Raw genomic sequence first — 72,089 nt, forward strand, 5'->3', positions numbered from 1 at the left:
AACGGATGTAACAGTACAGGACATACAGTGAGGAATTCGTGCAGCTTTCAGCTCAGTGCGGAGTCCAGAGGGAGGATTCACTCGCTGAACGATCTCTCAGGAAATCTCGGTAGAGATTCAACAGGTGCTTCTTCAACAGCTATGACAAGTCGGAAGACTCATTGAAGTCCGAAGAGATCAGCCTCTGTGACGCAGTGTCCAGTGACACTAACTGTCCTACTGTTCTCTGCTAATGTAAAGGGTGAATGTTGATTTAGGTGAATGTAAGGATTCTTTCTTGTAAAATATTTTCGACATTTTTTGCTGCTGAAAATTAATCTTGTGCATTTGAATGAATTCTGAAATTGTCACCTAATTCTATACATTGTTTCATCAGACTAGAACATTTAGAGGAGCTCAATTGCATTAATTAATTGCATAGTGATAGTATTTCTTGCCGTTTAAATACTTCAGTCAAAAATGTAGAGAAGGTGCTCCTATTTTCACCATTATAAGAATTGTGACGCACCAGTATTATTTACTCTCATAAAAGTCTTGTAATTGTATTGTTCTGTTCCGTTACAGTCTTGAGTGACACAAATCTTCTCTTTTACTGCACTACACTTCTCCAGAGGTCAGTTCAGCACACAAGGATCCTCAGTCAAACAAACACTGCAATCACTTGATAAATGCCATTTCCCATCCTTTCTCTTAGTGTTGGTGCTACTATTGTATGCGAAGGAGGCGACTTGACAATGAAATGTGTAATCATCTTAAAGAAAGTTATCATGAAGGAGTGCTTCGGCAAGCTCTCATCTGGTAATTGACCGGGCTTGTGAAGAAACCAATCTCATTCAACAATCATACAAATTGCACAGCTTAAGGCACATGAAGCACAATTTGTGGGCTAACTGACACAAAACAATGTCACTTCACATTATCCGCAAAGCTGTTTTGCTTGTTGACCACCTCTTCCTATATTACAGTGAGCACATACTGTATATTTCAGTTCCTTCTCTTTTATTTTCCTTACTATTTTACTGTCCCTTTCCCCCATGTGGAGATGTATCCACAGCCAAAACCCCGTGTTTCGCCCTACGTTTGTGCCAGTTTTACAATTGGTGTAGGAGCCTGCCTTACAGAGGTCCAGTTGGTCAGTGTGTGGTATGCATGTAGCTGTGCACAGTGGAGTTACAATGAGGTTGTGTGTTCAAGCCTTCCCTGGAGCATTAAGTCTTTTGAACGTTTTCCACCCATAAAAAGTTAATTCCCCGTAGTAGTTTCACTGTGACTTTGCAGGTAAAATATTCTTAATGAGAATAATATTTTGTATGCGATAAATAACTGAACTAGAAAATATTGGAAAGAAATGGCTTGTCACACTATTCGCAGCAGGCACTCAGACAGAGAAATGTCCTGTCATTAAAGAAAATTCATGAAGAAGAGGAGTGACATCATTGCAAAGGCGATATTTTCTGATGTCTGTTTTGGTTAATAATCATTTGCGTGGGAATTACTTCTGTCATTATTACTAATACTGATAAAAACAGAGAACTCACAGCTCTCTGGACGTTGGCCTGGACTCTAGAAAGTCTTTTTATTTGCAAGCGGCTCTGGAACTCAACACCTATTGATGGGTCACTTCTGTCAGACACATCAGTGGAACCCAAGCCCACCTACACACACATTCACACACTGATAGATATACTGTACACCTACACTCTCACACACATTTACACTCACAGACACATCACACCTTTATACACACAATAAGACACTCACACACTCACATATATACACTCACAGACTCACAGATACACAAATAGACACTATATATGCACATAGACACCGCATACACTCTTAGGTACAGATACACTATAACTAACACTAATGCAGATACTGCTAATATTACAACAGTAACACTATCACCAAAACTTACACTATCATTGTTACTAACACTGACAAAAACTACTACTAGATTAATAATACTTATAATAACAGTAATACTCTCATGAAAATTAACATGATGATGATGAGTGTTAATACTCTGACACTAACACTATAAGTATCACTAATATTACATAAATACTAGCATTAAAACTAAAACTATCAGTAATGCTATCATCATTAATAGACACATAGACACTACACACACTGACAGACATGCCCACACATACACTTACAAATATAAAACTACACACTGACAGACACCACACACTCACGGACACAAACCATACACACACATTCTCAGTCATGCATTCACAGAAACAAATAGACACTACACATACTCATAGACACACACTCATAGACACCAAACACTCAGAGACTCCACACGCTCACACACTAACAGACACAACAAGCTCACAGACACATACCCACTCACTCACAGACACACAGCCCACACACACAGAGACACCACACACTTCCAGACACGCACCCACACACGCACAGATACCACAAACACACTTATCTACAGATACACGATAACTAACACAAATATAAATACTACTTATACTTCAACAGTAACACTATAATTATAATTAATATTAACATGAATATGAACATTAAAACTAAAACAATCAGTAGTGCCACTGTCATTAATACTCACATGAACACTAGCATTAAAACTTCCAGTTGTAATCTCACTAATATTAACATGAAGACACTGATATTAGTATTAGTTGCTACCCGTGACGTCACACCGCTCTCTGTGACAAATGCGAGACACTTATACGCGAGGAGTGACGGGGCGCCTGTTGCCGATATTACCATTCTTATGATTTATAAACACTGGAAAAATGCATTTAAACTGTTACTTACATACATTTATGAACTTGAAATATCATTTTCTAGCTCTAGGATACAGTTACCTAAATAATAATATGAATAATCATTGTTTAATTTCGGATTGAACATTATTAACCCTAAATGCACTATGGTAATTGGTCGATACAGTCTTTATTAACTGTTTTCTAGATACTTAAACAGGGTCAAGAAATGAATCAGTACTCACCAATTGGTGAAGTTAATCGATTTTTCTACGGTTCTTCAGTTTAAATAATTGGTTGTCGATAGATAAGTGATCAATAACTCTTCTCCGTGCACTCCGTGCACCTCCCGCGGTCTCTCTCTCTCTGATCCCGGCGCTCTGGCTGGTGTCTGTAACGTCACAGCGCTTATTCTGACAGAGCAGAGCGCGTCTCTGCTGCTTTTGAGTGTCTTTTTCATGAATGCCAGAGGTACTCGAAATGTTGCAAAAAGAAAAGCGTTTACTTCACAGATTAATGTGTTACAAAGTGTACCCGTGTGGAGCAGTAGAGAACGAGCACGAGTCCTTGAAATAAGCGCTTTCAAGGGTTTTACATGAATCATCAGAGTATAGAAGCCAGGAGGATCAGACTCATGTTCCTGGAGGTTAAAACGTGTATCCTGGTTTTATTTCCACCCAGCTCTCAGCTCTATAGGTAGTCTGATGATTTAAATTAACTGTATAACTGTTACAAGACTTCATCTAATTGTACATTTATAAGACTGTCTGTGAGACACTTGTGAGAGCAGCTGAATCCCAGGGCTGGTGTAGAATCACACACAAACAGGTCTTCTTCTGTGTGATCTGAGTCCCACTGCTCAGAGCTACAGACTGGTCAACTGGTCACTATTGTAGTCACGACCATCGGCCTTTGGCTACTAATAATCAATATACTGATCAGAGTGTCAATACTGGTGTTTATAACATAAATACAAAGATAATTCCACACTCACTTGTGTTATAAAACACTTAAAAAACATGTTTGGAGCCTGATATACAGTAAAGAAAGTAATACTGAAGGGCTGGAAGTCCTGGAAAGGGTTAATAGAACCTTCTTGCTTCCGATCTGGAACAGAGCCCACAACTGCCAGATCAGTGACCCCTGAGCCCAGTTCACAGAGAGGAGAACCAGGAGCTCTTTTATGTCTCTAAGAGGGCTGGGAGAAAGGAGAAAAGGGGGAGATGTGACTTGAGTCCAGGCTGATCTGTCTGATATTGTTCATGTAGCAGCACTGATTGTCTGAATATCTTCTGGTTCTGGATTGTGAGGATAGAGAGCAGTACGGCGTTGAGCTTCTGTCTGAGTGTGAGTCTGAGCTGTGAATCTGACTGAGAAGAGAATAATGATTTTTTATTCTGCCTCTGAGAATTTTTATTCTTTGCCAAGTGGTGTTACATCCCCTTCAGATACTCTGCATAGACTGCCAGAGTGAGAGAAGAGGAGAGAGAGATGGACAGATAAGAGCACACACAGCGAGAGAGACATACGTCTTGATTTACTTTGAAGCAACTGTTCATTTCTTTTCTGGAAGTTGTTTCTGAACTTCAAGAAATTCATACAACTTCTAAAAGATAAATTAATACATGTATTCACTCCCTTTTCTGTAGATTACAGCCTGCGAAAGATTAAATGAAGTTCTTGGTTACTCTTGGTCAGTGCACAAGAAATACTGCCAGCTGGCAGGAAAATGACAGTATTTGATTTTCTTTAACTACAAACATGTGAGTTGTGAAAAGCAACTGGAATGTTTCCCTGTGCAGCTGTTATACAAAGGGCTGGTGGGTCAAACGCACTCAGGGACGCGCTTCAGATTGTGTTGATGTAAACATAATCTCCGCTAAAAATTGAAGGGATTTCTTCACAAACCCTCTTGAATGTTGCAGGAAATCTTCGTGTTTTACTCGTGTGGAACTAAAACAAGTAAACAATTAAGTACCTAAGTCAATGTCCAAGAAAACCATTTTCAGGTGTGGAATTTTTCTTTAACTGTCTGTTGGGAGAATTCATTTATACACCCGTTGTATCCTTAGCAAAAGTATTTTAAAATTAGAACACAGATTTGTTGGAGATCTTGACAATCCTTGACAATCATTATTAAATGAGCATTATACAAATGTGCGTTGATATTTTTTAATATGTACCTTAATTGTAATATATATACATAATTGCTTTGATATGGATGTTCATTTGAAGGAATTGAGGAAACTATGAAGGATCGCAGAACAACCAAAGATACATTTGGGCATCTGCTATTGGTAAAGATGAAAGAGTACCGTAAGTGTGAAGCTTGCATACACACGAGAGAAAAAATCAGTTTTAATGCACTTCATTAAACTGATGGTGTGCTTATCAATCGTGCATAAAATGTACATAGCAGAGGATGGTTTCGATCCATCGACCTCTGGGTTATGGGCCCAGCACGCTTCCGCTGCGCCACTCTGCTGACAGCAACTGTAGAGTGATTCAACACAACTGCTCTATCTTTGCTTTCTAAAAGTGCGCCCAAGATGAAAAGTCTAAACGGTAATCGCAGACGTCACTTTGAGCACTTGGTCTTTTATAGTACAAATCATCACACGCTGCTCTACATGGACGTGTTTTCAATATCGTTGAGAACCAAACCTTCTGCTTTCCGAGGCAACTGATTCTTTCCTCGTTAATTCCCAAATCTTCAATGAGAATCAGTGAAACGAAAATCAAACACATGTACACACTCGCGTCCTAGCGTGAAAGAAAAATCTACACCCACTTTTTAACACTGAAAATGATTCAGGAAGTACAGCAAAGTTCTAAAATCAGCGAATGCATCTGCATAAATAAAATGTCAATTTTTCAAAAGTAAAATCTTCAGCTTTGAAAGATTGTCATCCATATATTTTCGTTTTTCTCTTTTTTTACATAACACTCTTTCGAGAAACAAACTGTCTTGTAATTAAGGCTGCATTAGAAAATGTGTATCTTGGTTTGCTAAGTTAAAATCGGCACATCCCAGTGGGCAAAAGATGTAAAATATATGACTATCAAACGCATACCTTAGACGTGTAAATGTGCTCCGTAACTGGTCTAGAATGAAATTCTAATATACGTATATCGTTATACGTCAATTAGACATCTATGATTATATGTTTATTATACATAAATGGTTGGAGTTCTATTATACGGCTGAATTTAGAGGACTATTATACATATATAGTTAAAGGTCTATTATACATCAAAGAAAGATTTTTATAGGTGTAGAAACTAGTAAATAAAGCCAATGATTTGTTTTAGAAATTTATTCTTAAAATATACAATTATTCACACCTGAAAAATATGTAGTTCAAATGATAGATTATATACAATATTGTAATCAACAAATGTCTAATCATCATAAAAAACACAACTAGTAAACTTCAGTTACAAATTCTAGTAACATGGCAATATATATATATAGTAATGACAAACACAAACTAATTACATGAACATGCTAATATTTAACTCAAAACCACATTTCGATTCAAATATAAATTTTAAAATTTACAACTTCTTTATTTCCACGAAAATATTATTAATGTAGCACAAACGCTACTTTCTAATAAAGACAGAAAGAAACTGTTTTGTGTCTCATGGTGATCCTCCTCTCGATACTAATGAAATGTTTAATATGATCCCTCGAGAAAAAAAAGGAGTCAATTTCCGCCTGGAATGATTGATGCCCCATCAAACATTTTGTAATATCCCTGGAAGTTTATACAGTAGAATCCTGGTTCGTGGCTTAAATTCAAGGTAAACAATACTAAGGAAACGAGTTCGAAACTTGATGTCGAAGTGGGATTTAAATCACCCAGAACATTTCACTACATTGGGCAGTATGTGCCAGAGAGTAATGTTTGACATTCCTTCGATAGCTCAGTTGGTAGCGCGAAGGACTGTAGAGGAATCAACGGGGAATCCTTAGGTCGCTGGTTCGATTCCGGCTCGAAGGAAGGTGCTTCTTGTGTACTTTAATCAAAGAGTTAAAAAAGCGAATCTGTTTCAATCAGACATTGATCAAAAGCTCAATAAACGACGAAGTAGAGGTTCCTGTTCCGAATTCAGCCCGTCTGATTGTCTTGTTTTGGCCAAGATCTGATCTTTGAATTAAGGGACTACACTGTCTGCTTTGTAAGTCAAAAATACATACAAATGTCAAGTTTTTTTGTAGATATAAAGGTATTCTCTGTTTTCAAAGGATAGGTACTTAATTGGCATAATGATTTGGTATTGATTTTGTATCGTTGTATTATAAAGTTTGTGCTTTCTGTGTTTTGATCGTATTGTGAACTTATTTTTTAAACAAATGCTTACAAAGGCAAACACGGCACACATCTCTTTATACCAGTGGTGAATTGTACATTTTTATTAAGTACAAGCTACTGTGCACTTCTGGGAGTATAACAGGTTCGATATAAAGTGGCAAAAATATAAAAGGGGAAAATACCCCACACTGCGTGTAAAGCCCTCGTTGTGACTGTTTTAGATTAAAATGGCGTACTGTGCACGAAATGTTGCAGAAACACAGTCTGATATTTTGATAATTATTATTTTAATAATTTGATCAAATTGAGGCCCAAGATCCAAATCTTCAGTTCTGATTTTTTTAAGTGATACCTTTCCTTCCTGGCGTGGAAGTCACACGATGTGAGCAATTGTTTTTTTTACGTTACGATCCAAAGAGCCTCAGACGCACTGTAACCAAACCAGGATGGATTGTGCTGGGAGCCGGACTGAGCTCATTCTCACTCCCTGTGCTAAAAACAGAATTAGCTCTTCCCCGAACATCGTCTACAGCTGCTGGATGGTGCTCTGCGTCTTACTGCTCCGGCAATTACTTTGACGAAAGACAGATCACTTGTGCGCTTTTAACCTTCTCGCAGCTACGGGCGAGACTGACGCTCGCGATATGAAGGCACCCGCTGGTACACATTCTCTAACTTTCACAATCGCGACAGACTTCGCTTTTAAAAAAAAAGTAGATATAACCCTGAAAAAAGCATTAGCTTTATCAGTTTTTACATTAATCTATTTTGAATCAAAGTTTGATTTTTTTTATTTTTTATTGCATTTTACATTATAATAAATCATTATTGCTTACACTTATATAGCGCTGTTCTGGATACTCCACTCAATGCGCTTTACAGGTAATGGGGACTCACCTCCACCACCACCATTCTCCTGAATGATCACAGAGAGTCAGGACCTCGATTTTACGTCTCAGCCGAAGGACGGCACCTGTTTACAGTTTAGTGTCCCCGTCATTGTACTGGGATATTAGGACCCGCATGGACCGCAGGGTGTGCGCCCAGCGACAGAAACCAGACGTGTTTCGGGCTCGGCTGCGAGCAGGACAATGACGTCACGGGGACAAAGTAGAGGAAATCAAAACGGTTCTATAAAAGACCTGTGTCAGCTGTTGGTTTGCAGTCTGGACTCTAAATCCTCCGATCCGATTTTAAATCTCTCTAATACCTGAGCTGCGGCTTCTTCCGAGTATTTATTCGTATACTTATTATTTGTAAGTGTATAGATGAAACCTTTCATATATTGTTCAGTTTAAATCAAAATGCTTTACTAATACAAGAGAGAAGTATAGTATGAAGGATGTGAGAAATTTATGATTTCTTGGAACAAAACGGTTTTTATTTGCATTCGAAATGAAGCGGAATTTTAGCGCGACACACAAACCCTTTGTCTTTTTTAGAGTGATTTTTAAACAGGCATAAATGTAGAAAATGTCTTTTTTTTAGCACTACAATAGCAGCGTCAGTGGCGTAATGAATAACGCGTCAGGCCTCGCATCAGAAAATTATCAGAACTGTCCTTGTTGTAATTAGCACGAACTGCACAGGCTCTGAATCGGACCATTTCAATTAGTCTGATCATTGTAGGACACGTTAATGTAGAATTATTAATTCTATTAGTTAGTTAGTTCAGGTTTACCCACCTGAACTAATGCAAAATTATTACTTGGTCTGTCTTGTTTGTATATAAATGAATGTCTCTGACAACTTAATGTTAGTTTTATGATGTAGGTCAGGCGTTGACATATGCACGAGTATACAAAATGTCTCACTTCTGATTCAACTCATGTTCTATAGGAGGTTGGCGATTCCTCCTGTTTCTCGTACAACCATATCAGAACAGAAGCCAGAGTCACCCAGCTGTGATTCACGATCGACTCGCATCTTTATCCCTTTTTTGTTCGTGATCATTATTTTCTTTAGTTATGATCAATATTGAACTTTTTCTAAATGAAATGACAATAATCAAACATGCAGGCAGATTTTTGAAAAGTATTCGGAATTGACAAGGTGCCCCTTTGGAACAGTCGTCAGAAAATGTGAGAAAATGAAAGTTATGTAAGCTCTCACACAAAGCATTGAAGATTGGAATCTGAGTGTAAAAAAGCTACCCGTCTCCCAATGATAGGCAAGGATACACACCATGACTCGAATAGACTCAGCGAACATTAACACCTATGATATTAAGAGTGCTTTGCACGTGTTGAACTTCAAGAAGGAACTACTACAACAGTTGTGGACATAATTCAATACCACCGGCAAAGTCCAATGCCGGCAACGTCTGAGAAAATAATGTTCACTCATGGAATTTGGTTTTTGAATGGCTGGCGAGAAAATTCATTTATACTCCAGTTGCACCCTCAGCTGAAACATGTTAAAATAACAACGCAGATTTGTTGGAGAACCTGACAAGAATTATTGGGTTAGCACTGTATGTTATTTGGTTTCTTTACTTTATTTTATTTATATATTTTTAATCTAAATGTTAACATGCATGCTGTATAATCTATTGTCATTTTAAAATATGTTAGCTGTGGATGCGAGGGGGGCTATTATACCTTGTGAAACACGCAAGGAACTGTAAAAAAGGCTGGTATTTGAATAAAATTGGCGATCACAAGAAAACCACAATTTATGTGGTATTATCATCAATATCCTTCAAAATCGACGTTCAAATGAAGGATTTGAAGAAACTATGAAAAAAGCAACAGTAGTAGCAGAGGATTTTGATTTTTGCTCTTCAAGTCAGTAGATCGCCATAGAGTTGCACCCCTACAAATAGCACAAAGGATGAATCCCACCATCTTCATTATTGCTATGTTTGTGCCGGTGAAAGTAGCGTTTGTGCTATTGAAAGCATCTCGGAAGATGAAGGTGCAGTCACTTCCACATGTCATGATATCATTAGATCCGACGACAAGAGCTGAAGCCCCCCAGTCCAAGCCAGCAATGTGAGGAAGATGGGTATGGAGAAAGGTAGTGTGGCCGAGCAGTCTAAGGTGCTGGATTTAGGCTCCAGTTTCTCTGGGGGTGTGGGTTCCCACTGCTGCCAAATGTTAGTATTTTAAGACCTGCAATACGATCAGTAAAAGCGCTTTTTGTTAGGCTGCGGGAGGTGTTTAGAGATAGACTTTCTAAAAGACAGGTTGTCAGCTTAACATCAAGGCAGAAAAAATATTTTGTTTTCTCAACAGAAATTCTCTTTGGCACGTTCAGCTTTATGTAGGGAACAACGTCTGTCGAGATCACTTTTGAGGCAGTGCACATGATAGTGTTCCGGCAAGTACATTTAATATTGGCTGTGGTGGTGAGCTGCTTTTGTCTGTGAAACTTTTAATTCTTCACGCCGAATCGTTGGCAGGGGTAAAGCTTATTAAATCTTTGAACATAGCGCTCCATCAGAAATACTTTGTTCGTGATCAAAAGAGATCAGAGGATTAACTTCATGAATTCACATAGCATACCTTACAGGAAAGATTTAAAAGGGGAATTGATTGTGCTTCCTGATGTTGTTCCTGTGGTTTCTTTGGATACAAAGGTGAATGTTCTTTGGCGTTCTGCTAGAGTATCCACTGGGTGGGCTTTATCAATTAGCTCGGATAGGTCATCAGTGCTCCGTCTCCGGAAAATAATCAGCACTGTCGTTTTTTCCCGTGCTGTCTTTTAAAACATATAAGATCACGAGTTTACAGATTTCTCCAAATAACAACTATACATTTTAACCCAGCGGTTAGCATTCCTTCAATCCAATAGTTTTACTCTGGGTAAAAAGCAGCGCAATATACAGAGAGATGATATTCAAATATTTCAACGTTCTTATTGGATTACCTGTATGGAGATATCGCTCAGAATTCCTAATATGATTTTGAGTTCAGTTTTGCTTTACTACTTTCAGAGTCTTTTATTGACCTTGCTGAAGCAGAGAAGTGACATAATCACAAATGCGACCTACCTGTGCTGCTGTTTCTGGTTAATAATGATTATTGCGAGGAAAAAAAAAAAAGCTCCTTGCATTAAGAGCAAGAGCAACCAACGCGCTCTCTTGTTGAGTTGGTTTTTTTCCGTGGTACTCTTCCTCAGATGCAAAGTTATTTGGCGAGCAAGGACCTCTGAGAAGGAGCCTGAATCCATCAAGAACTCTGAAATTCTAATATCACATTACCGTCTTGTGTAGCTCAGTGGTAGAGTGCATGCTTTTCATGTATGAAATCCCTGGCATCTTGAGATATCTTATATTGTTGTGCTCACATCGCAATCTTCTGTTGAGTGAGAACTCTTTGCTCGTGTTCATAGAGAGCCAGGTTTACACAATTAAATTCAGTCACACACAAAGTGCTACAGTGTTGCTCTGCTGTTTTAAATGTACCTCCAAAGCATTTCGTTCTGTTAACTACCAAATGATTTGAACTAATTTTACGTCATATTCAGGAAATCCAGAGAAGGTCATCAGAGTTTTAGTGGCTGTTGAAGAAAACACCTGTTGGATCTCACCAGGGATTTCTTGAGAGATCATTCAGCGAGCGAGTCCTCCCTCTGGACTCCAAACATTTTGGGTTAAACTGTTATCCACATACTCTAACGAAGAGAAATGTTAGTGTCTTCCAGTGTGTGAGCCCATTTCTAAAAAAAAAGTTATATAAATTGAATTGTTCTACTTTTTAGGCTTGCATAGTCTTATTAATATTTCAGTTAAATCTTTTTTTCTGTAGTAACATCAGTTGATATTAATATTAGTCCTGATTTATAATTTTTTGTCATGGTTGATCATGGTTGTAGCAGAGAAGCTACCAAAACTGGTAATGTTCATATAATGTGTAATGCAATAGCAGCATTTTGGGTTGAAAACAAAAAGTATATCTTGGTATGAATCCTAACACTTCATAGACAGCGTTCTAGGACTTCTCGCTTCAGATAAAGTTGTCAATACATCATAGATTTCTACTCAATCAATATCAGCAGTGTTATCGCTACCGAATGCTAAATATAGATCCTGGCAATACGTCGTGAGATCTTTGTAAGAAAATCCAAAATACTACGGAAGGAATCAAATTTATATGTTTCTTTGGATCGAGAATATGATCATTATGAGATTCAAAACATGCCTGTCTCTTCTTTTTTCGAGGACAAATGGATTATTGAGGTGTAAAGATGGGTTCAAAACCAAAATCACCTGCTATGGCTGCTGTTTCTTCAAATCCTTCAACTGATCATCGATATCGAGGAATAATATATAGTTTCTTCAAATCCTTCAACTGATCATCGACAAAGAGAAATAATATTATACAAATTGTGGTTTTCTGTTAATTGCCAATTTGACTGTAATTACATCTTCGTTTACAGATGTCTTGCATGTATCACAAGGTATAATAGTCGCCGTGCGTCCTCAGTTAAAATGTACGACAAAAGTACAACATTTATGGTTACATCCATATTAAAATTAAGGTAAATATACCAAGATATTAAAATACAATTGTACAGTCCTAACTTAATAATGCCTGTGAAGTTTTCCAACAAATCCGAACTGTAATTTTGAAATATTATAGCTGAGAATGAAAAGAGAGTACAAAGATCAAATTCAATGAGTGAAAATGCACCAGTAGTTCTCTAAACTCAGTTTCTTCCCTGAAATGACTTGCTTGTGAAGCACCAAGCAGCCTTGAACGGATCGCAGAAATCAAATATACAGTACAGATGGATTCAGAGTGTGCTTTCCAACTTTTGTGCAACATTTTCCTTTGATAGGGCGGAGTTGTCTTCACAATCTGGGTTAAATAAAAAGGAGTGACGTCAGTGTTAAACAGCTTTCCTTCTTGGGGAACAACGGTTGTGTTCCATATTTCTAATTATTTTGGTTTCAAGATCGCAATTTAGTGTGAAACATAAAAGCCAGCTGGATAAGCTTTATTAATTTCCCTCACGGGATCAATAAAGTATCTACAGTATCTATAAATCTCTTACACGTCATTTACAATGGCCTTTCAACTAATAGCCCGTGCAGGGATCAAACCCTAGCTGTTGGTACAGTACGAGTTGCGTAAGGCTCTGTAACGCGCAGATGAGAAACTAACCTCTGCTTCTTCATTATATACACAGTGAGCTATATATGCAATATATATGCCTAAAGAACTGGACAATCAACTGAAGGACCTCAACTGGATGGCCGTACACAAGAGACTGGCCACCAGAGAGGTCCTCTACAGACACTCGCTTACCAGGAACCCGCATTGCCCCCGGGACACGTGTTTCATCGAGGAGACTCAGAAGCACGTGTTCTGGAGCTGCCCCTTCGCCAAGGCGGTGTGGGGCAGAATGGACAACACCATGCAACTCCTGGGGACGGGTGCGGTGCTCAGTTACCAGTACATTCTGCTGGGGCTGGCACCTACCGGATTGGACAAGGGGACGCAGTTCCTGATGTGGCCGCTGCTGTCCCTCACTAAAAAAGGCCTGTGGGACTCCGTAAAATTTCCAGAGATTCATTTATTTTTAAAGGAAAATCACCAACAGCGGCCGAGATCTACTGGAGTTTTTTCATTCTATACTGCGATTTCTGAAGGGTACCCTGTGAAAATACAAGTTTTGACGAGAAGGGATGGACAAATAATGTCAAAAGGCTTGGGGAATTGAACTTTAAGGTGAAGACTGCAGGTTCAGTAGCAGCAGAACCTGATCAGTATCAGTTGACTCCGATATACTTTGAAAATGAACTTGGGGATTTAGAGACAGACGTGCTACCGTTGCACCATGGGGTACTTAATTTAAAAAAAATAGGAAAAAAAATCAGTGTTCCTGGATCTGTAATTGAGAACAACATCTGCACAAGAGCTGCGCAGGAAGAATAAAATGTGGTCTGGGATGAAGAGACTCTCTTCGGAAGAGCGGCGCTCTTCACAGGAGATTTTTTTTTTGTGAAGCTGATTTGTGTCCTTTGGGGAATTCAAAGGTGTTGATTGTTGTGACCTCGTGGTGCAACGGTAGCGCGTCTGACTCCAGATCAGAAGGCTGCGTGTTCAAATCACGTCGAGGTCAGCTGTTAGTTTTTCAGGTTCTGCTGGTCCTGAACACGGAATTCACACCATGCAGTTGAGTTCTATCTGTACACCACATAGATAATCTAAACAAAATAGAGCAGTACAGGACACGCAGTGTGGAGCTCACACAGGCTTACAGTCTCCAGCATTGGAGTGGAGGGGAAAAAAAGAACTTTGTTTTTTTTTTAAGAGAAAAGGCAATTCACATCTGCTTAACATCACGTCCAACTTTAGAGACAGCTACATCAGAAAATGGAATCCCGGAAGTTTCAGATAACTTTTTTTAGTACAGGTTCAAGCAAACCTGAAAGTTAATGAGTTTCCGGACACTTTTGTTTTATTAAAAAGTGTCTGAAGCCTGAAAATGTAATTTGGAAAAAAAAACCCGCTATTGGACATTAGCAGGTGCTTTTTGTAACGATTTGCTACTTCATGCTGGAAAACAAAGGAAACAGACCCAACGTTTGCTTTCAAGTGCGGTTCATCACATAATATACATGTATTACTGAGGAGTTTGAATAAAATTTACACGAGCCAGGTAGAAGTCGAACCTACAATCTTATGATCCGAAATCAGACGCGTTGTTTATTAAACCGCTGCCATTTCACATGACCTGAATTCCCCCATAGTGTGCTCAGCGCCACTACTAGTAACGCACCGCTCCGTCTAAAATTTCAAAGTGAGAAACATGTGTTTTCTGATTTTTTATGAGTTTTAAAATATAACCTCTTTAAATCAGACAAGGGGTTTATATTTCGCATTGAAATTCCGATAGATTGAGAATTCAAAGAAAGACTGTTTTCTTCCACAGCACCGTATAATTATCACATCCAACAGACTCTCCAACCTCGGTGGGTGAGCAATTGCTCCGATTAAGTAGGTCACGTATCATGTTAAATCACTTCTTCTCAACACAACATTTCCTGGTGCACGTTTTCTCTATGAAAAAAAGACATTTTTCCCTTGCACGATTTCTCGTTTTTTATCAAAGCGTACAGAAATAAAAAAGAAGAAATAGTGTCGCAAAAGAACTCTGTCGCCCTTGGGAGATGTCAAACGCATTGGACATGAAAAATGCCAGACAAAAGCCAGTTCTCTTCGTTTCTCAGTGTCGGGGCTGCTATGTAAAAGAGGCAATTTGCTCTGAGCGCAGGTTCAGCGCTTACTGAACGCAGATGTCTCAGAGCGGTGTGTCCAAGTGGCTGTAAAAGGTGATGGCTGTCCTGTCACCGTAGCTTAGTTGGTTAAAGCGCTTCTCTGTTAAACAAAAGAACCGAGATTCAAATCCCAGCCGTGTCTTTCTTCCTATCTTGTAGTACAGAACGTACCATTTTGGGCACTCACAAAGGGCTTGATTTCGTTAAATGCATGTGTTCATCTCCTTTCTGGAAAACTTGTTTTTGATGAAATTCACACCTTTGCGAAAAATGAAATTCAATTCTTGGTTATCAGTGCAGAAGAAATATTACCGGCTGGCAAAATAAACGGTAAGAGATTTTTTTTAACCGAAAACGTGTGATTCGAGAGAAGAACCTGCCAGTCAGTCTCTGTGGCGCAATCGGTTAGCGCGTTCGGCTGTTAACCGAAAGGTTGGTGGTTCGAGTCCACCCAGGGACGGGGTTCTTTTGCGATGTAAACGTTGTCTTCAGTCGATTGGATTTCTCAGCGAAACCATAACCATTTTAATATTTGCAGGAACTGCGAGTGTTTAACACGTGTCAGGGTAACCGGGAAATGTCCAATAATGCCCAACATCGCAACTCCCCAGAAAACCATATTCACCCAAGAAAAATTATCGTCGAATCGTCATTTATACTCCAGTTGAATCCTCTGCTGAAATATTTTAAAAATACAATGCAGGTTTGTTTGAGAACTTGACAAGCATTGTTACGATAGCACTGTGCAGTTGGATTTTGATATTTTGACATATTTACCTTAATTTTAAACATAAATACTATACAGTCTATTGTAATTTTAAAATATGTTAGCTGAGGATGCAAAGGGGTGAAAGGGAAAGGTCAGAGGGTATAGTAACAACAAGGTTAGGATTGGTGGAGGTGCTAGGGGTGTTGATGGTTTTTCTCTGTAGAGGATGATTGAGTTTTTTATCCTTCTCTGAAGTGAGAAATTGGAAGAGTTAGGAGTTGAGGGATCTGATGAGGTTAGTTATAAAAGGAAGTTGATGTGGAGCTGTTAGCCGTAAAACTTCCTAACGTCTTTGATGTTGTCATCAAAGATAAACTGCAGTAAGTAAAGATAAAGAAAATTATCTTTGCTTACTGCCCTGTCTTTCTCACACCTGAAGAAGGCTCCACGGCCAACACGTTATGTTTCCTTTCTTCTCTTTTCAGCATGGAATAATCCTTTACTTTTTGCTTTGCAGCCTACGCATGCTGACACAGCTACCCACCTGATATATAACATTCCTATAATCACAACTATGAATGCCCACTGTGGGTATTTTTTCCATTATTATTTATTTTGGCATTGAAGCATATTTTATGTAATACCGAAGTGTCATAATCACTGAAAAATATATTTTATCATTTAGAAAGAATTAAAAAAATATAAATCACTTTGAATTGCATTTAGCCTGTTCTGATCTAGGTTTTCTATATACTTTAACATGCCATGTTCAGAATGTCACAACGCAGAAATGCAACAGTGAAGTGCCGTAATTACAAATGTTCGTGATGAGTGATTTTGTCTCTCTTACCTTAGTGTTGGAATACTAAGATGTTTTGGTAACGAGGAAGGAGGGAAAAAGTAAATCAGCAGAAGGGGTGCTATTTTGTTGACTATAAATCCTCACATTCCATGTTCAGAGGGTCATATTTTAAAAAATGGTACAGTAAATTTTCTTATACTTCATGATTTTCATAATTTGTTACATTGTGTCTCAGACCTTTTGTCAGAATTCTGAGATTTTTTTTTTCTAAACTGGGGCCATCGCAATACAACAGAAAGAGAAATTAGCTTTTCCCAATGAATTCTCTCATGCCATATTCAGAGGGTCATATTTTAAAAATGGTACAGCAACATTTCCTGAAGTTCAGGATTTTGAGAGTCTGTTACATTGTGTCTCACACCTCAGTGGCAGAATTGTGAGACGATTTTATAATCAGGAGGGAGGGTCATAGCAATAAGCAGAAAGTGTCATCACCCTTTGCTCATCCTCCGTTAACCATATATTCTCATATGCCATGTTCTAAATGTCCCATTGTAAACTGCTATCATAACGTTTCTTGTATAATGCAAGATTTTGAGACTTTGAGAATTCACGTTTTGCCTTTGTCTTATTTACTTGTTGTCTAACATGCCACAATTGTGTTATTGTGAGTTTTGAAAATTGGTTTTCGATTTTCTGAAATGTGTTTCATACAAAAATGCAATTTGGATAATCATTACTTACATATTCCCCTTTACTGAGGATATGTGCAGTAATCCACTCGGATTAGTATTTTTAAAAATGACTATAGAGAGCCATCTACAGGCGAAAGGCGGCATAACATCACAGCAGCAGTATTTAAGGTGGAACAAAAAACGCGAACAAGAAGCTGGCGAATAAGCAGCCAACTTCAGCCTCGTTAATGCAATAGGATTGGGTGAGGTAGAAAAATATTTCTTCCTCTGAATCCTAACATTTTTGTAGGTGTTCTAGGACTTCTCGCCTCAGATAAAGCTGCCAATACATCACTTATTTCTACTCCATCAATATCAGCAGTGTTATCGGTACTGAGCCCTAAGTGTAGGTCCTGTCATCATATAAAAACTTGAACGTATCGACTGCATTCACCTGATAAAATCTGATAAAATTGAAAAATACATGGGAAACAAATTTGCGTGTTTTTTTCAGATCCAGAATAGTATCATCATGAGACTCAAAACAGACCTGTTTTTAATTCTTTCCAGGAGGAAAGATTATTCAGATGCAAGCATGGGTCCAAAATCAATGTACTCACCTATCGCTGTTGCTTCTTCAAATCCTTCAACTGAACGTCGATATTGAGGGATGATATCATACAAATTTTGGTTTTCTTTTAAAGCAAATTTTATTAAAATATGAGCCTCTATTATAGTTTTCTTGAATGTTTCACAAGGTATAATAAACCCCCTTGTGCCCTCCGCTAAAATATTATTAAATACAACAATCTTTATATATATATAGAACAGCATTTATGGTTACATGTATATTAAAATTAAGATAAATATACAAAAGTATTAAAATTGAAATGTACAGTCCTAACATAATCATGCTGTCCAACTGTCTTTTTTACTTTTCAAGTTCTCCAACAAATCTGTGTTGTAATTTTAAATATTTTAACTAAGGGTGCAACGAGAGTATAAATGAATTCTCCCGCCAGCCATTTGAAGGTCAAAGTCCATGGCTGAATACAATTCCCTTGAATGTTGGCCATGACTGGTCATTCCCAGTGATAATGACTAATGTACTCAATTGTTTACTTGTTGTAGTTCGCCACACAAAACAACTGCATTTCCTGCAAATATCAAGTGGGTTAAGGTTTTACTAAGAAATCCAATTATCTCCAATAATGAGAAATGGGCTCGAACCACTAACCTTTCAATTAACAGCTCCCAGAGACTCACGTGCATCCCTTTTCTCCATTTGCAAGCTTTTGGTAAAAAAAAAGACTTTATTCTTGCCAGCCTGTGATATTTGTTTTGCACTGAAAAGCAAGATCTGTGTTTCATCTTTCGCAAGCTGTATGAATTTCATGAAAAGCAAGTTGTTCTAGAATGAAAATGAAAACTTGCATTTAACAAAATCAAGCCGCACGTGATCATCCATAGTGATACATTCTATAAGACAAGACAGGAAGAAAGGCACCACTGGCATTTGAACTCAAGATCTCCTGTTTAATAGGAAAACGCATTAAACAAATCAGCCAAAGTGCTGTCGGAGTATTAACATCATGTCTGATGTCAGTGATTGCAGCTGACTATCGCTGGAGGACAGTTCACTGTGAACAAGTCAGCCTGCATAATGAGGGGAAGAGACCAGCCTCTGTGATGCACTATAGAGTTACACTAACCTTCTGCCCTACTGTTCTCTACTGCATTCTACCCTAGCAGATAAATATTGGTTTCCATGCGTGTAAGGTTTCTTTTTTTTGTCAAATATTTTCAAGCATATTTTTGCTGTTGAAAATAAGTGGTTTGTGGTTTTGAGTGTTGTGTTCCTCTTCCCTTAGTGTCACCCAAAGTGATACATTGTGCTTTGGCAATTCTTCAGGCTACTGTATAGTGTTTAGGGGAGTTCAGTTGAATTAGTTTGCATAGATAAAGTATTTATTTTCCTTTTAATCCTTTAAAGCATATTACATTGTCAATACATTGTATCTTTCTTCCTACTAATTATCATCATTTTTTTTCTGGCTTGATCTCGTAATCAGATATTTCAGAATCTTCCTTAAAAACTAGTAAAAGAAGTGGGACACATTCATGCACACTAAAAAATACGAAAGGGTAGCAGGACACAGTAAACACCAAACATCGTGTAGATTATGAATGTGCCTAAAATATTTCAGTACTTTAGAGGGTTCTGCCATTTTAGATGTTGTACTGTGCCTGTCTGATTTATCAAACGTGTCATTTAAATCTCCCGTCATTTCTATATCAGTCTGAAGGCCTTCCAGTAAAGATTGCAATTCATCCCAAAATGCCAAGTTTCCCACTGTTGATACGTACAAAGAAATGAATGTACATTTTCCCCCAAAATCAACCAATTTAAAAATCAAATGCATCCCTCCTCATCTGCAGTTGGAGAGAATAATGTCAGAATAAATACAGGTTTAAAAGTCAGGAGCATTGATAGTCCTATTTAAAAATTTTGCTAAAATGCTCACAATATATTAAAAAAGTTCTATAAAATGCAAAAATAATTAAAACATATTAAAACAAGGTAAAAAGAAATGATACACAGTTATAAAGATCAGGAATTATCAATTTGAAGTTACAATCCACTTACAATATGCCAAAAATGGCAAGAATATGTAAAACAGGTGTATAATTTTTTTTAAATAAAACAAGTTAAAAATAAATACTAAATACTTTTAAAATTCAGGAATGTGATTGGTCAGAAGCTTACGATGAGTGTTGTTGGTGTTTCGTGTGATTTAGCGAATTGAAAAAATATTAAATTTAAAAACGGCAATAGCTCGTATGAAAAAAATAGTTCGTAAGTATCTTTGTTGTAACAGCTGCGCCAGAACTAGTGTATTCATATTCAGCAGAAAAGTACCTAAACTTGACTGGTTTATATTCAGTTATGTGCGTTGGGAACAAAAGGGAGACTTACTGTACGTGGATTTTATTAGGTTTTAGGAATCAGAAAATGTATTTTTACACGTTTATGCCTACGAGCAGAAATAACTTCCTGCTTTCAGCGCTTTTATTGTTTCTGCTTGTAACCTCGAACAGAGAAACCCAGTACTGACTCACAGAAACGCCCCAGAGTTTCTGTGTTTCTGGGATTTAAGAGAGATGTATGAAGACAGTAAAGGGGAGTTTGTTGTTTTTTTCCCCCCACTGTAGAGTATGAAGGCGGTGTGACGAGTCTGGAGGGAGGAGACGCGCATTCCGCACGGGGAGCGCAGAGCAATGAGTTTCACCTGCAGCTCGCCGAGTCCTGTTCTATATAACCGCTGAGCCCGGACACATAGAGTCTCCAGCCAGTGTTGGAGACGCACTATGTCAATAGTTTTTTTTTTTTAGCAGAAGCCGGGGTTCTTTCGCTATTATTATTATTATTATTATTGGATTATTGGATTATTTGAGTTAGTGGTTACTGTGCTAGGCGGCGCGAATAGCGCTTCTATTTCTTTTCTCTGCTCAAACACTGCTGGGCAAAGCTTAAATTAAAACCCTTTTTCTGAAACATTGAGTGTGATGGGTAACAGGTGGAGGTAGTCTGTATCGAGGTCACCGAGGGGGTACTCCTGTCTCCCCAGATGACACTTTTTATTTTTAAGAGAAACGCGAGATAACGTTTGTTTGAAACCGCTCCACAAATTTTCTCACATGCACGTATTCTCAAATATCACCACAACAAAACCATAAAGTTTGTTTCCACAGACATGACACTATTATGCAATAAACCAATAAATTAATGAACTAGCAGAATCCCAATAAAAACACCCAGCCACCTGGCCAGCCCAGCATGTCAATATCATACATTTTTACCAACAAAACCGCAAAAACAAAAACCAGCAAATATATATATATATCCCATGTTTTTACCTTATTCTGGAGCATGATATATATCCAAAATAACCCAGACTAGTTTATCTCAAGAGCTAGAGACTAGTAAACGTTATTGATTACGTGGTAAATGTTTGAAGAACGACCACTAGAAATAAGGCGAATTGATTGGTAAAAACCGCTGTCATTCATTGTATTTTCAGCCCTTCAGAGCCCTTAGTGGGTGAGACATCCTCTAGAAGCTTCAAGCTGCATTTTTAGCTGTCAATCATTGACTCAGAAGGGGGTAATCAATCAGTTTTTTTTTATCAGTTTCTTATCAGTGCTCCTTTTTTTCCACACCAGAAGGCAACTCTGAGGTTTTGTTTTCATTGCATAACAGCAGATAAAGGCTCTCTAGCAGTGTCTAAAGGTTTTTATAGCAATTGCAATGGTTTTTATTCTTATTTTCAATATTTTCATGATTTTTTATTAATTTATTAATGTCATTCCAGGTCCAGTCTTCACAAAACATGATGTAGAATTTTTTCTAATTGATCAATTTGTCCCAGATTTTTATCCAAGCTAGTAGTTACCTAGAACAAGGTTTTCAAATCATTCCCAGGCCCTTGACATGCATATAGTTGAAAAATCTGACCTCTGAAGACCAAAAAAACATGTTCACCAGCTGTTTTTTTTTCATATGTTTGTCGGCTGAGTGGACACATTAAGAAATTTGACTATTCACACTCAAAGCCAAGGGGGTTAGCTTCAATTTAAGACCTGAACCAGGCTCCTGCTATGTTCTGCTGCAGAGATATAACAAATGTTTAAGGGTTAGGAAATTGCAGGCGGACATTGACATATTTAGACAATGTTGTTAAGTGGTTAAAGCCCAAATGAAGGGCTGTTTTGGATGAAAGCAGTAGATTGGGTCTGATCAAGCTCGTTACTGACCTCACTCACGCAAACTCCATACGCGGTATTCGGGACTACGTGCGATTAAGAGAAGAGTGCCCCCTTCTGATATATCAAGAATACACATAACTATGGAAGCCCGTCTCGCCAGGGAGTGAAAAAAACCGCGCTATGGTATCTCATATTTGCAACTTCAAAATTATCCCCATTTAACTGTCTGTCCTTTTCTTATTGTAAGGGATTTGGGTTCTAGGGCTTGTACCCCCGCCACTCCCACCCTAGTTCGTGCCTCACTGTATAGGCTCGAACCCAGGTCTTGCCCACTAAGCTAAAGACCTTCGAGTAAAAAAATAATTGTACCAGAATTGTTTTGGATAGATTTGTGAAATGTTATTGTTAAATACATAACTCACCAGAGCTGTTTTTTAAACAAAATAAATAAAAACAATAGGGCACTGCTGGAGTTTATAGACTGTGATGCAAATACAGGAACAACTAAGAGAGGAGGGACTAGTTCAGGAGCACAACTGGCCCTCCCCTGCCCAATTTCATAGCACGCTCTGTTGTACCCCAATGTGAAATTCAGTATCTTGGAGTTCAGCTTTTGATCACTCAGCTGAGAGATGAGCCCTGGGAGTATGGGGCAAATACAGGAGATACACATGACTCGAGGGAGAGTTTTTATCCCTAAGGGATAACTTGTTTTACAATGGCAGACAATATAATGAAACAAAACCTCTGTTCTGCTGCTCCAGGCTGGTTCCACTGGGAACAAGTGGAGCTAGGAGCTCATGAACAGCAATTGGCCCAGAGGGCAAAAGATGTAGAATATAAGTCTATTAAATGCATACCTGAGACGTATAAATGTGGTCCGTAATTTGTCTAGAATGAAATTCTAATATACGTATATTGTTATACGTCAATTATACATCTATGATTATATGTTCATTATATATAAATGGTTGGAGTTCTATTATACAGATAACTTTAGAGGTCTATTATACATCAAAGAGATTTTATAGCCATAAAAGCTAGTAAATCAAGCCAATGATTAAGTTTAGGAATTTGTTAATTTTCAGAATAATCAAACACACCTGAAAAACATGTAGTTCAAATTATACATGATATACAATATTGTAATCAACAAAGGCTAATTATAAAAAGACACAACTAGTAAACTTTAGCTACAAATTCTTGTAACATGGCTATATATAGTAAAGAGAAACACAAACTAATTACCTGAACATGCTAATATTTAAGTCAAAAACACATTTCAATTCAAATGTAAATTTTGAAACGTATAACTTCTATATTTCCAAGAAAATATGATTACAATGTGAAGTTAAGACCAATTTTTACTGTTCACCATTTGCAAAGCCCTCTCTAATTGTCCTAAAAGTTAGGACCAGCAACTTATCATTTTCAGTGTCCAGACTTCCAGGCCCCCTGCCTTGCGAACTCAATCTTCAAACAAAGCATTGTGTGCTCCTTTATTTCTTTTTCTGTTGTTGTTGGGTGGGACTTCAGCACTGCAGCTAGGAGAAAATTTTATAATATTAGTACTCAAATAAATGATGATTAGTCTCTTTTTGAATATAATCTCAAGAAAGAACCATTAAGGTTTACTAAGCTCAAAGCTTAATCAATGTATTAAGTTTAGCTTGCATCATAATAATGGACCAATAGTCTGTCCTAATTAAAGAGTACCCAAAGTTTGAAAGTACAACATAGAATAAGAGTACCTTTAATTGCTCTAAAAAGATTTGTCTCTCCCAGGCCCCTCTTTTGTCATTGATCTTTCCAGTTTATGCCAGCGAAGTTGAATTCCATCATCAGTTCATTTGTCATAAGTCTGAAAACCAAATTCTCACTGAGCTTAGATGTTTTTCAAGTGAGTTCCAGTCAATGTTTTTTTACTCATATATTTAGGATCAAATGTACTACTGTAATCCTTATATTTTAAAAGACAGTTTTGCAGCTTTACACCTTGCAAATTCAGTGGTTAGCACATAGGTATCTATAAACTAAATTTTGTGGATATTTTAACTTGATCAAAGTAAAAATGTAATGTAAAAACATCTTAAAAATCAATAAGCAATACCTTGACAACACTGTGAACACACTCCCTCTGACATCACTGCCACCTACTCTCCAAAGTTGGTTTATTTGGAAATAATATATTTGAAATAATATTAGAAGCTTTTTTACTACTGGATCTTCATTAATCAACTAATCAGACATACACATTACCCATGACTACTCAATGGAACTAACACATTTTTACATATTAACTGCACTTTTCTGCAGTATTTGCTCAGTCTTAGAATACAAAGTGACCATATTTCAAAGTTAAATTGTAGTAACGTTTTAGAACATAGAACATTATGTAAAACACTTTATTTTGGCATTAAAAGATAAGTAATATTATACATTATAAACTAAAAATAAGAAAGTATGCCAGAGATGGATCCTATTAATCAGATGTAGGCTGTCAAATTTTGACCCATCTGTAACCTAGAATACTAGTGAATATTTTCTACACCTCAGAGAGAATATACAGTAATATACCAGCAGCAAGGACTCGCTCGTGTGTACAGAACTCATCAATTGTGCTCAGCCTCTTGGAACTGGGAGTCCAACGGTTCTGTACACCTTCCCACACACCTCAGTTCATCTCTGATCAGGAGACCCAATACCCACTTCTGAAACTCTGAAGTCATTCACATTTTGTTTTAACATTTGAAAGGAATTGGATCAGGATTATCTTACACTATTGTTATATTAGCATTACTGTAGTGTTGCTAATGTGCTACATGCAATTTATAATCTTACAAATTTTAAGTTCCCACATTTGTAGTTGATTTTACGTGATCTTCACCTTCAAACTATTTGATGTGCCATTTATTGCTTATTAAAATACTATTTTTAATCAAAATAATATTAAGTAAGACCTGTAAGTAGTATAAAGCGACACCTTTCGTCAAACTTTTTGACAGGTACCATGCCCCCTTTTTCAGCCAATGGGAGGCTGTGGTGGGCGGATGTCCAGCCCCCTTTTCAACCAATGGTGTGTTGTTATGGTCGGCTGTCCCGCCCTCCACCCGAGCCAATGGTGTGTCATTGTGGAGGGGATATCCCGCCTTCCCCCACCGAGCAGTCCTGAGCCTCAAGGTCCAAATACCCCCCACCGCATTCCCCTCGATTTATAAATAAGTGTTTGAAAGCACGTATTAGCGACGAGGGTTGGAAGGCAATCATGTCTGCTGCGGGGTTGAGCGCGCTCTATTATAACCCTAAGGAAGTGGGGAGTTACGGCAGCGTGGGGAGTCTGGTGAGGGCCGCGACTTCCTGGGGTGTGAGCGCCAGCCGCGGCCGGGTGTCAGACTGGTTGTCCGGCCAGCTGGCTTATATGCTGCACAAGCCGGCACGTGTGAGCTTTAAGAGAAACAGAACGCTGGTACCTGAAATGGACCGGCAGTGGCAGGCTGACTTGGTGAACATGAGAGACTACAGTGAGTTCAACGATGGTTTCTGTTACATCTTATCATGTATAGACATGTTGTCTAAATATGCCTGGGCCGTGCCACTGAAAAGTCTGGAGGGGGTGTGACAAGCGCTTTCCGAAATATATTTCAAGAGGGTCGTACTCCTAAAAAGCTACAAACGGACGAGGGAAAATAATTTCTTAACAGGACCTTCCAAAATTTTCTCAAATGTGAGAATATTGAACACTTCATTATGGCCAGCAATGTGAAGGTTAGAGTGATAGAGAGGTTTAACAGAACTATTAAAACTTGGATTTTTCCACAGCATGTTTCATTTCATGCATGAGCTGATCGATGTTGCAGTAGTACCCTCTAGGTAAGGTACATGTCCATATAGTCTCATCACTGATGAACAGAAAATCTTCATCTTGATCAAATGTGTTTAGCGTATGTGGATAGTGCAGCTCGACCAGACCCACTTCCCAGCTCCTGTCCAGGTCAATCGCCTTTGCCAGATGCTCTGTGAAGCATGCGCTGGTGTTCTTTGGAAACATCTTTGAGGATGAATTACTGGCCAGCGTAACATAGAAGACATTGGGGTTCATTTTTCAGCACCTCTATATTTCTCTGACCTCGGATGCCTTTACCCAACTATTGAATTTATCGCTCTATCTGCGCCACTTTACCAAAATCTGTTTGTTTTTCTTACGCCCCCTGGCTGCTTTAATCTTTTGGATGCGATAGACGCTCTCAGCAGTGGTGTTTATCTTCTGTAGCTCTCCTGCATAGAAGGAGCCCTTAATGTCATCGCCTGCGTAGTCCTGCAGTTTGTAATAGGGTTTCAGAGCCGGGGTCCGCTCTTTGACAATGAAAATTTCATCTGTGAAGGTCTGTTCATACCCCTTCTCAAACACTCCCTTTTATTTTGGACACCCGCACATGATCACCTACATTAAATGAAAACTTTGACGGTTTTCGCTTAAAGTGTTCGCCATAGACAGTTCTCCACATCTCGAGGGAGTTGTCAGTCGTAACAGAAGCCGGGGTTCGTTTAATAGTCGTGTGGTAACTATGATAATAAAAGTAAATAAGATCAGACAGATCGGCAATATATCGAAGTGTTTTTGTGTGTCAGGTACCTCCACATTTTTGTTTTAATAGTTCTGTTAAACCTCTCTATCACACTACTGCTCGGTGGGGGAAGGTGGGACATCCGCCCTAGAACAACACACCATTGGTTGAAAAGGGGGCGGGACATGGGGTTTTAAAGTTTTGACAGACGCTGCACACCACAATGGGGCAGACTTGAGTTTTTCAAGTAGCTCTCGGTTACCAGCGTTGGCTAGCAAGGTGCCTGGTACATTGATTGTGAACATATCCCAACCCCTGTGAACACATCCCAACCTTTTAGCTTCTTACCGGCCGCAACTGATTGCTGTTGTGTGAGAGCTCTGACAAGATCAATCATGTGAGAGCCCTCAACGGGTGCCCCCTTGTACACAAATTTTCCTTTTTAATTCCAGGCTATTAATGGTTTATTGCGTGCCATAGTCTTTAACAATATCTCGGCATTTCTCTGGAACCACTGAGACGCGCTGCCTAAAATATACCCAAAGTCAGTGTCGGTCGATGACGGCTGTTGTCGTAACGCGTGTAATAGATCGGCGGGTGCATTTTCGGGTAGTACAACAGTTAAAGTCCCCTCTTCAGAAACCTCCTGGCGTACTAATGTCAAATACCGTTGTAACACCTGACTATACAATTTCACTTTTTCATATTCAGGCAGATGCGAGTTCTGAAAAATGTCTCTCATTTCGTCATCCAACCTGCGGGTTGTTATTCTTCTCACGTCGCTTTCGTTGCCGGACCGGTCTCGATCGAGCTGTTTCTGAGGTACAAGGTACTTTTTTTTTCAGTGTGGTCCATTATCGGTGTTGTAGAAGCTCCGTAATCAATGGTACTGCAATACTCAACAGTGTCCCGATAAAACTGCAGGACTGGTTCACCAAGAGTCTCTTTCTTTTAAGAGAAAGACCCTTTTGACTAAAAGTCTTTAAAAGCTTATGCGTTCTCTTCAGGGTCCCAAACTGCTTAACAGGCTTAGCTATTGCCTGTACAAGATCATCTGAAGCCCCACAGAGAATAGCTTTCAGCTGACTGGGGCTGGCTTTTACCAGAAAATGTAAGTGTCAGGTTTCTCCGAACGCGTGAAGACATGACGACGGCCCGAACGTGTTTTTTCTACTGAGTCTATGGTTGCGAGATCACCGACTTTAAGATTCTTTAAATACATAAGCCGCGGGTACATCTGGGGGGAAAAGACCTTTTCACAAGCGATAGTCATCTGGGGTGTCGGCATTTAAATCCACCAACAAGTAACCGAAAGATTTTTTAGTAGCGTCATCGAACTCTTTACCGGAGTACATCTGCCGGGACAGGGTTGTAATCTGTAGTTTATCTCTAGGGTTTTTAAACAGCACCATGTACTTTGTATTTAACGCTGTTACGACCCCAATTGTCTAGGGGAAAAGGGGTGTAACATTTAGGATAATTCTTTTGGAAGCAGGGGGGTTTTGGTGAGGGACTAGGAAGCGTGATAAGAAGGGTAAGGAACTAGAGTGGTGCCAAAGGAAAGAAAATAACAAACAAAATGGAGCTGGCTAGGACAGTGAGGGAAAGCTAATCTGACTACAAAAGAAAACCCGAAACACACGGTCTTCGGCGTCTTCAACACCCTAGCTAACCTGCACTGACTACTCAAAACCATACAAGACAAATGGCACTCACCCGTACTAGTCTAGTGTACTAATACAAAATCAACTAAGTGTGTAAAGTGTACCCAACAACCTAAACTAACCTTATATACAAAAGTTCACAGAAAAACACAAGTGAACCAGGAAGACAAATAAGGGAAAACAAGAGTAATAAACAGGAGCAGGGTACAAAAGAACACAAAAGTTGAACATGTAACACTGGGGCAAGGTTATGACAAAACAAGGATGAACACACAAACAAATGAAAATACAAACAAACAAAAAAAACAACAAAACAACAAAGCCGAAGCTATACGAAAATACACACACACAAAGCAAAACAAACCAACAAACGAAGCCGAAGCAATAACCAGAAGCAAAGCGATAACCAAACGGGACCGAAGTCAAACGAAAGGCCTCTCCTTGCTGAAAACCTCCAAGTTATATACTGAATAAGATGCACTCTGATTGGCTGAGAGGCTGATTGATGATGATGTCATACTGAGAGTGTGGTGTAATGGTGGGCCAATGGGGAAGGGAGAACAATCAAGGGTCCGCAGTATGGAACATAGAAAAAACACACACAGAACACACACTGGGACGTAACAAACGCGATGGTTCTACTTTTCCGGCCTTGACAAAACACATTTTGGACGATATACATGATGCTGAGGTTTCGGTGGTGTACGTATTTGGTAAAAGTTTTTTCTATCTCATTATTTTCACACGCAGACTCCATCAAATCATCAACTATAATCAAATTTACTCTATCCGGTGGCAGTAGCTGGTCGTCGGAAAACGTTGGTAGCCCTTCTATAAACTGAATGTATGGAAATTTCACAAGCAACTCAGCGTATAGAGGTTGCCAGCAGCTGTAACACCAGACTATGTTTTCGGGTTTACGAGTCATAATGGTATCACCGTTCTCCAAGAGTTATTTTATAAAATAACTTTTACCGCAATTCGATGGTCTGGACAAAATGCATGAAAAAGTGTTTTAACCCGACATCCATCGTGTTAATATCCGTAGGGCAACGATGTCAAATTTTCTTGCAGCACCCGCTTGTCGTACACCACTTTCTGGGTTTTCTTTAAGGTCTGGGTCTCACTGCGCCAATCCTTTTTAACACGCACGATCATCGGCTGTTGAACAGAAATGTGTTTAAATTCCCGGCACTCTGCATAAGGGTTAACGCCATAGTCAAAAACCAAGTCCCGCAAACTCTCAAAGTTAACTTTTTCACAATTGTTCACATTGAGCGTAATGCCTTTCACCTTTAAACAGGCTTTCCCACCAGACAGCTTGTACCCATATGACTTGGGTCCTGTTGACACAAACTCGGTGATGTGTTGTCCAGCATCGACTTCGCTGGTCAGCTCACCCAAATAGTCACCCAGCCCCGGATTCCACTCACCCTCCTGGCTCACAAAGATAATGGAATCTGTGTTGTGGTACAGACAGCGGCCTTGCAAAGCATTTAGCAGGATGTATAACTCCAAGCGGGCATAGGCTGATGTAAAGCTAGCGATGAAAATGTTAGTGTTTGAATGGCCCGTATAGTGGTGTTTAGTGTGTTTCCACGTAACACAGGCTGTGTCTTCATCGATAAACTCGCAGGCTGACACCTCATGATATGCCGTAACTAAGTACCTGAACAATTCATCGGGGTTTCTCACAATGGTGGTCTGTGGTAAATTGTCTCTTTGCCCATACTTGCCCCACAAACTGGCAATTTTTGAAAGCTGTCTTTTGGCCGGATTCTTTTTAATGTTGCCGGGGTCCAGCCGGACACCCTCTTTTTCATAATATTCGCTGATATATCTTTGTTGTTTCGCGACATCTGTACACCACTCTGGAAACCCCGAAGCTTCCTGTTTCCCTTTCAGATGCAGTTTGATGTAGTCGGGGAAAAAAGATCGTGTGAGGCCTTTTCGAAATGCCAAATTTAGTAAATTTTACACACTCTATACCCCAGATCTAAGACCATCTGCAATTCAGGGGTGCACCAGACACCAGTCAAGGCGCGATCTTCATCACTGTGCTCACAGGGAGTGGTCTGTTTTGTTTCAGCACACGTACGACACAGTGTGAAAAACAGTCAATTTTGGTTGGAGGAACTGGAAAGTACAAACGTCTGGGTGGGTAAACTTTCACCTTCGCTAAACCGAAATACAGTTTTAAATCTCCAAAGTTGTAATAAATTATTCGGGGGTGCCCCAGTGGGTATTTTTTAGTTTTGTTCACAAACGGATACAGACTGGTGAAATCATAGTAATGAATTTTTTCACCGGGCTGCACTGTGTAATGCAAACAAATAGCATTTGTTCTCACCCCAAAATGCGAATCGCGCGGTTGTAGAGGCTCTGGTAACTGCGCAGCTGTTAGAAATTTACCCAAGTCACCTTTTTCAACTAGCATGTCTCTGAACTCGTACTCCCACAAAACACGCACGTTAAAACCTCTCATTTTGAGAAAATTAATTTTCACCATCGTCTTTCTGTACAACCAACCAAAAGTAGTGTTTGTCAGCGGATTAAAATCGTTTTCACAATAACAAACGCTACAACCGTGAAAAAAGCAACCATTGAACTCAAAGGCTGTCTGCACTCCGTCAATTAGAGCATAACCATCCAGAAAATATGGACCAACCTTGAACTCACCTGCCGTGGTTAACGCGTGTTGGATTTTAACGGGCTCTGTGTGTTCGATGTACATAAGCCACTGAATGCTGGGTGTAGAAAATCGTTTTTGCTGGCGGTGGTAATTGTCATGGGGTAGCAACGCTATCGTCTCTTCCTGTAAAAACGTAAGTCTGAACATGGCCATGCAGACACTAGCGATGGTCACAAACTGAAAGGGGTCGATGCACACAACGCAGGCGGCCCCTGACTCAGTCACACGTGTCTGTCTGGTCATATTCTTGACCTCGTCCCGAAACATGACACAGCCTTCTCTTAGAATTGCCACATCCAACTGGCAGTAACGTTTCAACTCTCTCTGTAAGTTAAACACACTTCCCTTGCATTCTTCATACCAAACCAAAAACTAGGCTTTCTCGCTCGGCAGCATGTAGTTAACGCCGTAAAGTTCTGGCGGCGGCATCGGGCCGACATAATTTTAGTTTTCTGAAGTGTTCATCAAGTGTGGAAAATGACCCTTACCCCCGGGGAACCCCATGGCGGCCGGCAGTTTGCTTAATTTCATAAGTAGAAAGTTTAAAGAATCGATAAATCTGATGTTCAGAGCTTTTACGGTCATACACATTATCTTACCACCCTGATTAATTAGTTCAACGTCCATCTTTTCAGCTAACAACTGTCTGATCACTAGGTTATTGTCATATCCCTTGCCATTGTGCGATATGAACGTATGGTTTTTGAAACGTCTATCGATAAATTTACACACAAAATCCTTTGACAAGTTTCACCATAAAATTCCCAGCTTCGTTTATTGTCAATATGAAGGGCGTGGACGTAATTTGGTACAGATGCAGCCATTCAAAGTGCGCGTTACAGACACGTACCGCAGGTGACGTCACTCAGTATGACGCAAGATGACGCGCGGCACTGCAGTACGTGATTGGTTGACCGACAGGGGCACTCGTGGTCCGTTGGTCTGTCGTAGCAAGACTTACAGTAAACGTCTTTGCTGTGCCCGTTGTAGATATTAAATTTTACCACTGAAGGGAAATCTTAGTAGCTGAGCATAAAAAGAATAGGAGCATACTGTAACGCGTGTGAAAGCCATAAACGATATTAATTTTGGAACATAAACATACAGTATATAGCTGGTCTTGGTACTTTAAAGAAAAAAATACACACCAGTATTCCATTTCTCCCTAAACATTGTAAGCTTCGAAGTCTTTAACGTGATACCGGAGTCAACAAGCATACTTTTAGAATTTGATTAAAAGGGAATATAATATGGAATCGCATATCTCAAGAATTTAATAACGGTATGATTATATCCGTGTACTGCGGCAGGGTTGTGTAGGGCTGTTTCGCCTGCCTGCTCATGCAAGCTGTCTTGTAGCCTACTGGTCTAGGTGCGTGACTACCAACTCGCAGGTTGTGTGTTCGAATCCAGCTGGTGCTGGACCTTCCAGTTTTATTTATTTATTTTTTAATCGCGTAACATAAACATATTACCGTATGCAAACTGTACTGTATACAGTATGTATATGTATATTTAATGTCTTAACTGTGCCCGTTTAATTGAATTTAAAAAAATTATTTAACACGAACATTAAGCTGTTTACATCTTCCGCCTGAGAACAGTCACCCGTTGCTACCCAACGCAGAATGGTGATTGGCTGACACCATCTGACACCCCTCTGATTGGAGAAAAAAGATGTGCTGGTTTGCTATACATACTGTACCAGGAAGAGGATTTCTTTCTATTCAAAACGTGTATTTTAAAAGTTTAAGAAGTAAAAACCTTACAGCGTACACAGATTTCTAAACTGATCAGGATCGTTATCTTTGTCTTATGCATAATAATATTCACCGCTCTGTCCAGCAAATTAATAATAAACTTTATTTTATATAGCGTTTTAAACGAATAAGTAATAAGATTGCTCATAAACCTAATCACTTGCTTTTTCTTTTTATTTAGGCTCAGATTTCAACTATAGATCGTATTATTAATAACCATAATAACAACCAACCAACAAAAACAACCATATAAACATAATACCAACCAAAAACATAGATAACAACCACAATACAAAATCAAATATATCAAACCATTTTACTCTCGCAAAGTCCTCCAATTATCATAATCCCGCCCCTTATGCAAAACCAAACCTTCCTCCCATCCCAGTTTATCCTGTTTATCATAAACAAAATCCACCTCAATTTTCAACATAAAGCATTACACAAAATCAATACCTCAACACTCCATACTCAACAACGAAAATTCACAAACAGCCAGAACATGTAACTACACATTCCCAAACAGACCTAATTTCCATAGCCCCGCCCCTTATGCAAAACCAACATCCCTCCCCTGTTCTCTCTCTCCCCTGGCGGTTGTAATTGTTTTTATTTTCAAATAAATTTTAGCAAAGTCATGTATTTTAAAAATCTTAGGATTTTTATATTTATGTCTTTATTTAGTGGTTTCATTAGTGACAAAGGCTAAACTTTCTTGGAAAAATGTCTTTTATGTAAACCATGTTTGCTATTAATTCATTCAGGGCTAAAATATGTTCATTGTATTCTAATGAAAGAAGGGTTCCTTTCGCCGTAGTCGGGAGCCTAGTCTTTAACTAGTAAGTACTGTACTTACTGGGTTTTTGAGGGTGGGGGGAGTGTCTTTCGCTGGAAATCTCGCCTCCTACTTTGAAAATACCCGTGAAACCGGTTCAATTCGTCACAGCCAGCACTCCTGCAGAGAGGGGGGTTGTACTTGCAGTGTATGCAGTATACGCGTTATGCTCTTCGTTAATGTCTAAGCCGGAACATATCATTATATCTCATTTTGTATTTCTTAAAAAAAAATCGTTTTCCCAGCCTAACAGTATTGTTTTTAACCTGTAAATTTGCTGGACAGAGAGGTGAACATTATTACACAGAAGACAAAGATAGCGATTTACGTTGCATTGTGTATCGTGCTGCTTTAATACAGTTTTAAATAATTGAAAGTCTAAACAGTATCAGCTTTATTTATGGGTTTTAAATAAAGGTGATTTAAACGCGATTTAAATCAATATAAATGTTTATATTGTAACGCATAGGTGACTATTCATTGTTATTAAAATGACTTAAATTCGATCATGTTGTGATATTTAGAAATATACATTTGTTTGGTGCGAGTGAAGTTTTATTTAATCTCTGAGCCATACTGATTCTTCTGGAAGCCAGTTTCCGCCAGGGAGTAAAAAAAAAACACACTATGGTATTCTCTCCAATGCAGTGCAGTTAAAAACATACCTCTGATGCTGCTCCTAAATGAATATCGTCTATGACCATCAGAAGCTTTATGCTCCTTTTCTTTTTTCCAGTGGATTGAACAGGGAGAGGCATTTCATGATGTACTTTTCACTGTTATAACAACAGTGGCTCTGGAACAGTTTTCAACCATGTCGTTTTATAAAAAGGGGATATATGTACACGTTACTGAAGCTAAAAGTTTAGCCTTTGTCACTAATGTAACCACTAAATAAAGACATATAGAAATCCCTACGTTACAGACTGTATATGGCTGGTATTGGTAGTTTAAAGAAAAAATACACACCAGTATTCCACTTTCTCCCTAAACATTTTAAGCATCAGAGTCTTACATGTGGTTATTTATTGCATAATTTAATTTTGAAAGCCACTGAGACATCAGGTACTACTGTTGTATTTATGAAAAAGAAACAAAACAAAAAACATACTAACAACTGTGCCATCCTACTCCTTAGTTAATACATTTTATTATTCCTAAACAGTTAACATTGTTAGCAAAATATTTTGAATTATATTTAACCCTATTTTTTCTTTAGTTTTGTATTTAACTTATTATATGATAGTCAGACTTAATGTATATTTGAACAATGAAAATATATTTTTACAAGATTTTACATTAAGCACTTAAAATTAATATGGTTAATAAAAGTAAACTGTAACATGCTGTAACAAGATCGGTTAAACTGCGAAGAAAATGCTTTCAGAGAAAATGTTTCAGGTGTGAAGAACATAGATCTCTAATGCAATTTCAACCAAACCTGTTCCCACACACCCTGCCCCCACTACCATTAGAATATACACAAACATTTTGGCGTTTCATTCTGAGCAGAAGACCCTCACACCTGAAGAGTGCTGGCTGTGACGAATTAAACCGGTTTTACAGGCTTCAATCACAGACCATGTGACATGGGACTCAGTAAACTAACAGCGCCACTGGATTTGATAATACCTAACCAAAATCCGCAATATGGAAACAGAACCTGTGTGATTGTTGATAGATGATGTACTCGTAACATTTTTTCAAGACGAACTACAACATTTAAAAAATGACTTGTATGTACTTGATATCTCTAATCAATCCACGGGTCCCAGCACAAAACGAAAGTAAAATGCATACCGTTTCGCGCTTCTTATTAGTTGCTCAAAAGTAATTTGACCGTATGAAATGCATAATATAAACCTAGAAACATATACGTGAGCAGTACTTAAGCACTGTAGTATCGGTGTTAAGACATACCTCTCAAATACTGTAAATCAAGTTAAAAATATCTCAAGACCGATTCTGGTCGTAATGAAACCATGTTTCGTGTATGTTTTCTTTTTCATCTTGAAATAACTCATTTCTAAATACCTTTTTCACTGTTAACATCTTGCAGCAACTTTGCGAACAAAATATACACTCTGACAGTTCATCCTGCTACCAACATTAAATAAAACAAATCTTAAGATTTCTATATTTATGTCTTTATTTAGTGGTTTCATAAGTGACAAAGGCTAAACTTTCTTGGAAAAATGTATTTTATGTGTTGTGGAAAAAACTGACTTGCTTTAACAAAATATGTTTACAAATCCTTTCACCTGGCATTTTCGTAGTTAGAAATTATGGAACGCTCTGTTAAAAGCAAGGGAGTTTTTATGTCCGTTGCAGTTCTTTTGCAACATGAATATAATTATATCGTTATTAATTTCTTGAGATACGCGATTCCATATTATATTCCCTTTTAATCAAATTCTAAAAGTATGCTTGTTGACTCCGGTATCACGTTAGTTAAAGACTTCGAAGCTTACAATGTTTAGGGAGAAATGGAATACTGGTGTGTATGTTTTCTTTAAAGTACCGAGACCAGCCATATACTGTATGTTTATGTTAAGATTTCCCTTCAGTGGTAAAATTAGATATGAATATTCAATACTTAAACGGGCACAGTTAAGACATTAAATATACATATACATATTGTATACAGTACAGTTTGCATACGGTAATATGTTTATGTTAAGCGATTAAAAAATAAATAAATAAAACTGGAAGGTCCAGCACCAGCTGGATTTGAACACACAACCTGCCCGTTGGTAGTCACGCACCTAGACCAGTAGGCTACAAAACAGCTCGCATGAGCAGGCAGCCGAAACAGCCCTACACAGCCCTGCCGCAGTACACGGATATAATCATACCGTTATTAAATTCTTGAGATACGCGATTCCATATTATATTCCCTTTTAATCAAATTCTAAAAGTATGCTTGTTGACTCCGGTATCACGTTAGTTAAAGACTTCGAAGCTTACAATGTTTAGGGAGAAATGGAATACCGGTGTGTATTTTTTTTGTGATATTTTAAGCTCTAGTTGAATGATAGGTGTCGCATTTTAAATCATTTTCGTAGTTAGAAATTATGAAACGCCCTGTTAAAAGCAAGGAAGTTTTTATGCCCGTTGAAGTAAAACAAAATGCCTGACAAAGTATGGCTTGGACAGATTCCAAGTGCTTGTACAAATGTGCTAAAGAAATTATACTTTGAGTATACAGCTTGTCCAAAGTCATCCATTATTAATACTATTAGTAATATCTTCGGTAAAGGCTTTGATGCATAAATATTTCTGATAAAGGTAGGTTGTGTACTTTTGTCCAACTGAGCAATCTTGCTTTCATAAAATATACCAACATTTGAATGACTGAAGATTAACATGCTGTAATACACTGTTCAAAATTAAAGGCTGAAATGCTGTACATCAGAGGTTAAGCTCCCCCTGGCGGTTTTACAAGGTGACGCCGGATAGTTTCCGGCAGAGCGTCAAATGACGCGCGATTAACCACGTGACACTGCGTGACACCGCGTTATACCGCGACACGCCCACCGGGGTATGCCGCAAAATAACTCACCCATTTTGAATGGCTGCATCTGTATGTGTGTCCCCGTTTCTTGCATGCATTCAAAGTCGAAAAAAATGTACTTGTTTGAAATTTTGGGGTTGTCCAAAGGCGTTATGTAGCACAAATGTGTGTCAGGGGTGTCGATCACGTTGTTACAACGCGAGCACAGTTTCTCTTTACATTTGTGACTTGCGAGGTTATAAACCCCACATTTCTCACAAAAGACCCTGCGCTCACACTTACTAACACCCGTCGCCGCATTCCGCAGGTGTCTCGCCAAACACTGAGAGCTACGACAAAAGACCTTACAGGCCGGGCAATTCTGAATTTCAGCATCAATTTCGCAACACTGGGGATCTAAACAGGTTTTACAAGCTTTAACACAGGTGTGTGCGTTCTTGTGGCTATACGCCGCATGGCAGTTAGTGCAAAAATACGCCGGCCCCACAAAAGCTTTAATATTTAAAACCCCATAAAAATGCTCTTCATGCAGTAGAACAAAAAGTATTTTAGAATTTGGTGGTGTGGGCCCCGTTGTAAAATATTTCCAATCACCCTGGTCGTGGTACAAAAGTTTAATGACCACCCTGAAATGTTTTTCAAAAGCGGTAATGTCTGACAAACTCATTTTCCGATTCTCTGGAAAACCCAACTCTTAGTGCATTCGTTTAGCGCCCTGTAACATTTCCCCATCGGTACAACCTTCATTCAACAAACCGTACACACTCCCGGCGAAATACAGATTACCGCCCGTGTAATGTAAGTCGATAAGGTGCGCTTTTTTCTGAGAAATTACCCGGCTGTACAGAACGGATTTAAATCTTCGGCGGGCATAATCCTAACTATCGTCACCACTAATCGGAGGCTGTCATCGGTGAGAACCTCTGTGTGGCTCTGTAAGAGGTCTGAGATGTGGCTTAAAAAATCGGCAGCATTTAATTCTCCGGGGTGTCTCCTGCATGAGAACAAGGGTTTGTTAAAACCACCCGCAGTCAAACGCAGCTGTAGAAAATCATTCGCCCCGATGTTTGGAGAAAGTTCATCCAATATTCTCTGGACTGCACCATGCCCAGCGTCTATAGCCTGTACATACGAGGTTATTCTGTCGAGATTAACAAAACGAAATTCTTCATGGTGCTCTGTTGCTCTAAAATTATTATAAGACCTGTTATAACTACGTATACGCTCCAGGAAAACTAAGGGGTCTCTATTCGCCCCTGCACCGCCACCAACCTGATTCAGATCGTTCAGTACAACCGGTTCTCGGTTACTGCCATCCTGTTCTGCTACAACACCCTCGGGCATTAAGTTATTTTCTACCACTGCATTTTCATTGCGTGGTTCGGGCGACCCTTGGGAAATCTGATGCCTCTCTCTGAATGCCTCTCTCTTTGACGACGCAACAAACATGCTTTTGCCAGTTTAATTCTTTTATTTATGTACAAACGCTTGATGGTGGCAAGCGGTCGGTCTTTTAAACACTTTTTAGACCGCATGCTTAGTCATTAATCACCGGGGATTTGCACCAATGAAGCATGAAATATCATCATCATGGTCTGAAATCCTGAGCTTAGAGCGGCATCTTCTGTAGAAATTATATCTAAGAGGTTAGCGGTGAAAACCTGGATCTGTTTTGGAAACAAGGTCTGTACACCGGCTAAAACCGCTCTTAAACGCTCTAAAGCTCGTTTTTTGGACACCTCATTAGTGATCGCCGTTGATAGTGACTGTGTAATACAGCGCACTGAATCTAGCACATCACCCAACACCAAGTCTTTAGGCGCGTTATGATTTCTCTCCGCAGGCTTGACACGTCTGGCTTTGGTCAGCGTCTTAACAGCCGTCTCCGATGCAGTCACCACCTTAGGGTCCGACGTTTCCGCCACACTTGTTTCGCCGCGCGTCGATACAGCTGCTGTGTGAAAAAATAAAAGACTTTTTATTACCACGCCAATGCTCCACATCTCAAAATCAGAAAACTACACTGTGATAAAAATAAAAGACTTTTCAACACACCAATCAATGCAATCTAAACGGTCAAAATCAGAAAACTACGATAACTATGATAAAAACGCCACACATGTGGCGCATCCTTACACAAAGGGCTGCGGGTGAATGGAACAAGTTACCCGGACATGTTGTTACACCGGTTTCCTTTACGGCTGTGGTGGCGCTACTGGGTCAAGCGGCGTGGTTAACGGCCTATAGACCCTGGCACAGACCAGTCGCTTTTAACTTTAAAAGCTAAGCAGTTTTAAAATAAGGTTTTTTAACACTCCCAAAGAGAAAACTATGCGAAGTAGGATCTTTCAGCGAATTAACATCCTAACAAAAGAAGTAACGTTTACTGTAAGTGGATCATAACACATCTTGACCATGCTTAAATTATATTAACCTTTGCTTGTTGATTTCAGACGTTTTGAGCTCGTTGACCCAGTTAATGTGTTGGCTCGTCGCAGTTTATTTTTTGAAGGTCCGGGGTCTGCACGGAGTGGGAAAATACCATTAGTGAAAGAACTCAACACCGCAAATTACCCAAAAATAGAAAAACGGTGGGATTTTTATTATAGACACGTTTAAATGGCCATGGTAAAAGAATGTTTTATATAATACCGACCTCTTCTCTCAGGCGATCTGATAATATGCCCCGCACCCTCTGGTATGACGTGAACATCTGGATGTGTCTCCACAAGTTTTTGCGGTGGTATTGTAAACCCCAAACAAGGTTTTTTAAATGTGTAGCGACTTGTCCCTTCGCCCGCGTCTGCGGAATAGACACATACGAGTTTTGGTGTGGAGTATATACCCCTGTGTCTTTAAGAGTCACATGGTCGTAAAGCGTTATTCAAAACATTGTCGTAATTACTCACCAGTGTTGGGTTGCGCCGTAACTGGTCTATTTACAGCTGTGGTTTTCGGGGCTTATGGAAATGAATGGATACACACAGTCACGACCACATTACGGAACAACTCCCTGGTAATTCCATTATAATAATTCAATATTGCCTAGTATACAAATATTATACAACGTTTTGTAACTATAGCTAACATGAGACATGCACCGTGACGTTGTAATTGTCTCACAATAAGCCAGATATACATACCACTGAAATTCGTGGAGTCCTCGTCTTCGTCTATCAAGTCGAACAGTGTTTTAATCTGTAAATAGATTATCTTCAGACTGTTGTAATTGATCGGCGTGATCCATTCTGACGAGTTAGGCGATAACGTGAGACTGTAAGAATTGGAATCCAGCCAAAACTTCGCCTGTTAAACCGCTGGTACTTATACCCAAACCGATCAACATTCTCTTCTAAGAAACACACATGGCCCCCCATAAAACCATTAATCTTAGGTATCATTGGGGGTGCACGTACTGGTCTGTATAAATTATTTTAAGAATCATTTTAGAAAACGTTTTAGACCGTTATAATGTTAAAATCTATATTATTTTAAGGCATACAACGGTGTCTAAATTTCATAGCTGTTAAAATGTGGCGAAAATGTGCCGCGGTGTCTTTGTTTGATTCACCAACAGACCGCTAAGAATATTATCAAGCAAAATGTTTTTTATTAACGCTATAAGAAAATGTATCTGTTCTTTATAGGGACGTGTTCACAAACCAAGCATGTCGTTTTGAGGTTTTAGTTTTTCGCGATGCGATGTTAAGAACATTTTTGAGTGAAATACATGTGGTGCTTGTAAATTAGAAAACTTTACATGAATTTAAAATGTTTGTAAACTTTCCCTGGGGGTTTCCCCCCAACTCTGCATTCCAGAGCCTTTAACTAACCCCCACACACCGCCCGTGTCCAATAACATCACAAATTATCTCTACTGGGAAACAATTTTAGAACTTTAGGACCAATCCGTTAAAGTATGAAGAACAACACCCCATCATTTGTTGCCTGTTAATACCTTAAAGACTTTTATGCTTGCGCTGTGTGGAAATTTATCTCAAACTTTCGAAAAAGCTGTCGCGAATGTGTTATTAAAAATAAACTGTGTCTTATTATATTATTTTAAAAACTTTAAGACCAACCCCACATGTTTAAAATTTCTTTTCTGGTGAAACACAACATTTGTGTTTGCGTTTTGTGTTAATACTTTAAAACGTATAAACTGATATGTGAATACTTTTCGCTCTCGATAAATCGGGGGGGGGGGGTCATCACAACCAATGTTGTGATGCGTTTTAAAGCATCACAACCAATTGAAAAATGTCTTGTGTTATGTAGGCGTGTTACACCATTGGCGCATATTCTTAAACGCTCCGGCCTGACAGGGTCGCAGTGCGTGCTTGGAGCTGTCAGACACCGCGGAGCTGCTGAGATGGCTTCTTTGTGTGGAGAAACAACGGGGTCCGCTACTCTACAAAGTGAAGAGGTAGGCGGCTAAAATATTTTTTCTGATCGTGGAATTGTTGTATCTGTGCTTAGCATATGTCATTTTACTACTTGGTCTTCTTTTTAGCAAAACCCGACTGCACCCTGTGACAGCGGTGGGGGTGTGAGTTCAGCTGGGGTACCAGATGTTGAAGAACTGCCGGGTGCTAGCGATGATACCACGCTACAAATGGTAAATATTAACGAAAAACCTTAGCTCAAAAGTGCATTAAATGCTCGATATTTTAGGTACAAAGCATGTCTATTTTGTTAAGCCTTCCTTTTCTTTTTCCTTTAATAGAATAAAGAGGATGTGGACGGGTCAATCTTCAGCCTACCGGCACAAGTGAATGTCTCGTGTCTATGCTTGTGTGTTCGCCCAAATGTTAATAAAGCTGATGCCCATGTCCCTAATGAGCCCGATGTTATGCCCCAGATTGTGAAAGCAGTAGTTTATTGCATCTTCAAACACTGTTTAAAGGGGGTCCTGGTTGATGACTGCCCGGCCTGTTTGATTGACCATCCCGGGCAGCGGGGTCACACATGCCTGTCTGGTGGCTACACAGATGGGTCTGAAGACGTGACGTTTGCCGCTTTAGAAATTTATAAGTCTCTCAGTTTAGCCCGAATTTTATCGGCTGTTCTGTACACCGCCCGGTGTCTGGGTTCGTACACCATTACAAATGACACTGAGCGGTGCATAAAACAGTTGCTAAAAAATATAATTGAGGACCGCTCCCCATACGAGCATGTACACGCCACACTTGAACAGCTGGATGAAAAATTAGTAGACGTGACTTTCGATGCGTTGCAAAAGAAACACTATTCTTATTTTTACAGACGCCAAAAAAAAGATCTATGTAAAGTGTGAATACAGATTTCACTCTGTTTTACAGACCCGGGTGTGCCATCGTCCGAAGAATGAAGAATTTCGAATGGATACGTCTGAATTCTTACTAAGAGTGCTTTACACACTTCTCTCTACAAAGCTTGATATGCAAAACAAAGAGTCGAATGCTAATGTCCTTAAATTTGTTAAAGAGGTAGATGTGTATGTCAAGAACTTGAGTGAAATTATTGCAGATCTGATGTTTTCAGATCAGAAAAGGAAGCCTGGGGGGTTCTACAGTGTGTATTCCAAAATACAGCGTGTTTTGTACAGAACCTGTGGTAACACCATCCCGCTGATTACGCAGGCAATTTTTTTTGCTCTGCTAGATCGGATCGCCCAGTGTGGTTCACATGGCTTTAGACATGAGGAGCGGAAGGGGGTTATGAATGCTTTTTCAGATGCCTCAAAGTTTCTCAGCAATGTTGGGGTGGTGGTTACGCGTCCCGAACTAATTTTCCACACCAACATTTAATTATTGATTGCAAACAGGAGCCAGTAACGCATGTGTGCTGCGTTGTTTCAGTGTTTGAAACACCCACTGTTGAAATAAAGCGGTTCACATTTCACATACTTGCAAACTGGAGTCTGTAACTTGTGTAAAAAGTGCTGCTGCGCTGTTTCTGTGTTTGAAAAACCCCTGTTGAAATAAAACGGTTCACATTTCACATACTTGCAAACTGGAGTCTGTAACTTGTGTAAAAAGTGATGCTGCGCATGTTTCTGTGTTTGAAAATCCACTGTTGAAATAAAGCGGTTCACATTTCACATGGTGTTTGTCCTGCGAGTTCTTTCCGTGAGACTTTACGCAGTCAGTGTGTGTGTGTGCTTAAAACCCTGCTGCTTTTGAGACACGGCTTGTGCAGCGTATAAGCAGCCTGGCCAGACAACCACTCGGCCACCCGGCCCAGCTGGCGCCGCTCACACCCCAGGATCTCGCGGCCCGCACCAGACTCCCCGCGCCGCCGTAACTACCCGATTTCCTAGGGTTATAATAGAGCGCACTCAACCCCGCTGCAGACATGGTCCCCTTCCAATACACACTTTCACACACCTAAAGCAAGGGATGCGGCGCCTTGGGGCTTTGGGACCCTGAGGCTCCGGACCGACCGACCGACCGGCCGGGGGGGGGAAGGCGGGAGTTCCGATCCTTAACGACACACCATTGGCTCCTGAGGGGGCGGGACAGCTAACCACCGCTGACTCCCATTGGCTGGAAAATGGGGCGTGGTACCTGTCAAAAGTTTGACGAAAGGTGTCGTTTTATACTACTCACAGGGTTGCCCATAAGAGTGAAAAATAGACATCAATTATTCAAACAATTACAACACTCTTCCTCTTACAGTGGTCTCATGTTATTTTTCTTGCAATAAGAACAGTGGGATTGTTCGACTGTATTGTTCCCCAACTGGTTGAATAATAATAACAATAATAATAGTGGTGGTAGCTGATCGTTCTTGTCCGTGGCCGAGTGACCTGTGCAAGTATGTTGAATTATTCTCCTCAAGGTCTTGCTTTAGCAATTCAAAGAGTGCAGGTTTTAACCCATTCAGTGCTTATTTCAACTAACGCCACGTTCCTTCAAATAATTCACAATGTAGAGGTATCATTAGTAATAAGAAAATAGGTGCACCTCGGAGATCCATCTCACAAAAGCAAAGACTTCTTAAAGTGCACTTATGAGCTTTAGAACCCGAAGGAGTTATCTCTCCTAGTTATTAAATGTGCAGATAATGAAATCTGTAATTTACGTTTCCAGCACAGTTCTCTCAAAGTTTCTGCAACCTTCCAGTAAGCGCGGTACTTATACAGCAGTACACGGCGGAGTAATGCCGAGCTTGTGAGTTCAAGCCTCACATGGAGCAGTTTTGCCTGTGTTTTCAGCTGCAGAAACTTAACATCCATTGCCCTAAGATTGTCAAAAAGCAATTCCTTCTCTTTCATTTGAAGTCAGATGAAGAGGAGTCCCAACAAAAGCAGCTGGCAGCAGTGGGATTTGAACCCACACCTCCAAACAGACTTACGCCTTGACCCAGTGCCTTAGACCACTCAGCCATGCTACCTGCCGTACTAGGCCTCTTTGCCTCATTACTTGCTCGGAGAAAGCCGGGTGGCTTTTGCTCTTGTCACCCGACTTAGTGGCGTTATGACCGTGGAAATGACTACACCTGCTTTTTTCTGAGATGCTTCCCTTCTCATGGGGAGATCTTGACTTCTTTAACACCTCTGGATAAAGTTCTTCTTTGGAGCAGGCTTCAGACCTCTGTGTACAGCACCTTTGATGTCATTTTATTTTTACAGCAGCCACATCCGAAAAGTTGTGTTTTTTACTTTTTATTTGAACAACAAAATTAAATTTAATACAAACAAGAGCACATATAACGTATCAAGAAAATCGTCAGGGGCACATGCTATAATACAATTACACTTTATGAAAAACGATTACACAAGGTAAATAAAGATAAGGTCCGCACAGCTTGTTCTTACATTTTGAAGGAGTCCGTAAATACCCCTTTACGTCTATTTTGAACTGTTCAAATGTAGGACTCTTCCCAGACCATTTCACTTTATACCACATTCCTAAACGAGGATGCATCTCCTGTTTTAGAACTATTTTGAGCGGTATGGCTTATACAATGCACCAGCAGTTTTCCTAATCATGGACTGCAGATCTGTGCTATAGTTCAGCCGAATTCGAGGGATCCAGCAATCGTACTGCATTTGACTGGGATTCTGAAATGTCTCTTGCAAAGATATTTGGGTTTGCTTGAACCTTTAATAAAAACGTGATCTGAAACTACCCAGCTTGCAATCTCTCATGCCGAGGGTTGTGAGATCAAGATTTCAGTGGAGCACTGTCGTCTATGTCTCTAGCTACATGAGTTGGACATTCTCTTGTAAACGGAAAGCACATTGAGATCCTCCAACATGAAAAGTGCCAGATAAAAGCCATTTCTCATCCTTTCTCTTAGTCATGGAGCTATCGCATGTAAATGAGGCAACTTGCAAGGTGAGCAGGCTCAGTGCACACCGAACGCAGATGTCTCAGAGCAGTTGAGACGTGTCCAAGTGGTTGTAAAAAGGCAGCACTTTGCCAGCGCCGTGGCTTAGTTGGCTAAAGCGCCTGTCTAGTAAACAGGAAAGCCTGGGTCCGATTCTCAGCGGTGCCTTCCTTCCTGTCTTACTGTACAGAATTTGTCCTTACAGACAAATCCCATACGTCTTAATTTAGGTGAAAGCAAGTGTTCGTTTCCTTTCTGGAACAACTTGTTTTTAAAGAAATCTATACAGCTTGCAAAAGATGAAACACAAATCTTGCTTATCAGTGAAGAAGAGGTACTCCCAGCAGGCAAGCTAATACCAGCAAAGTTTTTTTATCACCCTAACCCTGAGAATGTAGAAAGGCTCCATGTGGCTCTGCAGTTTAATCAGTTCGCGAGTTTGGCGGTTGGCTGAAAGAGTGGTAAACGGAGCTCCCCCCAGCCCATCCTTATTCTTTTAAAGAGGAGAAAAATGAACTTTGTCGGCATTTTTACAAGCTTCAAAAGACGGCCGTGTGCACAGAAAAAAACACACTACAGATGACTTTTCTGGAACTGAAGCAGAGATTCCTTTACGAACCAATTGATAAAGCTCACCCAGTGAATACTGTTAACAGAATGTGAAAGCACGGTCAACTTTCTAACTGCAACCACAGGAACAACAGCAAGAAGCAGACTCCATTCCACATTTAAATCTGTCGTGCAAGGTATGCTTTTTGAACGCATTAAGTAAATTCCACAATCTCTTTTGAACTTGGTCAAAGTACTTCCAAAGGAGCGCTATGCGCAAAGATTTAACAAGCTCAACCCCCGCCAACGATTCGGTGTGAAGAAGCAGAACATTCAAGTTTCACAGACAGAAGCAGCACGCCAGCACAACCAACATTAAAACGGAGGGCACACTACGATTTGCATTGACACAAAAGTGATCTGGGCAGACGTCGTTCCCTGCATAACAAAAAAAGTGGAAAAGCGCTTTTGGGTTGAGAGGACGCAAGAAGGTTTTTGTTTTCTGCGTTGATGTCAAGCTGAGAAAGTATCTTTAAACACTTTGCTTAGTTTCTCGAGAGACTGCCAAAAAGCAGTTCCCTCCCTTTTAGCTGAAAGGGGGTCTTGACAGAAGCACCTGGCAGCAGTGGGGTTCAAATCCATCCACCCACCCACCTGAAGAGACTAGAGCTTTAACCCAGCACTTTAGACCACTCGGCCACACTACCCACTGTACCCTGTCTCTTTGTCTCGTTACTTGCCAGGAGGAACCTGGGTGGCTTTTGCTCTTGTCGCCTGACTTAGTGGCGTTATGACCGTGGAACCGACTGCACCTGCTTTTTCTGAGATGCTTCCCCTCTCATGGCGAGATCTCGACTTCTTTAACACCTCTGGATAAAGATCTTCTGTGGAGCAGGCTTCAGACCTCTGCCTACAGCACCCTCGATGTCATTTGATTTTTACAGCAGCCACATCCGGAAAGATGTGTTTTTTACTTTTTATTTGAACAACAAAAATACATACAATACAAACAAGAGCACATATAATCTATCAATAACATCAGCAGGGGCACATGCTAAAATACAATTACACTTCATGAAAAACGATTACACAAGGTAAATAAAGATAAGGTCCGCACAGCTTGTTCTTACCTTTCGAAAGAGTCCGTAAATCCCCCTTTACGTCTATTTTGAACTGTTCAAACGTAGGACTCTTCCCAGACCATTTCACTTTATACCACATTCCTAAACGAGGATGCATCTCCTGTTTTAGAACTATTTTGGGCGGTATGGCTTATACAACACACCCACAGTATTCTAATGGTGGACTGCAGATCTGTGGTATAGTTCAGCCGAATTCGAGGGATCCAGCAATCGTACTGGATTTGACTAGGATTCTGAAATGTCTCTTGCAAAGGTATTCGGGTTTGCTTGAACCTTTAATAAAATACTGATCTGAAACTACCCAGCTTACAATCTCTGAGGTTCTTGTGGCAAAGCACAGTCATACCTGACCTGTCTGGAATGACCACTGAGAGTCTTTATCCAGAAGTGACGGCACCACTCCCAGTAGAATGAGCGAGAAATACAGCATGACATGGGGAGTCATGGGGCTCCCACAGTTCATTTTTCCTAATGTTACTGATTTTTTCACTAACATTTTGAGCTTTTCACAATCAGACCTTTTTTCACATTTAATAAAATATTTTAACCAGCGAACCGGTTTTATCGGTTTGTGAGGTTTGTGAATGCGTGCAGTAAGTCCTTATTGAACTAGGACAAAATATTCCTGATGGAGCGCTGTGCGCAAACATTGAATAAACACGACCCTTGCAGATGATTCGGCATGAAGAAGCAGAAGATTAATGTTTCACAGACAAGCAGCACGCCAGTACAACCAATATAAAATTTAATTGACGGCTCACAAACATTTGCACTGACTCAAAGGTGATCTCGACGGACGTTGTTCCCTGCATAACGCTGAAAGAGCTAAAGAACATTTCTGTTGAGAAGACAAAAACACGCTTCTTTGTGCTTGATGATACGATGACAAAATTTGTCTTTAAACACCTTGCTCAGCCTCTCACGAGACTGTCAAAAATTGCTCCCACTGATTGTATTTCAAATCGCGTGTATTTCAAGTCGGAGGCGCAATAACTGCACCTCTGCTAAACCTCGTAGGCGACGATACTGCCACTGTGCAAAGCTGACAGTTGCCAGGCAACCATGGGGCTCCTACGGAAATTGCGATTAATCATCTCATGATATGCCATTGCTGTAACGCTTCACGTTTGTCTTCCCCTTATAGCTTTAGGTTTACATAGGTTTAACTATTACATAGTTTACATCCTTTGGATACATAGGGCATTCTGAGAAATCACTGCTCATTTTCAGCAGTAGATGACAGAGCCTTGATGACGATGACAGAGCAAAGATATAAGATAACAGAGCAATGTTCTCGGATTTTGCACAAACAAATCCTAACTTCCTGAAAGTATTACAGCACATTTCCGTCTGACTTTCCGTAGCTTCAGGATGACTGACACGACTGGACAAACACAATCTGTGGCATTTAGCATGAATAGTCTAGCAGGCATTGTGTTGTCTCACTGCAATACAATACCACTGCGGTTCGTGACTCTCTAGGAAACAGTCCACCTGGCCCTGAAACCCATTCGAACGTCTAGCGACAGTATTGAACAATATCATGATTCCTTCGCAATATGTGGAATCATCACAAATGCTGGAGAAAGCTTCCGATATCAGTGGCATTATCGTATGATGTTCTGAGGGGCTCTGTGGTGTGCGCGTTGATGGTGTAGTGTCGGGCATAGCTGTCTTCCAAGCAGTTGACCCGGGGTCAGTTCAAGCCCAATGCATCAACAGCCTTTTTCAAATGCTGTTAAAACTGTTAGGAAGCTAGTCACCTATACATTTTTGAAAGCACAGCCAGTCTGAATTTGGGAGAATCATACAGGTGATTCTGAGTGATGTCTGCATCCATGCAATTTGATAAATGCTAAATGGAGAGGGGATTCTGTGTTAATTGTGCTCCTCCTGGGAGAGGTCAAGATGAGAAGTTCACGAGGCTGGTGGTAAATATCCTGTCCAGGAATATCGGGGCTGTAGGGGGGCAGATCTATAGATGTAGTAAACACATTAGTGGAGACGGTGTGTCTGCTCCCTGTGTGAGAGCCGAGCAGGAAGAATAATCTGTGGTCTGGGAAGAAGAGACCCTCGTTGCGGTGTTCCTAACAGAAGAGAATGAAAAAAAAAAATTTCAGGGACGCTGATTTTTCTCTTTGGGGGAATTAAAAGCACGTGTAGCGAGTGATCTCGTGGTGCAACGGTAGCGCGTCTGATTCCAGATCAGGTTGCGTGTTCAAATCACGTCGAGGTCAGCTGATGGGTTTGCAGGTGTTGCTGGTGCCAAACCCGGAAATTACACCACGCTGTTCAGTTTTATCTGTACACCACATAGGTAATCTGAACGAAATAACAGAACAGTACAGAACACGCAGTCAGGAGCTTATGCAGCGTTTCATCTTGAACACGACAAGAGAAAAGGCACACTGCACGTCCGCGAAACATCACGTCTGACTTTAGAGAAAGTGACATCAGAGAATGGAAGTTTCAGACCGCTTTTTTGTTACAGGTTCAAGCAAACCTGAAAGTTAGGGAGTGTTTGGTCACTTTTGTATGAAAAAGTGTCTGAAGCCTGTAATTATAATTTGCCCTTTTTTAATTGTGGTTGAAATCCACTCCCATGTACCAAGACCTTACAGTATATTCATGTTTACTTAAATAACTAACTATTGGACTATTGGACATTAGTTGGTGTTTTTTTTGTAACGATTTGCTATTTCATGCAGGAAAGAAAGGAACCCAGACCCAACGTTTGCTTTCAGGTGCGGTTCATTTACATAACGGACATCTATTTCTGAGGAGCCTGATTTAAATCACACAACCCCGGTAGAAGTCAAATCGACAATCTTATAAACCGAAATCAGACGCGTTATCCATTAAACCACTAGCCCGTCACGTAACTGAATTGCACCATGGTGAGTTCAGCGCCGCTACTAGTAATACCCCACCCCCATCTTAAATTTCTACGTGAGAAACGTGTTTTCTACATTTTTATCAGTTTTTAAAAATCATCACTTTTAAGCAGACAAAGCCTTTATGTGTCGCTCTGAATTTCTAATTGATTTAGAATTCCAAGAAAAAAGCGTTTTGTTCCACAACGGCGTGAAATGATCACGTCTTTCACTCTACTTCTCTCTAGTAGTAAAGCAGATCTTGCTAGATGAGCATTTGCTCCGGTAAATTAGGTCACTTTTCATGTTAACTCACTTCTTCTAAACACAACATTTCCTGGTGCATGTTTTCTCCATGAAAAAAGACATTTTCCCTTACATGATTTCTCGTTTTGTTTCATCAAAGAGTACAGAAAGAAGAAAGAAAGAAAGGAAAAGTGTCGTAAATGAACTCTGTCGCCCTTGGGAGATGTCAAGCGCATTGGACATGAAAAGTGCACAATAAAAGCCATTTCTCTTCGTGTCGGGGCTCCTATTGAATGTAAAGGAGGGAACGTGCTCAGCCAGCCGACTCAGCGCTTACTGAACGCAGGTGTCTCAGAGCGGTGTGTCCAAGTGGCAGTAAAAGAGGAGAATTCTGCCGGCGCCGTGGCTTAGTTGGTTAAAGTACCTGTCTAGTTAACGGGAAATCCTGGCTCCAAATCCTAGCAGTCCATCGCCTGTGTTGCACTGGACACCCTGTAGATCATCAAAAGCATATTGAGCTCCTTGGTAATGAAATTGCCGGATAAAAGCCATTGCACATCCTTTCTCAACATGCTCAGCGAGCAGGCTCACCGCACACCGAACGAAGATGTGACAGAGCGGTGTGTGCAATTGGCTGTAAAAGGATACTGCTTCGCCGTCGTTGTGGCTTAGTTGATTAAAGCTCCTGTCTAATAAACAGGAAATCCTGTGTTCAAATCCCAGCGGTGCCTTTCTTCCTGTCTTCTCGCACCGTTTATTGGTATAGACAACATGCTTCTGCATTATGTTTAAAAGAAGTGTTCATTTCATTTTTGGCACAGCTTATTTTTCAAGAAATCCACACATTGCGGAAGATAAAGTGCTCATCTTTCTTATCAATGCAAAAGAATTACTGCCAGCTGGCAAGAAAATGACAACGATTTGTTTTTACTTTAGCCAAAAATCTGTGAATGTAGAAAAAATACGACATGTGTTAGTTTCTATGCCACACTCAGGGTTTCCTTCAGTTAAACACAACGTTGGTAGATCAAACGCACGCAGAGACACACTTCGAATTAATCCGATCTAAACATTACTTTCTCTAAATGTGATTGAGTTTCTTTCCACGTCCTTAGCCATCTTGATGTTTGCAGAGATTTTCAACTTTTGACACGAGTCAAACTACGAGTAAATAGTTGAGTACCTAAGTCAATATCACCGGGAATGTGAAAATAAATGTAAACATCAATATTTCTGCTGTCTCCTGAGAAACACAAGTATAGAGTCAAAACAAAATAAATAATGCTAAAAAATTATTCAGTTAACACCCAGATGTGACAAAACACATTTAAGACTTACATCCCCTTTAAATATGTATTTCCTTAATATCAGTTCTCTTCCCTCCCCAGGACACTTGCAAATTCACTATAGCATATTAAAAGCTGTGTGTAAGTCTTACATGTGTTCTGTCACATCTGGGTGTTAAATTAATAGATGTGTTGTGTTATTTAATATGATTTGACTCCACGCTTGTGTTTCTCGGGAGACAGCAGAAATATTGGGGATTTGCGGCTACAGAAAATAATGTGAACTTTACAGGCAAAAGTAAGGTTACATTAAAGAAACAAAAACTTATTGTCACCCTTTTTAACGTGATTTTTTAAGACATTTGTTCGGAATAGTATATCTTCTCGTGTCTTTGGCTGTTATCCTACAATAACGGTGGTGAAATAGCAGGAATGTGCGGAAAGAATCGGAGATTGAACAGAAGACTCATCCAGTCGATAGTAAGGTTGTGTAGGACCGCACATACTACGATGTCAGTGTTGAGTAGCGTGGTTTAAAAGCTTCTTCACGAACCAGGAAGGAGTAGAAACCTAAAGTCTTCTGATCCGTAATCAGACACGTTATCCAGTGTGCCATTGGCGTTTGCATCGCGTTCCCATACAGCACCACATTCAGTTCAGAGCCGCTACTATTCATGTGTTTTGTACGTGTGTCTAGTTACTACGTCTTTCATTATGTCTGGTTTAAAATAATGTATCTTTAAAACAGACAAAGAGTTTATGAGTCTCCCTGAAATTCACACACGAAGAATAAAAGATATCGCGTTTAAAAAGAATACAGAGATGCCGGCGATAGAAAACGGAGCGTCTTAAGTGCGCGCTATCACTGAACTAAACTCCCGATTGGTAAGTTTGTCGGCGGCTTTTTAATTGTGTTAGGAAGAGCAAACAGTCCACAGTGTACATTTTAAAGGTCTAAGCAAAACAGTCAGACGTGAGGATTATTCAGAACAGGAGCCTCTACTTCTTTGTATACTGAGCTTTCGGGTGAACATCAAAGTGAAAGACAAATTAGCAATTTTCACTTTTTGATTAAGGAACAAGAAAACACCATCCTTCGAGCTGGATTCAAACCAGGGACATAAGAAATGCCCGCTGTTTTTGTTTACAGTCTTAAGATCTAGTAACTGAGCTATCGAGGGGTCGAACAGTAAATGCTTTGTCACACGTGTAGCCCAATGTAGTTTAGTGTTCCTCTTTATTTAAATCCCAGTTCGACATCAAAATACTCACTCCCATAGTCTCGTTCAGAAGAAGAAATGGACCAGGCTTCCACTGTATAAACGTCCAGAGTTCTTAACGTAAAACGTTTGAAGGGACATCAGTGCAGGCGGAAATTGACCCTTTTTCTAGTGGGATCAGGATCATATAAAACCTTTCTTTTGGCTTGAGAAGAGGATCATGGAGACACTCAAAACATCCCTGTCTTTGCTTCTTTCAAGGACGAATGGAGTATTGAGCTGCAAGCATCGGTTCAAATCAAAACTCTCTGCTACTGCAGTTGCTTGTTTGAGAGTTTCTTCAAATCTTTCAACTGAACGTTGATATCAAGGGATATTGACGGTAATATCATACGGATTTTGGTTTTCTTTTGATCGAAAATTGTATTAAAATACAAGCCTCTTTCACATTTGTATAATACTTTCCCTTGCATCCTCAGATAAAAATTCTAAATACCACAAAGTTACAATATATGGAATAGCATTTATTTTAAAATGTATTTTAAAATTTGCATTTAATTAGAGCTATATTTAGAGCTTAGTAAAGATAACATTGCTAATATTGATGGAGTAGAAATGTAAGATGAATTGATAGCTTTTTCTGAGCTAAAAAGTCCTACAACGCCTCCTGTAACAGGTAAGGACTCATAGCAAGACATTGCTATTGCATTGCGCATTTTGCAGATACGACCAGTTTCTGCTTCTGGTGAGTGCATTTTTTCCAAACTGAAATTAACAAGAACATTTTCAAGATGCGCCATGTCCCTAAATCGTTCATCAGGACTACTATTAATATCAGGTGGAAGCAGTACAAAGCATAAATTTAATCTATTAAGAGAGCTTGTCAGCTAGTGCTGTAAGCCATGTTCAGCCAACGCTAGAAATATTAATGCTCTACTACAGCAGCTAAAGAAATCAAGTCCCACTTAGAAACGGATCACAAGTCGAAGACATAAACCGACGAGGATGGGATTCAAACCCACGCATGCAAAGCACAATGGATTAGCATTCCATCGCCTTAACCACACGCAAACCACCCCTCCGGGCATGATTTTGCTCACCGACCAGGCTCAGCGCACATCGACCTCAGATGTCTCAGAGCGGTGTGTCCAAGCGGCTGTATAAGAATAGGTAATAGGTTTATTTCATGCTGGAAAAAAAGAAGAAAGAGACAACAACGTTTCGGCCGTGGAGCCTTCTTCAGGTGTGAGAGAGACAGGGCAGTAGGCAAAGGTAAAGTAGCGGGAGAACAAAGGTTTGAGGGTGGGTACCCACCTGTATAAGAATAGTGTTCTGCCGGCACTGTGGTAAAGCTGGTTAAAACACCTGTTTCATAAAGAGGAGATCCTGGATCCGGATGCCAGCGGTACCTTTTTTCCTGTCTTGTTTTACAGAACATGTAATTTGGGACACTCAAAGAGGTCTTGATTTGGTTTTATGCGTTTATTCATTTCCTTTGCAGAACAACTTGTTTGTTTTTTAAATCATATAGCTTGCGAAAGATGAAATGCGAGCGAATTTTTTTGTTCACCAAAAGTATGTACAAGTATGTTGATTGTTGATTGATTGTATACAATGTATGATTTGAAATACATATTTTTCAGGTGTGAATGTGTATTTTCAGAATAAATTTCTAAACCAAATCATTGGGTTGATTTACTAGTTTCTACACCTGTAAAACCTATCTTTGATGTATAATAGACCTCTAAAGTTATCCGTATAATAGACCTCTACCCATATACGTATAATAGACCTCTAAAGTTATCCGGAACTCCTACCATATATGTATAATTGTCTTCTAAATGTATCCGTATAATAGAACTCTAACCATTTACGTATAATGAACATCTAATCATAGACGTATAATTGACGTATAACAATAGACGTATATTAGAATTTCATTCTAGACGAATTGCGACCACATTTAGAGTTTAAGGTATGCGTTTAATAGACGTATATTATACGTCTTTTGCCCACTGGGTACAACGAAAAAAACACAACAACAATGGACAACAACAGTGCGCGGTGCCCGGGGAAAAATCTGTAGGGGGGCGTCTGAAATTCTGAGGGGGGGTGATATTTCAGTTGAAACGGAGCTGTACGGTGCAGCTACCCAAATGAAATCTCGCAGCTATGCCATTGGTTAGTGCTTCATGATAGAAGACGACTAGCAATCTGGTATTTGCGATGAAGTTCAGTTTCACATTTTTCGTCACTCTCACGATTTGTATTGCCTGGAGCGAAAAGTACCATAAGCGTTCATTTTTGCAGCTAAATGGACGTTCTGAATCGTTAAGAAAAAAATGTTGTAAAACCAACAGAAAGCACAGACTGCTATAACTAGTCCTAGTTATATAACGATTTTAAGTATAATGATAAACTACTGCAAGGAATCGGTCCAACTGAGCAAACAGGATCGTAATGTTGACACTCAATAACGACACTGATATGTGCAGTTCCTGGACGGATAGCCCTCCTGCCCATCAAACAGTCCGAGTGACTGTTAGTGTCATTTAGTGTTGTCTGACCATTGACAAAGTACAACTATTTTTTTAGGGCACAAGTTAAGTAAATCCTTTTGCCCAAAACTGAAGGGACGACACTCCTCCCCCCGTGACGCCAGGCCTGTTCCCAATCCTTTTCCATAATGTCATTATACTGTATATAATAACAGTGACCGATCCTTACTAACTGTATGCGTTAAAATTGCACATCAGCACATAGCAGGGGGCACATAGCCGCGATGTATTATCAATGTTAAATTTCAACCATAATATCGACAACATTAATAAACGCATACGTTGAGAAAATATCTAACCCAGCATATTTTCCGGTTATATACCACAATGCATTGCTAGTATTCGTTGGTCGCCATTTTGGACACGTTTTTCAAACGTAGAAGTATATCCGCAAATATCTCAGCAATCCTCTTTTGACGAGTAAGTATATAATAATAATAATAATAATAATAATAATAATAATAATAATATCTGAATACATACAGATCTTACTTAATATTATTTTGATTAAAATAGTATGTTAATAAGCAAAAAATGGCACATAAAAATAGTGTGAAGGGAAGATTACACAAAATCGTTTTGCCGTTTCTCTAATTTTATCCGTTTATTTCAGCTTTGAGCTTAGTAAACCTTAATGGTTCATTTTTTAGATTATACTCAAGAAGATATTAACCATCATTTATTTGAGTAGTAATATTATATAATTTTCTCCTAGCTGCGGTGCTGAAGTCCCACCCTACATCGAAAGAAAAAGATATAAAGGAGCACGCAATGCGTTACTTGAAGAATGCATATGCAAGGCAGGGGGCCAGGAGATCTGGACACTGAAAATAATAGGTTTCTGGTCCTGTTAGGACAATTAGACAGGGTTTGCAAATGGTGGACAAAAATCTTCTTAACTTCCATTGTAATATTTGTTTTTTTTGGAAATATATAAGTTGTACATTTTAAAATTTATATTTGAATCAAAATGTGGTTTTGAGTTAGATAGTGTGTTAATATAATTAGTTTGTGTTTGTCATTACTATACTGTATATTGATGTTACCAGAATTTGTAGTTGAAGTTTAAGACTAGTTGTGTTTTTTATGATTATTGCCCATATGTTGATTGTTGATTGATTGCATACAATGTATAATTTAATTTTTCAGGTGTGAATGTGTATTTTCAGAATAAATTTCTAAACCAAATCATTGGCTTGGTTTACTTGTTTCTACACCTATAAAACCTATCTTTGATGTATAATAGACCTCTACCCATATACGTATAATAGACCTCTAAAGTTATCCGTATAATAGACCTCTAACCATATACGTATAATAGACGTCTAAAGTTATCCGTATAATAGACCTCTAACCATATACGTATAATAGACGTCTAAAGTTATCCGTATAATAGACGTCTAAAGTTATCCGTATAATAGACCTCTAACCATATACGTATAATAGACGTCTAAAGTTATCCGTATAATAGACCTCTAACCATATCCGTATAATAGACCTCTAAAGTTATCCGTATAATAGTCCTCTAAAGTTATCCGGAACTCCAACCATATATGTATAATAGTCCTCTAAATTTATCCGTATAATAGAACTCCAACCATTTATGTATAATGAACGTCTAAACATAGACGTATAATTGACGTATAACTTTAGACGTATATTAGAATTTCATTCTAGACGAATTGTAGACCACATTTAGACGTCTAAGGTATGCGTTTAATAGACGTACAGATGCAGCCATTCAAAGTGTGCGTCACAGACACGTACCGCAGGTGACGTCGCTCAGTATGACGCAAGATGACGCGTGGCACCGCAGTAAGTGATTGGTTGACCGACAGGGGCACTCGTGGTCCGTTGGTCTGTCGTAGAAAGACTTACAGTAAAAACGTCTTTGCTGTGCCCGTTGTAGATATTGAATTTACCAATGAAGGGAAATCTTAGTAGCTGAGCATAAAAAGAATAGGAGCATACTGTAACGCGTGTGAAGGCCATAAACGATATTAATTTTGGAACATAAACATACAGTATATAGCTGGTCTTGGTACTTTAAAGAAAAAAATACACACCAGTATTCCATTTCTCCCTAAACATTTTAAGCTTTGAAGTCTTTAACTAACGTGATACCGGAGTCAACAAGCATACTTTTAGAATTTGATTAAAAGGGAATATAATATGGAATCGCGTATCTAAGGAATTTAATAATGGTATTCGTGTGCTGCGACAGGGCTGTGTAGGGCTGTTTCGCCTGCCTGTTCATGCGAGCTGTGTTGTAGCCGACTGGTCTAGGTGCGTGCCTAGCAACTGGTAGGTTGTGTGTTCAAATCCAGCTGGTACCGGACTTTTCTTTTAACAAACATTTCTTCGAAAAAATAGAATAGCGATATTATGGACAATCAATTGACTTTTATATTTCAAAATATCGCAACATGATCGATATTTGCGATATTTTGAACATATCTTCCCTTCTGACAGCGGTTCCTCCTTCTATTGTGTGTGTGTGTGCAACAGAGTAAATTTTTATAGAGAAATGGAGGCTGGACAGTATGCGTTACAATATAAACATTTATATTGATTTAAATCGTGTTCTGATTTAAATCGCAAACGCGTGTTTAATTATGTGTTTTTTAATCATAATCAGGCTAATGCATTTCTACATTTTCTGTATGAACCAGCTTAGAGGTTCATACAGAAAGACAGCTTGTGTTTAAATTGAGTGTAAGGTAATTTATGCTTCTAAAGTCATGGTCAGCATTTATTATCGTACTGTGCTGTAAACTTTTTCTGTGCCTAGTCACATTATTTTATAGCGTTTTTATTGCGTTATTAAATCTGGTGGCGCTGTGTGTTACAGTAGTTTCGTGACTCCCATGTCACATGGTCTGTGATTGAATCCCATAGAACTATGACTTAATTTTTTAACAAACATTTCTTTGAAAAAATGAAACGTTTCCCTTGGTCAGAGATTAAATAAAACCTCACTCGCACCAAACAAATTTATATTTCTAAATATCACAAAATATGTTCATTGTCTTCCAATCGAGTCGAGTTGACATTGGAAGCCTGCCACACCCGGACTGTTAAACCAACGCATTAGCACGTCAAAGCCCATCGAGGGTATTGAGCCATTATTGGCTTTAGTATTCCCCCCCTCTCCCCTCAATTCAATTCAATTCAAGGTGTTTTATTTGCATGACAGATGGGTACAAGCAGTGTTGGGTATGTATATTGTAACGCTTACGGCAGACAGGCACTGTGTAAGAGCCGGCGCACCAGAGCAGCGCACCGAGGGAGCGTCTGCATTTCTAACTTAGTTTTTAAAATTAGTCAAGCAATATGAAGCATCCCCTTTTACTTTGTGCCTGAGCATAAAAAGAATAGGAGCATACTGCAACGCGTGTGAAGTCCATAAACGATATTAATTTTGGAACTTAAACATACAGTATATGGCTGGTATCGGTACTTTAAAGAAAACATACACACCAGTATTCCATTTCTCCCTAAACATTTTAAGCATCGAAGTCTTTAACTACCGCGATACCGGAGTCAACAAGCATACTTTTAGAATTTGATTAAAAGGGAATATAATATGGAATCGCGTATCTCAAGAAATTAATAACGATATAATTATATTCATGTTGCAAAAGAACTGCAACGGACATAAAAACTCCCTTGCTTTTAATAGAGCGCTCCATAATTTCTAACTACGAAAATGCCAGGTGAAAGGATTTGTAAATATATTTTGTTAAAGCAAGTCAGTTTTTTCCGCAACACATAAAAGACATTTTTCCAAGAAAGTTTAGCCTTTGTCACTAATGAAACCACTAAATAAAGACATAAATATAGAAATCTTAAGATTTGTTTTATTTAATGTTGGTAGCAGGATGAACTGTCAGAGTGTATATTTTGTCGCAGAGTTGCTGCAAGATGTTAACAGTGAAAAAGGTATTTAGAAATGAGTTATTTCAAGATGAAAATTTTCAGAATAATTGCAAATCTAGCAGGATAGAGAAAGCACAGAAAACTGGCAGTTAGATTGATCAGATTAGTATGAAAAGTCATTTAGCAAAGGGAATTAGAAGAGTGACAAACTAGTATACTTTAGATCTTTTTTTTCTGAACCAGGGACAATCTGATCATGTTTCCCTATAACAATAATAAAAAACTTTATTTGATATATCACCATTAAAGGTGGCATCTCAAAGCAATACAGTAGATGTAAAAACAGATAAAAGGACCACAGATTACAAAGTAAATGCATATAAGAAAGACAAGCAGGTAGAGGTGCTACCAAAATTAGAAAATGAAGCAGATACAGACACTAAGTCTTCTGAAAAGAAAGGTTCTGAGGTTAGATTTAAAGTGGCCCTGGTGTGTGTGTGTTTGTGTCTGTCCTGTGATGGACTGGCGCTATGTCCAGGGTGTATTCTGCCTTGTGTCCGTCGCTTCATTCATGTGCATCCAACACACAGTTCAACGCTAGCAACTACACAAAATCTAAAATATGAGCTCTACTTGCCACTTACAGTACCAACAGTACCAGCTAACTTTAGTAGTGACATTTTCATGGATCTTTTTAACAATAAAATTTACAACATCAGACTTCAGACACAATTAAACAGGCCTCAAAAAAGTCTGGTACAAACATTTTCAGCATGGAATAAACTGTTACTTTAATGGTATAAACCTTAAATGGATTCATATTCTCAATAAGATTTGGTGCTCAGTAACATGACTTAGAAAATGACAGAAGACATGCGTATCATGCTTATCCTTCTATTTTTCATAATCGTAAACTCCTTAAGGCAGTTACATTTTCTCTGTTCTGACCTGGAGTTACAGAGAAATTTAAATTCTAATAAGAGATTTGTAATGAGGAAAGTCATACCAATCACTCATACAGTACCAGGATTTGCAATTACAATACAAATACTTTCTTTCTGTATGTGTTTATTTTGCAGTTTGAGTCTATGGCATTCCTTTGGGGGTCTATACTCCAAGGCATGACTTTTTTATGTATAAACATCAGTATTTACTGCTATTAATTACTGTACGATTTATAGTTGAAATCTGAGCCTAGATATAAAGTTAGATATAAAGTTAAAATCTTGACAAAGCAATGTAGGAAATACAGAGAAAATAAATTCTTTCTGACATCTAAAATCAGTTTCGATCAAGGTCTCTAAAACGAACAAGAAAAAGAAGATTTTCAGAGGGCAATTACGCTGTGTTTATATAGAATAAGTGATTTATGAGCAATCTAATTTCTTGTTCGTTTAAAACAGTGAAATGTCAGCTGTAAAAGATCGCACCAGAAACAGCACTCTCTCTGCCTGTCATAGACGTTCAGGAAAGGCTGAATGAAGTCATGTCAAGTACAATAATTCGGAGATCAATAATACCAGTTGTAGGACAGTATATAAGGAGGATAAGGATTTTGAAGTTGACTCGAAATCTGATAGGTAACCAGTGCAAGGACTTGAAAACAGGTGTAATGCATCCCTGATAGGATTCTTGCTGTCATATTCTGAACATATTGAAGATTGCTCAGTGTGGATTTAATTTCCCCAGTGAACAGGATGTGCATTTATTAATTCTAGAAAAAAAGCCTTTCTTGATTTCTCTAGTTCTTAGTTTCTCTAGTTCCCTTTAAAATAAACTATTATTCCACAATGCAGAGTATTACATGGCCAGTATTTACACATGATATTTGTGATTTAAAGAAATTAACACAAGCAGCTTTTGGAGATTTAAGTGTTGGCTGAGTTATTGCAGGATAAAAGACTAGAGATGTTGGCAAGAAGAAGATAGTTTGGGGAAAGCTGAGGAATACACTTATAACAAGAACACTTCCTAATGGGGTTAGGCATACTTTTGATGAAGATGATGAAGTTAACAGACTATATGTTTACATAGATACTGAAATAAGGATTGTATTTTAGATTATGTGTAGTTGCTGGCATTGAACTGTGTGTTGGATGCACATGAATTGAAGGAATGGGCAAACATAGCTGATGCGGATCCACAGAGCCAGCATATTAAGATGTTTATAATTAGAGGCAATTTGTTTAAATAACTAGGTATGGATACTGATGTGCAAGAGAGGTGGAAAGGCTGTTTCCTTAAGCCAGCAGTAAAAAATATTTTATTCTCAGTGAGATGCTGCCATTTCATAGTGGGTTTCTAACACTGTGTATAGTTCCATCCACACAGTGCCTTTACTTCCATTTCTAATCTCTTTATCCAGTACAGAGGATTTGGAGCCTATCCCAGTAAGCAACGGACACAAGGCAGAATACACCCTGGACATAGCGCCAGTCCATCACAGGACAGACAGACACAAACACACACAGACCAGGGCCAGGTTTCCCATAAACTAATTAACTTACCAGTATGTTTTGGAGTGCGAGAGGGAGTCATATCACACATATGGAGAAAAACCATGTAACCCAGAGAGAACATGTAAGCCCCACACACACAGGATGGCAGGAATTGAACCTAGGACCCCAGTGCTGCAAGATAGCAATGCTAACCACTTTGCCACCATTATAAATGGATGGATATCTTAGTTATCTTTCTAGTTCACAGGTTTGCATGCATAATTTAATTTTGAAAGCCACTGAGACATCAGGTACTACTGTTGTATTTATGAAAAAGAAACAAAACAAAAAACATACTAACAACTGTGCCATCCTACTCCTTAGCTAATACATTTTATTATTCATAAACAGTTAACATTGTTAGCAAAATATTTTGAATTATATTTAACCCTATTTTTTCTTTAGTTTTGTATTTAACTTATTATATGATAGTCAGACTTAATGTATATTTGAACAATGAAAATATATTTTTACAAGATTTTACATTAAGCACTTAAAATTAATATGGTTAATAATAGTAAACTGTAACATGCTGTAACAAGATCGGTTAAACAGCGAAGAAAATGCTTTCAGAGAAAATGTTTCAGGTGTGAAGAACATAGATCTCCAATGCAATTTCAACCAAACCTGTTCCCACACACCCTGCCCCCACTACCATTAGAATATACACAAAGCACTCAAATCTTTCGAGCTAATGATCAGGTGACCCGAGAGAGAGCGAGAGAAACACCAAGGGGTGCGGAACCAGGGAACTATTTACATGGAAAACGGGCGATCTCCCCAGACTGTCCGCCCGTTTCACTGTTACCTGGATACCTCTTTATTTAGAACTCACTAACACTGATTTTTAGTTTAGAAGGATTCAAGTAGGGTTTTAGATGAAAGGCAGCGACCTTAATCAAGCCCAAATCACAATTGAACCCATTCAGAGCCTACATTACATTTTAGCGTTTCATTCTGAGCAGATGACCCTCACACCTGAAGAAGGGGGAGGTGTTTTTCGCTGGAAATCTCGCCTGCTTCTACTTTACAACCGGAGTGCTGGCTGTGACGAATTAAACCGGTATTACAGGTTCCAATCACAGACCATGTGACATGGGAGTCAGGAAACTAACACCGCGCCACCGGATTTGATAACGCTATAAAAACGCTATAAAATAATGTGACTTGGCACAGAACAAGTTTACAGCACAGTACAAAAATGCTGACCATGACTTTAGAAGCATAAATTGCCTTACACTCAATTTAAACACAAGCTGTCTTTAGCCCTCTAAGCTGGTTCATACACAAATGTAGAGATCCAGGCTCAGAACACACAGCTTCATTAGCGAATACATATGCAGGACAACTAGAGAAGACGTTTTACAGAGGATGGATTTTTAGAAACATCCCATCAGTGACATCACTGAAGTCAACTCCTAGGTACTGTAACTGTCGTGTGGATAGTTTCACAAGAATCAGACAAAGGTTTAAGCATCGCTTGTTCTAGATAAAACTGCAAAAAAAAAACAACCACCCATAATGTACTTCTTTGCGGCTCTGTTTGCCCAAATCATATATTCACAACGTGAAATCTAGAACATAATATTACGTAACCAAAATCCGCAATATGGAAACAGAACCTGTGTAATTGTTGATAGATGATGTACTCGTAACATTTTTTCAAGACGAACTACAACATTTAAAAAATGACTTGTATGTACTTGATATCTCTAATCAATCCACGGGTCCCAGCACGAAACGAAACTAAAACGCATACCGTTTCGCGCTTCTTATTAGTTGCTCAAAAGTAATTTGACCGTATGAAATGCATAATATAAACCTAGAAACATATACGTGAGTAGTACTTAAGCACTGTAGTATCTGTGTTAAGACATCAGGATGTCTTCTATCTTCTTCAGGATGAATAAAGTGGGCCTATTTATCTATCAATCATATTTAAATAACTAGTGTTCTGTACCGTGGTACCCCTAAAAGTACCACACTTGTACCATACAACAGTAGTACCTGATGTCTCAGTGGCTTTCAAAATTAAATTATGCAATAAATAACCACATGTAAGACTCTGATGCTTAAAATGTTTAGGGAGAAAGTGGAATACTGGTGTGTATTTTTTCTTTAAACTACCAATACCAGCCATATACAGTCTGTAACGTAGGGATTTCTATACGTCTTTATTTAGTGTTTACATTAGTGACAAAGGCTAAACGTTTAGCTTCAGTAACGTGTGCATATCTCCCCTTTTTATAAAACGACATGGTTGAAAACTGTTCCAGAGCCACTGTTGTTTCATCAGTGAAAAGTACACCATGAAATGCCTCTCCCTGTTCAATCCACTGGAAAAAAGAAAAGGAGCATAAAGCTTCTGATGGTCATAAACGATATTCATTTAGGAGCAGCATCAGAGGTATGTTTTTAACTGCACTGCATTGGAGAGAATACCATAGTGTGTTTTTTTTTACTCCCTGGCGAAAACTGGCTTCCAGAAGAATCAGTATGGCTCAGAGATTAAATAAAACTTCACTCGCACCAAACAAATGTATATTTCTAAATATCACAACATGATCGAATTTAAGTCATTTTAATAACAATGAATAGTCACCTATGCGTTACAATATAAACATTTATATTGATTTAAATCGCGTTTAAATCACCTTTATTTAAAACCCATAAATAAAGCTGATACTGTTTAGACTTCCAATTATTTAAAACTGTATTAAAGCAGCACGATACACAATGCAACGTAAATCGCTATCTTTGTCTTCTGTGTAATAATGTTCACCTCTCTGTCCAGCAAATTTACAGGTTAAAAACAATACTGTTAGGCTGGGAAAACGATTTTTCTCCCCCCCCCCTCAAAAACCCAGTAAGTACAGTACTTACTAGTTAAAGGCTAGGCTCCCGACTACGGCGAAAGGAACCCTTCTTTCATTAGAATACAATGAACATATTTTAGCCCTGAATGAATAAATAGCAAACATGGTTTACATAAAAGACATTTTTCCAAGAAAGTTTAGCCTTTGTCACTAATGAAACCACTAAATAAAGACATAAATATAAAAATCTTAAGATTTTTAAAATGCATGACTTTGCTAAAATTTATTTGAAAATAAAAACAATTACAACCGCCAGGGGAGAGAGAGAACAGGGGAGGGATGTTGGTTTTGCATAAGGGGCGGGGCTATGGAAATTAGGTCTGTTTGGGAATGTGTAGTTACATGTTCTGGCTGTTTGTGAATTATCGTTGTTGAGTATGGAGTGTTGAGGTATTGATTTTGTGTAATGCTTTATGTTGAAAATTGAGGTGGATTTTGTTTATGATAAACAGGATAAACTGGGATGGGAGGAAGGTTTGGTTTTGCATAAGGGGCGGGATTATGATAATTGGAGGACTTTGCGAGAGTAAAATGGTTTGATATATTTGATTTTGTATTGTGGTTGTTTTCTATGTTTTTGGTTGGTATTATGTTTATATGGTTGTTTTTGTTGGTTGGTTGTTATTATGGTTATTAATAATACGATCTATAGTTGAAATCTGAGCCTAAATAAAAAGAAAAAGCAAGTGATTAGGTTTATGAGCAATCTAATTACTTATTCGTTTAAAACGCTATATAAAATAAAGTTTATTATTAATTTGCTGCACAGAGCGGTGAATATTATTATGCATAAGACAAAGATAACGATCCTGATCAGTTTAGAAATCTGTGTACGCTGTAAGGTTTTTACTTCTTAAACTTTTAAAATACACGTTTTGAATAGAAAGAAATCCTCTTCCTGTTACAGTATGTATAGCAAACTAGCACGTCTTTTTTCTCCAATCAGAGGGGTGTCAGATGGTGTCAGCCAATCACCATTCTGCGTTGGGTAGCAACGGGTGACTGTTCTCAGGCGGAAGATGTAAACAGCTTAATGTTCGTGTTAAATAATTTTTTAAAATTCAATTAAACGGGCACAGTTAAGACATTAAATATACATATACATACTGTATACAGTACAGTTTGCATACGGTAATATGTTACGCGATTAAAAAATAAATAAATAAAACTGGAAGGTTCAGCACCAGCTGGATTCGAGCACACAACCTGCGAGTTGGTAGTCACGCACCTAGACCAGTCGGCTACAGTCAGCTCGCATGAGCAGGCAGGCGAAACAGCCCTACACAGCCCTGCCGCAGTACACGGATATAATCATACCGTTATTAAATTCTTGAGATACGCGATTCCATATTATATTCCCTTTTAATCAAATTCTAAAAGTATGCTTGTTGACTCCGGTATCACGTTAGTTAAAGACTTCGAAGCTTACAATGTTTAGGGAGAAATGGAATACCGGTGTGTATTTTTCCTTGTGATATTTTAAGCTCTAGTTGAATGATAGGTGTCGCATTTTAAATCATTTTCGTAGTTAGAAATTATGAAACGCCCTGTTAAAAGCAAGGAAGTTGTTATGCCCGTTGAAGTAAAACAAAATGCCTGACAAAGTATGGCTTGGACAGATTCCAAGTGCTTGTACAAATGTGCTAAAGAAATTATACTTTGAGTATACAGCTTGTCCAAAGTCATCCATTATTAATACTATTAGTAATATCTTCGGTAAAGGCTTTGATGCATAAATATTTCTGATAAAGGTAGGTTGTGTACTTTTGTCCAACTGAGCAATCTTGCTTTCATAAAATATACCAACATTTTAATGACTGAAGATTAACATGCTGTAATACACTGTTCAAAATTAAAGGCTCAAATGCTGTACATGAGAGGTTAAGCTCCCCCTGGCGGTTTTACAAGGTGACGCCGGATAGTTTCCGGCAGAGCGTCAAATGACGCGCGATTAACCACGTCACACTGCGTGACACTGCGTGATGCCGCGACACGCCCACCGGGGTATGCCGCAAAATAACGCACGCATTTTGAATGGCTGCATCTGTATATTATACGTCTTTTGCCCACTGGGAAGGCACTGTGAGGTTCAGATCATAGGTGAGAGGTGAGGAGAGAGTGAGAGAGGCTGGGAGTTTAATAGTTTGATAGTGCGTGGGTAAAAACTGTTTCTGAGTCTGGTAGTCCGGACCCGAATGCTCCGGTACCGTTTTCCATGTCATGCTAAACGCCACAAATTGTGTTAGTCCAGTAGTATCAATCGTCCTAAAGTTACGGAAAACCGGATGCAACTGGTGCAATCAGCACCCATTTCTTCAGGTGAGTCGAGCGGTTTAAAACAGAAAATTCACAGATTCGTGTCTTTTAAGCTTTGTGTTTCACTCTCCAAATAGAGGCACGGGTTCAAATCCCACTCCCGACAATCAGGCGTTTTACCCTCTTTTTTACCTGCCTTTACACTGTTTCAGTCTTGTTGTGCTCGCTGACAATCACAGTACGAGGAAAACGGAGAAACTGCTTAGCAAAAACATAACGGACAGAAAAAAGCTTCGTTAACACGTGAATGTGATTAGCAGCAGTAAGGTATGCATTCAAATGTTTAAGGCTGATTTATAAAAGCAGCAGAAGACTGGTGCAGCCTTTGTGAGAATTCGCGGGTTTTTATGCTGCTTGGACTTCTTTCAAGCCTATGAAGTGACCCCCGTTTTATTTTCATTTTCAAACTTCAGAACCGAATAACAAAAAGGTTTCATGTGTGACAGCATTCCGTTGCAAATACCGTTTCCACGATGTATTCAGCTATCGGGAATGAAATATTTTAGTGCTGGCTCAAATGCAAGGAGTTTCCGAAAAGCCTGGAAAAGCAACGCTTGCAGTAAATGACAAATTTAAAGCGTATAGTCAGTATGAACAGAACAACGCAATGCTCTGTAAAAACGATCTGAAGCCGCAATTACTCTTTTATCTCGGGCAGTTCATTCCGATACGATGTTTCCGCAGAATAAATTAAATGCCGAGCTCCAAACATGTTGTTGCCATTATTGTTACTCCTGCTGCTGTAGTTTTAAGCTTTAATCAGTGGGTATGTAATGTTGTAAAGGGGCTGGACTACTTTGTTCAGTCCAAATTCCATTATGTGAATTCATGCTTTTTTAATATAAGCATTAACAATACAATGCGTGCTCAAAAACTATTACTTATTAGCTTAAGAAGCGGCAGTGTTTTGACAAAGTGTGGTATTCGAACAGTAAATGCTGAAGTGTTTAACACTTGCTTGTGAGCAGATCTCCCTCGATTTAGACAAACTCTTGTTTGGCCGATGATTTCAGATCAAAATCTGAATCAAGTGGAAAGAAAGCTGAATTACGCAAAGGTCATAGAAGGCACTGGGTATCACTGTTACGCCATCAGGTCATGCTAGGAGGATTGGGGGGATCAAATTGACACAGAGGGACCCAATGTGGGGGCTGAACCCACAGTTCTGAGATTAAGAGATTCATGCTCTATTGACTGCGCCTATATAACTCTTGTGCTACAGCAGTAATGTTTCTGGGTGTGGATGGACATGACATAATAGGCTGACAGCAGGAACACGTGGCCCACAGGCAGTGACAGTATCGCTATCACATTTGGCTGCAGTATATTGTGTTGAGAGCAGCAATAACTTTCCTGCAGAGATGGGAGTGCCTTTAATACAGCTCTTTCAATCGGACAGAGTAACAGGAACGGACCAAAAGTTACTGCTGTGGATCCATCTCCACATGGGGGAAAGAGACAGTAAAATAGCGATGAAGAAACAGAAAGAATTGTGCTCTCTGCAAAGTAGGAAAGAGGTGGTCAGACACATAAAACAGCTTGGTGATAATTTGCAGCGACAGTTTTATGTTATTTAGTACAAGGATTTCTCTTCATGTGACTTAAGATGTGTAATTTGTATGTTGGTTGTATGAGAACTGTTTCTTCTGAAGTCCTGTCAATTGACAGTGGAGAGCTAGCTGGTGCACATCTTCAAGAAGACTCTCTTTAAGGCGATTACAAGTTTCTTGAACAAATCTGTGTCATATTTTTAAAATAATTTAGCTAATGAGCAACGAGAGTATAAATGAATTCTCCCACCCTCCATTCAAAGATAAAACTCCATGTGCGAGTCTAAGTTTCCTTGGAGCTACTGATGTTCGTCATTATTGGACATTCCCGGTGATATTGACTAAGGAGCTCAATTTTTACGTGTTGTAGTTCAACATGTACAAAATATTCGTATCCGCTGCAAATATCGGCAAGGTCAGTGATATTCTCAACAATGTGTGCTATTGCAATTCGTGCAATTCGTGCCATACTTTTTTCCAATGTATTCTGACATGCCAAGATCAGAGGGTCATATTTAAAAAAACTGGTGCATTAAAATTTTTTGTACTTCAGGATTTTGATAGTCTGTTACATTGTCTTTCACACGTCGGTGTCAGAACTGTGAGACATTTTCATTAATGGGGGGGAAGGCCGTAGCAATAAGCAGAAAGTACAATCACCTTTTTCCCAGTGTAAGTCCGTGTTATGGTGAGTTTTCAAAATTGGTTTGCGATTTTCTGAAATATATTCCATACAAAAATATAATTTGGACAGTCGCTATTTATTTGGATATTCCCTTTCATTGAGGATGTCTACAGTATTCCAGCCGGATTAGTACTGATCGAAGAGATCCATCTACAGGCGAAAGGCGACATAACATCACAGCAGCAGCATTTAAGGTGGAACGAAAAACGCGAATAAGAAGCTGGCGAATAAGAAGCCAACTTCAGCCTCGTAGCAGACCCTGGGAGGCACGCTCAAAATAATCATCTTTCCCAGTACTTTAGAGTCGTATTTAGAGCGCTTTACTGCAATTTTATGTGATCGATGGAAGATGTGAAGCCATCGAGCCTGTACTGCGATTCACATTGAAATTGAAGCCATTTCTCATGCTTTCTCTCAGTTTCGGGGCTGCAATTGCGTGTAAAGGAGGCGACTTGAAAATGAAACATGCAATCACCTTACAGAGGGTCTTCACGACGGGGTGCGTCAGCTAGTTTCCATTATTGTCAATTTACTGGACTTCTGAAGAAACCTATCGACATCGAAAATACAAACTGCACAGCTTAAGGCACATGAAGAGATCCGTGTGCTGATTGACTCAAAAATGTCGCTACAAATAATCCGCCGGGTTGATTTACTTGTCCGACCACCTCCCTCCGTCCCTCTTTGCTGTTAGCACAATTCTTTCAGTTTCTTTTCTTGTATTTTCCTTGCTATTTTACTGTTGCTTTTCCCCATGAGGAGATGGATCCACAACCGAAACCGTTTTCACCCTGTGTTTCTGCAGCGTCAGTCTGTATGAGGAGCACAACTTGCTCAGCTCCAGTGGCGCAATCGGTCAGCGCGTGGTACTTATACAACAGTGCACAGCGGAGTCATGCCGAGGTTGTGAGTTCAAGCCTCATCTGGAGCAGTGTCTTCAGCTACTGAAAGCAACTGTCGAGTTTAGATACTCTTAGGTATTTGATGGAGATAAATTAACATCAAACGAACAAGTAAAGGTTTATTTCGAGTCACAATCAAAGAAGGCTCCACAGCTGAAACATTGTGTTTCCTTCTCTTTTAAGCATGGAATAAACCTATACTTTTACCTTTGCAGCCCACACATGCTTATGCAGCTCCCTACTTAAATTACTATCAGCTGTGTACCTCCAGTTGACCTGTACAAAAATATATGAGAGAGGTCTACTGAGACGAGAGGAGCACTGAAGACTTGATAAAGTTCTCGCATTAGATTCTGTGTTTATGTTGTTCCCCAGATTTGTTTTTAATGTTCTTTTTCTTTTGAAGTTGTTGCGTTTGGTTGTTTTTTTATAGTTGCTAGACTACTACAGGGATTTACCTAGGTTCCCGGAAGACTTCTCGTTTTGTGTTTGTTGTGTTTTCGGGTTACAACTATTTTTTTTCTTGATAGGACCCCACGCATTACTGTGGGACTAGTTAACTTTAGTTCATACATTGTACCTGAAATTACCACATAAACTACTACTCTGTTTTCCTTTTTTTTTTAAAAAAGGCAAAACTAATGTTTGTTTCTCCTTGCTTCTGATTGGTAGCTACAACGGGTCAGTTGCAACAAACTGGCTGCTGAAATTTGTCAGCAGCTCTGTACCAAACCTGTTCTCAATTGCAACAAACCTAAAATAACAGCTGCTGCCCATTAGACGTTACTAAAGTAGGAGACTAAGCAGACTAAGCGGAACAATAGATCACATTGGAACTGTCCTGAATGTAGTGGAAATAATATCGTCATTAAGTAATGAACAATTGCTTTCCAGAAACTACAATTATTCACAAGGAATTTTATCAATACATATTTTATTAATAAAAGCGTGATATCTTAATAATGAAGTTTAATGTTATCTTTATTAGTAGCTGTATTACAGGTAATGCATGCACAGACTTTATTATGCTATAATGAATTTTCAGGTATCCCGGGGAGAGAACTGAAATGAAGGAAATACATATTTAAAGGGGTGTAAGTCTTAAATGTGTTCTGTCACATAGGGGTGTTAATTGAATAGATTTGTTGTATGATTTAATATGATTTGACTCTACACTTGTGTTTCTCAGGAGACAGCATTAATATTGGGGATTTGCAGATACAGATAATAAGTTGTACTATACAGGCAAATGTACGGTTACCTTAATGAAAAAAAACTCTTATCATTACCCTTTTCAACATTATTATTTAAGACAGTCTTTCAGAACAGTATTCTCGTATTAGTGGCTATAGTCTAATGATAATGGTGGTGAAACAGGCGAAATGTGTGGAAAGAATTGGAGATGGAACAGGAGACTCATCCAGTCGATAGAAAGGTTGGGTAGGACTGCACAAACACCGTGCCAGTGCTTAGTAGCGTCATTCAAAAACAATACGTGGTTTAACAATATCAACTGCTCTACTGTGAGCTCAGCTCCACTGCTAGTAATACATTGCCCAAATGTTCTAATTAGATACATGTGTTTTCTATGTGTATTTAATTAGTATTTCTTTTGTTTTAATTGATTTAAAATAGAATCTTTATAAAACAGACAAAGGCTTTATGTGTCGCACTGAAATTCACACACAAGTAAGGAAAGATATCGCGCTTAGGAAGAAATCCAGAGTGGAGACGCCGGCGATTGAAAACAGCCACATACATGCGAGGTACTGTACTGTATGTGCTCTACCACTGAACTAAACTCCCGACAACTACTGTATCTTTATCTGCGGCACTTTGTTTTAGGAAGAGTGAGGAGTCTACAAGCCTAGAAAATGTTAGAAGAATTCAGAACAAGAGGCTCTGCTTCACCGTT

The 72,089-nt window shown here is 39.2% G+C and overlaps 1 protein-coding gene, 1 long non-coding RNA gene and 4 other non-coding genes across 6 annotated transcripts; 5 read left to right on the forward strand and 1 right to left on the reverse strand.

Moving 5' to 3' along the window:
* The first annotated feature begins 6,666 nt into the window (after window positions 1-6,666).
* On the forward strand, window positions 6,667-6,754 carry trnay-gua (transfer RNA tyrosine (anticodon GUA)). Its single transcript is given in 2 exon segments — window positions 6,667-6,703; window positions 6,719-6,754. It is a non-coding gene; the product is annotated as a tRNA-Tyr (tRNA).
* Window positions 6,755-14,065: 7,311 nt separating this feature from the next.
* On the forward strand, window positions 14,066-14,137 carry trnaw-cca (transfer RNA tryptophan (anticodon CCA)). The gene has a single exon. It is a non-coding gene; the product is annotated as a tRNA-Trp (tRNA).
* Window positions 14,138-15,682: 1,545 nt separating this feature from the next.
* trnan-guu (transfer RNA asparagine (anticodon GUU)) lies at window positions 15,683-15,756 on the forward strand. The gene has a single exon. It is a non-coding gene; the product is annotated as a tRNA-Asn (tRNA).
* Window positions 15,757-39,064: 23,308 nt separating this feature from the next.
* Window positions 39,065-39,989, reverse strand: LOC148824779 (uncharacterized). The gene is made up of 3 exons (XR_016091826.1): window positions 39,935-39,989; window positions 39,713-39,799; window positions 39,065-39,232 (listed from the first exon to the last, which is right to left on the reverse strand). It is a non-coding gene; the product is annotated as an uncharacterized LOC148824779 (long non-coding RNA).
* Window positions 39,990-40,247: 258 nt separating this feature from the next.
* LOC148824780 (uncharacterized) lies at window positions 40,248-43,067 on the forward strand. The gene is made up of 5 exons (XM_088926433.1): window positions 40,248-40,294; window positions 41,557-41,704; window positions 41,792-41,896; window positions 42,005-42,049; window positions 42,600-43,067. Exons 1-5 carry the CDS (start codon window positions 40,248-40,250, stop codon window positions 43,065-43,067), a joined length of 813 nt encoding a protein of 270 aa, XP_088782559.1.
* Window positions 43,068-70,109: 27,042 nt separating this feature from the next.
* Window positions 70,110-70,203, forward strand: trnai-uau (transfer RNA isoleucine (anticodon UAU)). The gene is made up of 2 exons: window positions 70,110-70,147; window positions 70,168-70,203. It is a non-coding gene; the product is annotated as a tRNA-Ile (tRNA).
* The last annotated feature ends 1,886 nt before the right edge of the window (window positions 70,204-72,089 follow it).

The sequence above is a fragment of the Atractosteus spatula genome, chromosome 10, assembly GCF_055471065.1.
Source record: "Atractosteus spatula isolate fAtrSpa1 chromosome 10, fAtrSpa1.hap1, whole genome shotgun sequence".
NCBI classification, from domain to species: Eukaryota; Metazoa; Chordata; class Actinopteri; order Semionotiformes; family Lepisosteidae; genus Atractosteus; species Atractosteus spatula.

Coding starts and splice junctions, on each gene's coding strand:
- LOC148824780 (XM_088926433.1), top strand. CDS start 40,248: ATGAATGGATACACACAGTCACGACCACATTACGGAACAACTCCCTG. Junction 41,897..42,004: donor ATGATACCACGCTACAAATG/GTAAATATTAAC, acceptor TTCCTTTAATAG/AATAAAGAGGATGTGGACGG. Junction 42,050..42,599: donor TCTTCAGCCTACCGGCACAA/GTGAATGTCTCG, acceptor TCTGTTTTACAG/ACCCGGGTGTGCCATCGTCC.